Source organism: Heterodontus francisci, chromosome 30 (genome assembly GCF_036365525.1).
Source record: "Heterodontus francisci isolate sHetFra1 chromosome 30, sHetFra1.hap1, whole genome shotgun sequence".
Lineage (NCBI taxonomy): Eukaryota > Metazoa > Chordata > Chondrichthyes > Heterodontiformes > Heterodontidae > Heterodontus > Heterodontus francisci.
Genome location: NC_090400.1, coordinates 2,957,328 through 3,029,416, shown reverse-complemented (window position 1 = coordinate 3,029,416; position 72,089 = coordinate 2,957,328).

The following is a 72,089-nucleotide window of genomic DNA, read 5'->3' as shown; positions in this document are numbered from 1 at the left end:
TCTCTAATGGCTATTATGCAAAACCCATTTATCTTTATTTGTGCTGCTAGTTTGTCTATCTTGTTATGATTGCTTTGTGCATTCAGATAAAGAGGCTTTAATTTTATTTTTTTACCACTATTCTTTGCATGAACCTTATTTGTTGATGCACTATTATCTTTGAACTCTCTGTCTCTTCCAGTCCTACTCTGCTTGTCGCTACTGTGCTATTGCCTTGACTTTTCTCTTTAGATTTTTAAATCTCCCTTCACCTGACCCCTACTCCCCACTGTTAGTTTAAAGCCCTGTCCATAGACCTACTTATACAATTGTCCAGGACACTGGTCCCTGCCCGGTTTAAGTGTAGCCCATCCCAGTGGAACAGTTCCCTCTTTCCCCAGTACTGTCCCAGTATCCCCATGAACCGAAATCCCTCTTAGAAACATAGAAACATAGAAAATAGGAGCAGGAGTAGGCCATTCGGCCCTTTGAGTTTGCTCCGCCATTCATTATGATCATGGCTGATCATCCAACTCAGTGACCTCTTCCCACTTTCCCCCCATACCCTTTGATCCCCTTAGACCCAAGAGCTGCATCTAACTCCTTCTTGAAAACATACAATGTTTTGGCCTCAACTGCTTTCTGTGGTAGCGAATTCCACAGGCTCACCACTCTCTCTGGGTGAAGAAATTTCTCCACATCTCAGTCCTGAAATGTTTACCCCGTTTCTTTAGACTATGTCCCCTGGTTCTGGACTCCCCCACCATCGGGAACATCCTTCCTGCATCTACCCTGTCAAGTCTTGTTAGAATTTTATAGGTTTCTATGAGATTCCCCCCTCACTCTTCTGAACTCGAGCGAATATAATCCTAACCGACTCAATCTCTCCTCATACGTCAGTCCCGCCATCCCAGGAATCAGTCTGGTAAACCTTCGCTGCACTCCCTCTATAGCAAGAACATCCTTCCTCAGATAAGGAGACCAAAATTGCACACAATATTCCAGGTGTGGCCTCACCAAGGCCCTGTATAATTGCAGCAAGACATCCCTGCTCCTGTACTCGAATCCTCTCGCTATGAAGGCCAACATACCATTTGTCCTTTTTACCGCCTGTTGCACCTGCATTCTTACCTTCAGCGACTGGTGTACGAGAACACCCAGGTCATGTTGCATATTCCCCTCTCTCAGTTTATAGCCATTCAGATAATAATCTGCCTTCCTGTTTTTGCTACCAAAGTGGATAACCTCACATTTATCCACATTTTACTGCATCTGCCATGCATTTGCCCACTCACTCAACTTGTCCAAATCACCCTGAAGCCTCTCTGCATCCTCCTCACAACTCACCCTCCCACCCAGTTTTGTGTCATCTGCAAATTTGCAGATATTACATTTAGTTCCCTCATCTAAATCATTAATATATATTGTGAATAGCTGGGGTCCAAGCACCAATCCTGCGGTACCCCACTAGTCTCTGCCTGCCATTCAGAAAAAGACCCGTTTATTCCTACTCTTTGTTTCCTGTCTGCCAACCAATTTTCTATCCATCGCAATACACTACCCCCAATCCCATGTGCTTTAATTTTACATGCTAATCTCTTATGTGGGCCTTTGTCGAAAGCCTTCTGAAAGTCCAAATAAACCACATCCACTGGCTCCCCCTCATCAACTCTACTCGTTACATCCTCAAAGAATTCTAGTAGATTTGTCAAGTATGATTTCCCTTTTGTAAATCCATGCTGACTCTGTCCGATTCTATCACTGTTCTCCAAGTGCTCTGCCATAAAATCTTTGATAATGGACTCTAGAATTTTCCCCACTACCGACGTCAGGCTGACTGGTCTATAATTCCCTGTTTTCTCTCTACCTTCCTTTTTAAATAGTGGGGTTACATTAGCTACCCTTCAATCTGTAGGAACTGTTCCAGAATCTATAGAATCTTGGAAGATGACCACCAATGCATCCACTATTTCTAGGGCCACTTCCTTAAGTACTCTGGGATGTAGATTCTCAGGCCCTGGGGATTTATCGGCCTTCGATCCCATCAATTTCCCCAACACCATTTCTCTACTAATACTGATTTCCTTCAGTTCCTCCCTCTCATTACACCCTGTGTTCCCCAACATTTCTGGTATGATATTTGTGTCCTGCTTTGTGAACCAAAGTATGCATTTAGTTGGTCAGCCATTTCTTTGTTCCCCATAATAAATTCCCCTGTTTCTGACTGTAAAGGACCTACATTTGTCTTCACCAATCTTTTTCTTTTCACATACCTATAGAAACTTTTACAGTCAGTTTTTATGTTCCCCACAAGTTTGCTCTCATATTTTATTTTCCCCTTCTTAATCAATCCCTTGGCCCTCCTTTGCTGAATTCTAAACTGCTCCCAATCCTCAAGTCTGTTGTTTTTTCCGGCAAATTTGTATGCCTCTTCCTTGGATCTAATGCTATCTCTAATTTCCCTTGTATGCCATGGTTTGGCTACCTTTCCCGTTTTACTTTTGCGCCAGAAGGAATGAACAATTGTTGCAGTTCATCCATGCGCTCTTTGAATGTTTGCCATTGCCTATCCACCGTCATCCATTTAAGTAACGTTTCTCAATCCATCATGGCCAACTCGTGCCTCATACCTTCGTAGATTCCTTTCTTAAGATTCAGGACCCTAGTCTCAGAATCAACTACGTCACTCTCCACCTTGATGAAGAATTCTATCATATTATGGTCGCTCATTCCCAAGGGGTCTCACACAACTAGATTGTCAAGTATTCCTCTCTCATTACACAATACCCAGTCTAGGATGGCCTGTTCTCTAGTTGGTTCCTCAACGTATTGGACAAGAAAACCATCCCATATACACTCCTTGAATTCCTCCTCTACAGTATTGTGACTAATTTGATTTGCCCAATCTATATGTAGATTAAAATCGCCCATAATTACAAATGTTCCTTTATCGCATGCATCTCTAATTTCCAGTTTAATGCCATTCCCAACATCACCACTACAGTTTGGGGGTCTATATAAAACCCCCACTAATGTTTTTTGCCCCTTAGTGTTTCTCAGCTCTACCCATACAGATTCCACATCGTCAGAGCTAATATCCTTCCTCACTATTGCGTTAACTTCTTCTTTAACCTGAAATGCAACTCCACCACCTTTTACTTTTTGTCCGTGCTTCCTAAATACTGAATACCCCTGGATGTTCATTTCCCATCCCTGGTCACCCTGCAGCCATGTCTCCGTAATCCCGACTATATCATACCTGTTTACATCAATTTGCGTGATTAATTCATCCACTTTATTGCAAATGCTCCGCGTGTTAAGGCACAAAGCCTTAAGGCTTGTCTTTTTAACATTACCTGTCCCCTTCCCACTATTTTTCACTGTGGCCCTGTTTGATTCTGGCCCTTGATTTCTCTGCCTATCACTTTTCTTATTCCCCTTACTGTCTTTTGTTCTTGTCCTTGATCCCCCCTCCTCTGACTCCTTGCAAAGGTTCCCATCCCCCTGCCATTTTAGTTTAAACCCTCCCCAACCACTCTAGCAAATCCTCCCCCGAGGGCGGCACAGTGGCTAAGTGGTTAGCACTGCAGCCTCACAGCTCCAGCGACCCGGGTTCAGTTCTGGGTACTGCCTGTGCAGAGTATGCAAGTTCTCCCTGTGAGCGTGTGGGTTTCCGCCGGGTACTCTGGTTTCCTCCCACAGCCAAAGACTTGCAGGGTTGATAGGTAAATTGGCCATTGTAAATTGCCCCTAGTGTAGGTAGGTGGTAGGAGAATTGAGGGAAGGTGGGGATGTGGTGGGGAATATGGGATTAATGTAGGATTAGTATAAATGGGTGGTTGTTGGTCAGCACAGACTTGGTGGGCTGAAGGGCCTGTTTCAGTGCTGTATCTTTCTATGACATCAGTCCTGGTCCTGCCCAGGTGTAACTTGTCCAGTTTGTACTGGTCCCACCTTCCCCAGAACTGGTCCCAATGCCCCAGGAATCTAAAACCCTCCTCCTCACACCATCTCTTCAGCCATGTGTTCATTTGATATATCCTGCTATTTCTACTCTGACTAGCATGTGGCACTGGTAGTAATCCTGAGATCACTACCTTTCAGGTCCTACTTTTCAATTTACTTCCTAGCTCCCTATATTCTGCTTTTCGGACCTCATCCTTTTTTTAACCTATGCCGTTTGTACCAATGTGTACCACGACCACTGGCTGTTCACCCTCCCCCTTCAGAATGTCCTGTAACCGCTCTGAGACATCCTTGACCCTAGCACCAGGGAGGCAACATACCATCCTGGCGTCTCTTTTGCGGCCACAGAAACGCCTATCTATTCCACTTACAATTGAATCCCCTATAACTATTGCAGTCCCACACTTTTTACTCCTCCCCTGTGCAGCAGAGCCAACCGTGGTGCAACGAATTGGGCTGTTGCTGCTTTCCGCTGAGAAGCCATTCCCCCCAACAGTATGCAAAGCAGTATATCTGTTTTACAGGGGAATAGCCACAGGAGATTCCTGCACTGCCTGCCTAGTCCTCTTGCTCTGCCTGGTGGTCACCCATTCCCTTCCTGCCTGTGGGGTCTGAGCCTGCGGTGTAACCACCTCTCCATACGTGCTATCCACGATACTCTCCACTTCGCAGATGCTCCGCAGCGTTCCCAGCCACTGCTCCAGCTGTGAAACCCGGGCTTCCAGGAGCTGCAGCTGGAAACACTGCCTGCACATATGCTGGTCCCGGGCACTGGGAATTGTTCCCGGCTTCCCACATAGAGGACGTGGAGCACACCACGGCTTTAAGCTCTCCTGCCATGACTTAACCCTTTAAATTAAAACTTTTGGAAGATGCTTAATATCCAATATTATCAATTACTCCAGGGCCCTTCTTCCCTGGTCCTCGTTACTACAGAACTCCCTAAAAAACAGTACTTACTATGTATGAAAATAAATTGTAGACCTTTCTTACCTTAGTTACTTACTAAGCCAGCTATTTAGAGCTGTTCCCTAACAGCAGTTATTCACCAACCAATCACCTTGCAGAATTCCTGTGATGTCGCTGTTGACTTTTTTTTCTGAACTGGACTGGACTGCTCTCCCGGAAGGTAAGAGACTGAGCCTTCATCCTCGGGTTCGATTTATAGACTCCGCTCTCGGTGTTCTCTTGCCATGCGTTTAATTCTCTAATCTGTTTGACCCTATGCCAATTGGTGCATGGCTCAGGTAACAATTCAGAGATTATTACCTTTGAAGTTCTGTGTTTCACTTTGCACCCTAACTCCTCAAGCTCCTTTTGCAGACCATTATTCCTCGTTCTACCGATGTTGTTGCTTCCTATGTGGAAAATGACAACTGCATCCTCCCCCTCCAACTCCAAGTTTGTTTTTGGCTGCAAGGAGATGTCTTTAACCCTGGATTGGGCAGGCAACTCAATCTTCGGAGTTTCCGGTCACAGCTGTAGAGAACAGAATCTATCCCCTGACTATACTGTACCCTATTACGACCACATTCCTTTTCATTCCCGCCCCCCTCCCCACCTTGAATGGCTTCCTGCACCATGGTGTCATGGACAATTTGCTCATCCATCCTGCAGTCCTTGTTCTCATCCACACAGGTAGCAAGTACCTCACAACAGTTGGTCAAAGTCAAGGGCCGAGTCTCCTCCATCACTACATCCTGGATCCCTATACCTGCCTAACTCACAGTCACACTCACCTGTCCCTGACCATTGACCAACTTTAAGTTCCACTTAACCTTAGCAGTTTGACTGCCTTCTGGAACAAAGTGTCCGGGTAACTCTGCTCCTCCCTGATGCCCCAGAATGTCTACAACTTGGACTCCAGCTCAGTTGAAGTTGCTTGAGCTGTAGACACTTACCACAGATATGGCTGTATGGGATCGTACTTCTTTCCACAAATTCCCATGTGGAGCAGTTACAGAACACTACATGTCCTGCCATGTCCATCCAACCTTATTCATTTTTTCCATTAGTTATTTAGTAACAAATTTAATAAAGTAATAGCAAGCTTAGAATGAAAGGAAAAACACTCACCAGCCACTAGAGATGAAAAAATAAAAAGCAGTACCTTCTTCCCGATTTGCACCAAATTCCCAACTTTGTGCTCTATTTATGAAGCACTCAGTTCCCCGATTATTCTGTGCTCCATGTCTACTTATATAGAGAGATTCTCATACCCAAATTACAACTGCTAAGTCATCTTTCTGTTCTTTTCAATATCCTTTCATGCGATGTGGATGTCACTGGGAAGACCAGCATTTCTTGTCCATCCCTAATTGCCCTTGAGAAGGTGGTGGTGAGCTGCCTTCTGGAACCGCTGCAGTCCACGTGGGGTAGGTACACCCACAGTGCTGTTAGGGAGTTCCAGGATTTTGACCCAGCGACAGTGAATGAACGGTGACATATTTCCAAGTCAGGATGGTGTGTGGCTTGGAGGGGAACTTGCAGGTGGTGGTGTTTCCATGTGTCTGCTGTCCTTGTCCTTCGAGGTGGTAGAGGTCACGGGTTTGGAAGGTGCTGTCGAAGGAGCCTTGATGAGTTGCTGCAGTGCATCTTGTAGATGGTACACACTGCTGCCACTGTGCGTCGGTGGTGGAGGGAGTGAATGTTTAAGATGGCGGATGGGGTGCTTTGTCCTGGATGGTGTTGAGCTTCTTGTGTGCTGTTGGAGCTGCACCCATCCAGGCAAGTGTGTCCATGCCAGCCATCAAGCCTAACTATTCTAATCCCATTTTCCAGCACTTGGCCCATAGCCTTGTATGCTATGGCGTTTCAAGTGCTCATCCATATACTTCTTAAATGTTGTGAGGGTTCCTGCCTCTACCACCCCTTCAGGCAGTGTGTTCCAGATTCCAACCACCCTCTGGGTGAAATTTCTTTTCCCCAAATCCCCTTTAAACCTTCAGCCCTTACCTTAAATCTATGCCCCCTGGTTATTGATCCCGCCGTTAAGGGAAAAAGTTTCTTCCTATCTACCCTATCTATGCCCATCATATTTTTGAATACCTCAATCAGGTCCCCCCTCAGCCTTCTCTGTTCTAAGGAAAACAACCCTAGCCTATCCAGCCTCTCTTCATAGCTGAAATGCTCCAGCCCAGGCAACATCCTGGTGAATCTCCTCTGCACCCTCTCCAGTGCAATCACATCCTTCCTATAGTGTGGTGCCCAGAACTGTACAGAGTACTCCAGCTGTGGCCTAACTAGCGTTTTATACAATTACCTGCACCCCTCCCCCTGGCCTCTTACCAGCTCTTGATCTTTTCATTGAAAACTGTCGGCGTGACATTGGTCATCTCAATTTCTCTGCCCCCCTCATTCACTCTAACCTGCCCCCCTCTGAACTTGAGGCACTCCGTTCTCTCAGGTCTGACCCCGACATGGTCATCAAACCTGCAGGCCAGGGTGGTGCTGTTGTTGTCTGGCGTACCGACCTCTACCTTGCAGAGGCTCAGCGCCAACTCTCAGACACTTCTTCCTACCTCCCTCTGGACCATGACCCCACCACCGAACATAAAGCTACTGTCCACAGGACTGTCACTGACCTCATCTCCTCTGGATATCTTCCCTCTACATCTTCCAACCTTATAGTCCCGCAACCCTGGGGTACAGCCCACTTCTACCTCGTTCCCAAAATCCACAAACAGGACTGTCACGGCAGACCCATTGTGTCAGCCTGCTCCTGCCCCACTGAACTTATTTCTTCCTATCTTGACTCTATCTTTTCTCCACTGGTCCAGTCTCTTCCCACCTACACCCGTGACTCTTCTGACGCCTTACGTCATTTTGACAATTTCCAGTTTCCTAGTCCCAACCGCCTCCTCTTCACTATGGACGTCCAATCTCTCTACACCTCCATCCCCCACCAGGACGGTCTGAGGGCTCTCCGCTTCTTCCTTGAACAGAGGCCCAACCAGTCCCCATCCATCACCACCCTCCTCCGTCTGGCTGAACTTGTTCTCACATTGAACAACTTCCCCTTCAACTCCACTCACTTCCTTCAAGTAAAAGGTGTTGCTATGGGTACCCGCATGGGTCCTAGTTATGCCAGTCTTTTTGTGGGATATGTTGAACATTCCTTGTTCCAGTCCTACTCGGGAACCCCCCCCAACTTTTTTTCCAGTACATTGATGACTGTATCGGTGCTGTTTCCTGCTCCCGCCCCAAACTGGAAAACTTTATCAACTTTGCTTCTAATTTCGACCCTTCTCTCACCTTTACATGATCCATCTCCGACACTTCCCTTCCCTTCCTTGACTTCTCTGTCTCCATCTCTGGGGATAGGCTGTCTACTAATATCCATTATAAACACACTGACTCCCACAGCTACCTCGACTACACTTCTTCACACCTTGCCTTCTGTAAGGCCTCCATTCCATTCTCCCAGTTTCTCTGTCTCCGACGCATCTGCTCTGATGATGCTACCTTCCATGACAGCGCTTCTGATATGCCTTCCTTTTTCCTGAACCGAAGATTCCCTCTCACTGTGGTTGACAGGGCCCTCAACCGTGTCTGTCCCATTTTCCGCACCTCTACCCTCATCCCTTCCCCTTCTTCCCAGAACCGCGACACCCTGGTCCACTCCTCCATTACCCCCACCACCTCGTCCCCTTCCCATGGCACCTTCCCCTGCAATCGCAGGAGGTGTAATACCTGCCCATTTACCTCCTCTCTCCTCACTATCCCAGGCCCCAAGCACTCCTTTCAGGTGAAGCAACGATTTACTTGTACTTCTTTCAATGTAGTATACTATATTCACTGCTCACAATGTGGTCTCCTCTACACTGGGGAGACCAAACGCAGACTGGGTGACCGCTTTGCGGAACACCTCCGCTCAGTCCGCAAGCAGGACCCCGAGCTTCCGGTTGCTTGCCATTTCAACACTCCCCCCTGCTTTCATTCTCACATCTCTATCCTGGAATGGCTGCAGTGTTCCAGTGAACATCAACGCAAGATCGAGGAACAGCATCTCATTTACCGATTAGATACACTACAGCCTGCCGGACTGAACATTGAGTTCAATAATTTCAGAGCATGACTGGCCCCCCCATTTTACTTTTATTTTTAGTTACTTTTTCTTTTTCCTTTTTTTTATATATATTTTCTGTTTATTTTATTTTATTTCATCTTAGTTTGTTCAGTTTGCTTACCCATTGTTTTTTTTTCATGTTTGTACTTGCAGCTGTTCAGTTTTCAGTCCATTAACACTCTATCTGTACTAATGCTTTGTCTTTCAACACACCATTAACATATAGGTTGCCTTTGCTCCACGACCTTCTGGTCAGCTATTCTGTGACCTTGTCCTATCTACACTTTCTCCTTTGTTATCTCTTGGCCCACCCCTGCTTTACTTGCTTATAACCTTTTACATTTCTAATATTTGCCAGTTCTGAAGAAGGGTCACTGACCTGAAACGTTAACTCTGCTTCTCTCTCCACAGATGCTGCAGATCTGCTAAGTATTTCCAGCATTTCTTGTTTTTATTTCAGATTTCCAGCATCTGCAGTATTTTGCTTTTATTTTAGCGTTTTATACAGCTCCATCATAACCTCTCTATTCTTATAGTCTATGCCTCGGCTAATAAAGGTAAGTATCCCCATATACCTTCCTAACCACCTTATCTACATGTGCTGCTGCTTTCAGTGATCTATGGACAAGTACATCAAGGTCTCTCTGACCTTCTGTACTTCCTAGGGTCCTACCATCCATTGTATATTCCTTTGCCTTGTTAGTCCTCCCAAAATGCATCACTTCACACTTCTCAGGATTAAATTCCTTTTGCCACTGCTCTGGCCATCTTACCAGCCCATGGATATCGTCCTGTATTCTAAGGCTTTCCTCCTCACTGTTTACGACACCACCTGTTTTTGTGTCATCTGTGAACTTACTGATCATACCTCCTATATTCATGTCTAAATCATTAATGTACACTACAAACAGCAAGGGTCCCAGCACCGATCCCTGCGGTACACCACTGGTCACAGGCTTGCAATCGCAAAAAACAACCCTCGACCATCACCCTCTGCCTTCTGTTACTAAGCCAATTTTGGATCCACTTTGCCAAATTGCCCTGGATCCCTTGGGCTCTTACCTTCTTGACCAATCTCCCATGCGGGACCTTATCAAAAGCCTTACTGAAGTCCATGTAGATGACATCAACTGCTTTACCCTCATCTACACATCTAGTCACCTCCTTGAAAAATTAAGTACTCCATAACACTCCTGACTAGATTGTGGACAGGCTTTGGGGAGTCAGGAGGTGGGTTACCTACTGCAGTATTCCCAGCCTCTGGTCGCACTTGTAGCCACAGTATTTATGTAGATGCTCCAGTTCAGTTTCTGGTCAATGGCAACTGCCAGGATGTTAATAGTTAGGGATTCAGCGATTGTCAAGGCGTTGAATGGCAAGGGGAGATAGTTGGATTCTCTCTCTTCTTGGAGATGGGCATTGCCTGGCACTTGTGTGGCATGAATGTTACTTGCCACTTATCAGCCCAATCCCGAATGTTGCCTAGTTCTTGTTGCATATGGACATGGGCTGCTTCAGTATCTGAGGAGTTGCGAATGGTGCTGAACATTGTGCAATCATCAGCGAACATCCCCACATCTGACTTTATCATGGAGGGTAGGTCATTGATGAAGCAGCTGAAGATGGTTGGGCCTGAAGAATTCCTGCAGCAATGTCCTGGGACTGAGATGATTGACCTCCAACAACCACAACCATCTTCCCTTGTGCTAGGTATGACTCCAACCAGTGAAGAGTTTCCCTCTTGATTCCCATTGACTTCAGTTTGATGAGAGTTCCTTGCTGCTACACTCGGTCAAATGCTGGCTTAATATCCGGGGCAATCACTCTCACCTCACCTCTGGAGTTCAGTCTTTGGTCCATGTTTGGACGAAGACTGTTAAGAGGTCATAACCCAAGCTGAGTATAGGTGATCAGGTTATTGCTGTTTAAGTGGTGCTTGATAGCACTGTCACAACACCTTCCATCACTTTGCAAATGATCGAGAGTAGACTGATGGGGTGATAATTGGCAGGATTGGATTTGTCCTGCCTTTTGTGGGCAGAACATACCTGGGCAATTTTCCTCATTTCCAGGTAGATGCCAGTGCTGCAGCTGTACTGGGACAACTTGGCTAGGGGTGCAGCTAGTTCTGGAGCACAAGTTTTCAGTACTATTGCCGAAATGTCAGGGCGCACAGCCTTTGCAGTAACCAGTGTTTTCAGGCGTTTCTTGATATCACGTGAAGTGAATCAGATTGTCCGAAGACTGGCATCTGTGATGCTGGGGACCTCAGGAGGAGGCCGAGATGGATCATCCATTCTGCACTTCTGGCTGAAGATGGATACAAATGCTTCAGCCTTTTCTTTTGCACTGATGTGCTGGGCGCCCCCATCATTGAGGCTGGGGATATTCGTGGAGCCTCCTCCTCTTGTTAGTTGTTTGATTGTCCACTACCATTCACGACTGGATGTGGCAGGACTGCGGAACTTTGATCTGATCCATTGGTTGTGGGATCGCTTAGCTCTGTCTATCTCTGATACAATAATTAACACATATTCAGGCAATTACTTTCAGCTGATTGACAGTTAACTAGATATCTTAATGAGCTTGCAGTTTCTTTTAAAGTTCTAAGTCAAATTCTGACTGTTAAACTAAATTTTAGGTAGAGAAATACTTACCAGAGAGCTCCCACTGTGATTCCTGAATTTACATCAGTTTAGGAAGCACTCAGTTCCCTGATCACTCTGTGCTCGACAATCTCAATTCTGATGAAGGGTCACCAACCTCAAACATTAACTCTGTTTCTCTCTCCACAGTTGCTGCCAGACCTGCCGAATGTTTCCAGCATTTTCTGCTTTCATTTCAGATCTCCAACATCCACAGTATTTTACTCTTCAGGGTAGCTACTGGCAATGCCATCTCTGTTAAAACATGGCTGCAGGTACACTTGCTGGAGTTTATAAAATTCTGCAACTGTCTTCCTGATTCAGATCTGATCTGGTGTTGGCTGATCTCCCTGGCTTGCCTTCTTTCATCAACAACTTGATTCTCTTTCAAAACAAATTTATCTTAAGGAGTAAAAATTATTGGGCCCGACATCTTTTCTAAGAAAAACTAATAAAAATTTCAGGATTTGGAAAGAAATGTCTGAAACACATTTTACAAAGAGGGAAATATCCACACTGCAGACATTGCCACCTTAAGGCTCCTGTAGCCATGGAGATTATCTTGCTCCCATTCTGAATGGGGGGCACAAAGAAAACGGAGCAAACTGTGCAGAATTGTAGCAGATGTTTAATTAAATATTTCTTTATGAAATCTGAGGTTTTAATGAGGCCCAAAACTGGAACAAGTGTTATAGATTTGTAGCCCAGTGGAAAAGGAGTGCATGTCCTGTTTTCCCCAATTCTAAGGACTCCCAATGTCTGTGGTGCACTGCACTGCAGAATTGGTCCCACAATGTTCACTTGTTATTCTCAGCTCACCAGCTGTATCTAATCAGGATATAAAGTCATGGTAGATTTTGTTCCTAGCTGTTTTACGTTGATTGAAACATGTGCTTTAGTTTTTCAATCATTTCTTCTCCTCCTGAAGGTGATGACTCCTGGCTAGATTAGATTGCGACAGATCCCAGCCGTTCCTCTGCGATCACACAGTCGTGTGGCCATTCTTCATGTCTGAATGTAGACTGTGTGAGTTGACAGGCTGTTCAATCGTAGAGGGCCAAGACTCATCCTGATCTAACCCAATGTTCATTTTCAGCATTGAGCAAGTGCATGGTTAATTGGAGATGGTTGATTATTTTCTTGCCTTAGCCCAGAATCTGTGAAGTAAATTGTAGCTCCTGGGGCTGTAATCAGTAAACCCACTGCTGACTGAGGATTGAACCTCGGAAGCATCTCATTTGCATGGCTCAGTTAAACACTAGATCATGTATCCAGCAGCTGAACCATTGAGGGAACAATATGTCCTTTGATGAAAAGTGTACACTTTGAAACTATTTTTTTATACAGTGCACGAGAAGGAAGATTACATTTCAGAGAAAAGGGGACTTAGTAGAAAAACTGACTGGGATGAGTAAGAAAATTAGATGGGTTTCCTAGTTTGTACAAGTTATCAAAAATTATCAGCAACTCTCCAGGAGTGACTGATCATTTTTGCTCTTCTTTTATGTATTGATTGCCAAAGCTAAAGAGAGGGTTAATGCATTCAGCAAGCTGGATAAAAAGCAGGCAGACAGCAGGAGTGAGCAACACATGAGGTGTAAACTGGACAGCAGGGTACAAGTCAGTGGCTAATGGGGGAATGAAGGAACATTAGGATGCTTCTATTATTAAGAACTATCCTTTTGCAACATTATATGACAAACTTGTAAATGCTGCTATTTCTGTGTGTCACTTGGGAATTTCCATGAGTGATATGTACTGTTAGTGCAGCAGTATGTATCTGCCACACTAGAGAAATTAGTGGTTCTGGAATGGCCAGTGAACAACTGACCCAGTTAACAAACACCAGATGTTGAACTGCCAGCTGTTACATGGTGTGTACCTTTGCAATCGATATAATATCACGCTCTTTTGCTGTTGGAAAATGATTCCCCTTTTATCACCTCTTCTCACCTATTTTCCTGAATCCCACTGCTTCCTAATTTCATTACTGTGCTGCTCTGTGAAACAACTGCAGTTCAATTGCCTGTTTTTAACATGCTGTGCAGCGACCAACGGTCCAAGAAAATGGCGTGCTGGACGTGGGCAGAATACCACCTTGGTCAAGGGATTTAGTGTGCATGTGCCTGCCAAGCAGCTGCAGCATGAAGAGGAGGGAGATCTGGATCAGCATACAAAACTGACCTGAGGATGCCATTACCATTTTGGAAGACCTCAGTCAACTGGACACTTGGTTCTAACTTCACTGAGCAGACGTCATGCAACTGGCATGAATGACCCCTTTCCAGCCGTATTTAAAGGGATCATGCAGGAGTCACAGGTAAATTGCTGGATTATTACATCTGCCTGCTGAACGGCTTCTGTGCATTTTTTGCTCAGTTACAGGGCTGTTGGAAGTTTCAGTAATTTGCAGAGAGAGGTTTGGCTGCCCATACCATCCTGTGGCTGTTACCTACTGCACAAATTATTCGCTTTCAGACATGGGTGGCCTGGTAGGGCTGCCTCTCTGAATAAAGCACAGTTGTGAGCATGAATCATGCCAAAACAGAGCAGGACAAGCTGCAGGAAGAGGGTGGAGGAGGAGGAGGTGGAGGACACTCAGAATCTTCAATTTTAATGAGAAATAATGGGATGGATTTTATAATCTTGCCACTGTCCACACGGGCTGCACACCATAGAGCCACTGCAATCTTCAGTGCTGCGGCTCATTTAAATAGCCAGGGTAGGCCGCCCTGCTCCCCCGATCACATGGCGGGGTTGGGGCTGTCCATTCCCGACAACAGCGTCAGCTGCCTGCGTGCCAAACTGCCCAAACGCACCCCCCTTCAAACTGCATAAGCTTTCAACTACATTCCCTAACCCACGACACTAATTTGACCCCATCCCCCCACTCCCGCACTGATAAACTTACCTCCTCCCCACTTCCCACCAGTATTGTGCCTCGTTTTCCCGGACGGGGATCTGATGGCATGGGAGTGCTGGCCACTGGGCTGAAGATAACAGCAGGACAAGAAGCGGCGGACGTGAGCTTCATTATTCAATGATATTAATTGATTTAAATATTCAAATTGGGGTCCTGTCGCCGAATGGCGGGGGTTGGGGGGTCAGTGCGGGGCCTCCACAAGGCCTCGCCGTCGCCAGTAATATCGAGCTGGGTCCTCCTGGTGTCCGGGCACGTGGCAGCCCTCTCCTGGAGGCATCTTCAGGGGCCCTCCCGCCATAAAACCCGATGCTGGAGAGGTCGATAAAATCTAGCCCAATGTATGAGCAGCTTTTGCTTTACCAAGGAGGTTGTCACTGAGTTAGGTTCACTGCTGCAGTCAAAGCAGGACAAGGACAGCACAGCCTCGAGCTGCCATGCCAACTGTTGTTCTAAACTTCGATGCAACAGGTTCATTTCAGGTTACAACATCCTAAACCAATATTTCTAAACACTCTGTGGGTTTGGACTCAATAAAGGATATAGAATGATAGAAATTACAGGTCTGGAGGAGGCCATTCAGCACCTGATGCTGGCAATCTCTCCTATAACCCCATCCTCGCTGCCCCCTAACTTTTTATATTCCTCCTTTACAGATATATATCCTATTCAAATGAAGTTAGTTTCTAGCTCACTATGGGGGAATGGTAGTGCAGTGGTAATGTTACTGGACTAGTGATCCAGAGGCATGGACTAATGCTCCAGAGACATGAGTTCAAATCTCACCATGGCAGCTGGTGAAATTCAAATTCAATTAATTAATAAATCTGGAATAAAAAGCTCGTCTCAGTTATGGTGACCATGAAACTACCGGATTGTTGTAAAAACCCATCTGCTTCACTAATGTGAAGGAAATCTGCTGTCCCTACCCGATCTGGCCCAAGTGTGACTTGAGACACACAACAATGTGGTTGACTCTTAACTGCCAACTGAAGTGCCCTAGCAAGCCACTCAGTTGTATCAAACCGCTACAGAAAAGTCAAAAAAGAATAAAACTGAACGGACCTTCTGGAAATGACAAAGGTACATCCTGCCCAGTTGACCCTGCAAAGACTTCCTCACTAACATCTGGGGACCTATGCCAAAAATTGGAGAGTTGATCCACAGACTAATCAAGCAACAGCCTGACATAGTCATACTCATGGAATCATAACTTACAGCTAATGTCCCAGACACCACCATCACCTGGGTATGTCCTGTTCCACCGGCAGGACAGGCCCACCAGACATGGTGGCACAGTGATATACAGTCAGGAGGGAGTGGCCCTGGGAGTTCTCAACATTGATTCCAGAATCCATGAAGTCTCATGGGTTCAGTTCACACATGGGCAAGGAAACCTCCTGATTGCCACCTACCACCCTCCCTCAACTGATGAATCAGTACTCCTCCATGTTGAACACCACTTGGAAGAAGCACAGAGGATAGCAAGGACACAGAATGTACACTAGAGGCATGGGGGTGTGGGGGGTGGGGGGGGTGGTGGTTGGGGGTGGGACTTCAGTGCCCATCACCATGAGTGGCTCAGTAATACCACTACTGACTGAGTTGGCTGAGTCCTGAAGAACATATCTGTTACACTTGGCCTGTGGCAAGTGGTGAGGGACCCAACAAGAGGGAAAAACCTACTTGACTTGTCCTCACCAACTTACCTGTCACAGATGCATCTGTCCATGACAGCCGCACAGTCCTTGTGGAGACACTGTACTAAATGGGATAGATTCAGAACAGACGTAGCAGCTTAAAACTGGGCATCCATGAGGTGTTATTGGGCCACCTGCAGCAGCAGACTTGTATTCAACCACAATCTATAACCTCTTGGCCCAGCATGTCCCTCACACTACTATTACCATCAGGGGTTCAATCTGGTTCAATGAGGAGTGCAGGAGAGCAGGCCAGGAGCAGCACCAGGCATACCTAAGAATGAGGTGCTAACCTGGTGAAGCTACAGCACAGGACTACATGCTAAATAGCAGAAGCGGCATACGACAGAGATAAGCGATCCCACAACCAATGGATTAGATCAAAGTTCTGCAGTCCTGCCACATCCAGTCGTGAATGGTGGTGAACAATTAAATTAAATTAAATTAAACAACTAACCGGAAGAGGAGGCTCCACAAACATAGTCATCCTCAATGATGGGGAGCCCAGCACATTAGTGCAAAAGTCAAGGTTGAAGCATCTGCATCCATCTTCAGCTAGAAATGCCAAATGGATGATCCATTATAGGCTCTTTCTGAGGTCCCAGCATCACAGATGCCAGTCTTCAGACAATTCGATTGACTCCACGTGATACCAAGAAATGGCTGAAGGGACTGGAAACAGAAAAGGCAATGGGCCCTGATAACATCCTGGCTATAGTGCTGAAGACTTGTGATCCAGAACTAGCTGCACCCCTAGCCAAGCTGTTCCTGTACAGCTACAACTGTACTGGCATCTACCCGACAATATGAAAAATTGCCCAGTTATGTCCTGTCCACAAAAAGTGGGACAAATGCAATCTGGCCAATTACTGTACCATCAGTTTACTCTCAATCATCAGCAAAGTGATGGAAGGTGTCATTGACAGTGCTATCAAGTAACACTTGCTCAGCAATAACCTGCTCACCGATGCTCAGTTTGGGTTCTGCTAGGGGCACTAGGCTCCAGACCTCAGTACAGCCTTGGTCCAAACATGGACAAAAGAGCTGAATTCCAGAGGTGAAGTGAAAGTGATTGCCCTTGACATCAAGCTGACATTTGACTGAGTATGGCATCAAGGAACTCTAGCACAATTGACACCAATGGGAATCAGGGGAAAACTCTCCATTGGTTGGAGTCATACCTAGCCCAAAGGAAGATGGTTGTGGTTGTTGGAGGTCAATCATCTCAGTCCCAAGACATTGCTGCAGCAGTTCCGCAGGTTAGTGTCTTAGACTCAACCATCTTCAGCTGCTTCATCAATGACCTCCGCTCCATGATAAGGTCAGAAGTGGGTATGTTCGCTGATCATTGCACAATGTTCAGTACCATTTGAGACTCCTCAGACACTGAAGCAGTTTGTGCCTGCATGCAGCAAGACCTGGCTTGGGCTGATAAGTGGCAAGTAACATTCCTGCCACACAGGTACCTGGCAATGACCATGTCCAACAAGAGCGACTTCACAGTTAACGGCATTACCATTGCTGAATCCCCCACTACCATCATCCTGGGGGTTACCATTGACCAGAAATTTAATGGACCAGCTACATAAATATTGTAGCTACAAAAGCAGGTCAGAGGCAGGGAAATCTGTGGTGAGTAACTCACCTCCTGACTTCCCAAAGCCTGTCCACCATCTACAAGGCACAAGTCAGAAGTGTGATGGAATACTCTCCACTTGCCTGGATAGGTGCAGCTCCAACAACACTTAAGAAACTTGACACCATCCAGGACAAAGCAGCCTGCTTGATTGGCACCTCATTCACCACCTTAAACATTCAGTCCCTCCATCAATAATGTGTAGCAGCAGCAGTGTGTACCATCTACAAGATGGACTGCAGCAACTCACCAAGGCTCCTTCAACAATGCTTTCCAAACCCGTGACCTCTACCATATTACAACCAGATGAGGAAGGGGTCTCAGGCACCCCTTTCAGGGTTTATCTTTTAAACACAGGGATTTAACTTACCAAGTCAGTGAGCATTTGCTCCTGTTACTCTCATTACAATTGCAAATGAACCAATCAGACAGGTTTTCTTGAGTTGAAACAAGTTTATTAACCTTATCACTCTAAACCAGTTAGAATTACTAAATTACGTGACACATCCATGCTCACATTCACACTAGAGGCACACATACAAATAGATACTGAGGGGAAAAGTAGAGGTGGGAGGTTGATGTAAAATCCATAATAAATGAAATTCAAATACTGAGTTTCAATGTCCTTGGTTGAAGTTAAAGTCTAGAAGTCCTCGCTGGGGCCAGGTGCACAATTTGGACTTGCTCCTCTGGTTCCGGAAGGCTGAAGAGAGGCTTTATCCATCTTCTTGGTTGTTGTCTGTGAAGTTCTGTAGTCTGGAGGCTTAGTAGCTGCCACCAAGGCTTCCCTGGAAAGAGAGACAGAGAGAGAGGTGCTTTCTTCTCAGAGTTCAGTTAAAGTCTCTTTTCTTTCTTTCTGAAACACAATTCACAAAACTCAGTGTTACACCAGCAGGTATGTCATGTGACCACCTCTTTGTTTGAAAACAGAAGTTTCTGGAAGGTTGTATGAAATTCAAAGTTCTTCAGACCTACTTGGTGGGAGGGGACGTTGGCCTTTTCAAAATCAAAGGGTGTTGATGGCTTTTGATCACCACTATTGTCAAAACCATTCTCGTTAACTGAATCAGGGAGCACCCCAATTGTTCTAGCTAGACTGGGTAATTTACCTTTGTCTCCCAGCCAGCCTTTGTCTTCTCATGTGCAAATTGTGCGTGGCCATCCTTAGCTGTTCTGTTCTGCTTTTTTAAAAGTTATTTGTAATGTCCAGTAAAAAGTCTCAAGCAGAGTTCCATATGACAAAATTAATATTTTCCATTTGGCATGTGGGGTTTCCGTCACAACCACCTAGAAGGACAAAGACAGCAGGCTCATGGGAACACCACCACCTGCAAGTTTCCCTCCAAATCACACACCATCCTGACTTGGAACTATATCACTGGTCCGTCACTACCATTGGGTTCAAAACCTGGAACTCCCTTCCAAACAGCACTGTGGGTGTACTTACCCCACATGGACTGCAGTGATTCAAGAAGGCAGCTTACCACCACCTCTTCATGGTCAATTAGGGATGGACAACAGATGCTGGCCTTGCCTGTGGTGCCCACATTCCACGAAATAATAAAAAAAGCTGTGCTCATGTGCCTGGGTTGCGCACTTCAGTCATCAGCTATGTGGTCAGCAGCTAAGCCTTGTCGCCCTGTAGCCACCCTTTGGTTTGTCATGGTGGCTCAAACACTGCTGGCATAGCAGACTGCCGCAAAATGGAAGCATCATGATTGCTACAGGAACTGAGCATGCATATAACTTGGCCTATGGTCACATATCAGCTGGAAGTTGAGGGAGTAGAATCCCTTTCATTTCTGGTATAAGACAGTGTTGACATGTGGTACCTGCAAAGCAATGTTCATACAGTCTATGGCACCCTGTATCATGGGAACCCTGTAATCTTAGTGAAGCCATGTGAGAGCCTGAGTGACTTCCCTTAACAAACAGTGGATGGCAAACTGTGAGATGTTGGAAATATCTCCAGTTCCAGCCTGGAATGAGCCAGATGTGTAAAGGTTCATAGGCCTTCACAGCCATTGGCAATGTGGTACTTTTACTGCTCTGAGGTTGCAGTTGTGGCTGCAGCACGTGGCAGATTTCACATTCTTACTGAAGTGCAGACATCTTGCACATTGTTCCTTGCTGAGGCTCAGGTAGGAGAGTAGTTTCCTGAACACCCTGGGAGGACATGAACTACTGGTGAAAGACCTTCTCCCCCTCCTCCGTCTTCCAGCAGCTTGCCCTCCTCTGTGTGGCCTCTGTTCATTCTCCAAGTCATGCTGTATTCAGAAGAAATGCCTGCTAGTGCACCTATGTTTGGGAGAAACAGGCTTGTGCAGGAGGTTTGAAGTCAGGGAAAGCTCCTTCAGCACCTGCCACACCACTCCCTGTCGAGCTGTGCAACTTTAAACAACTATAGAAAGAACCAAACACTTGTAGAATCAAAGCAACAACCAGAAGAAATCAACCAACAACTAACCTGTAAGTAGTTGATAATCCCTTTAAATAACACTGCTGGGGGACCCTTGCTGCTGCTGAATACATGTTCAGCTGTGCGAGGTTAAATGAGGGCATTTGCTGGAGCACTGAGCTCCAAAATAGCCCCACAAGTGTGCGTGCATGCTGTAGACACCATTTTGGAGCTATAAGGGCACCTATAGAACACAAAAAATGGGTGCAAACAATTTCAATTTCATGTTCCTAGAGTCTATAATTGAGGATAGAGTGACTGAACACCTTGAAAATTTTCAGCTGATCAGAAAGAGCCAGCATGGATTCATAAAGTGTAGGTCATACCTGACAAATCGGAACACATTTTTGAAGAGGTGACTGAAGTAGTGAACAGGGGAATGTCTATGGATGTTATTTTTATGAATTTCCAGAAGGCATTTGATAAAGTCCCTCATATGGGACTTTCAGCTAAATTTGAAATTGAAGTTTGGAATTGAAGACAAATTATTGACCTGTTTTGGAAACTGGCTGAGCAACAGGAGACAGAGAGTAGGGATGATGGGCAGGACTTGAATTGACAGGATATAACTCATCATGTTCCATAATGTTTGGGCCTCAACTATCACTATATTTGTTAACAACTTAGGACAGAGAGCTACGTATCTGAGGTTTTCCGATGACACAAAGACAGGCAACATTGTACGCAGTGTAGATGGAAGCAGAAAATTACATAGAGATATTGATAGATTCAGTAAATTGACAGAACTGCTGCAAATGGATTTCAATGCAGGCAAATCATCCACTTTGGGCCTTAAAAAGACAGAGCAGGGTACTTTCTAAATGGTGAAAAACTAGAAGTTGTGGAGGTCCATAGAAATTTAGGGTGCCACAGATCATTAAAATACCATGAAGGGGTACAAAAAATAATCAAAAAGACGAATGGAATGCTGGCCTTTATATCCAGAGAACTAGAATACAAGGGGGTAGAAGTGATGCTCCAGCTATACAAAGCCCTGGTTACCTGGAGTTACTGCGAGCAGTTCTGGGCACCACACCTTAGGGAGGATAGAATGGCCTTGGAGGAAGTGCAGTGTAGATTTACCACAATGATACCTGGATTCCAAGGATTAAATTACGAGGAAAGATTAGAAAGATTGGGGCGTTACAGTGGCGCAGTGGTTAGCACCGCAGCCTCACAGCTCCAGCGACCCGGGTTCAATTCTGGGTACTGCCTGTGTGGAGTTTGAAAGTTCTCCCTGTGTCTGCGTGGGTTTCCTCCGGGTGCTCCAGTTTCCTCCCACATGCCAAAGACTTGCAGGTTGATAGGTTAATTGGCCATTATAAATTGCCCCTAGTATAGGTAGGTGGTAGGGAAATATAGGGACAGGTGGGGATGTGGTAGGAATATGGAATTAGTGTAGGATTCGTATAAATGGGTGGTTGATGGTCGGCACAGACTCGGTGGGCCGAAGGGCCTGTTTCAGTGCTGTATAACTAAACTAAACAGACTAGGGTTGTATTCCCTAGAATTTTTAAGATTAAGTTTTCAAGATATTCAGGGGAACTGATAGGGAACTGATAGGGAAGATAGAGAGAAACTATTTCCACTATTTGGGGAGTCTAGGACTAGGGGGAATTGTCTAAAAATTAGAGCCAGAGCTTTCAGGAGTGAAATTAGGAAACACTCTGTACGCTTTGAAACGCTCTTCTGCAAATGCAATTGATGCTAGATCAATTGTTAATTTTAAATCTGTAATCGATAGACTTCTGTTCACCAAAGATATTAAGGGAAGTGGGACGCAGGCAGGTATATGGAGTTAGATCACAGATCAACCATGATCGCATTGAATGGTAGAACTGTCAAGGGGCTGAATGGCCTATGTTCCTATAATTAAAAACAATATTGGAAATCAGTTCCTAACTAAGGAGGGTGCCAACGGCTGCTTCCCGGAGTGGAGGTGGATGGGGGCCCTGTGAACACAGTTCAGGGCCTGTTAATTGTATATTAATTGTGTTTAATCGTATGCAGGTGGAGTGCATTAACTGGGGCTTCACTTGAAAACATATAAAGAAACACTTATGTAAACCATGGGATGGTTGAGTTAGGAGGTGTACTCTTGTAATGTTTAACTCTGTAAATAAATATAAGGCGAAGTAAAGATTGGCTCCAGTTCTATCCTTCAACAATTGGCTTTCAGAGTTACAACATGGCAGCAGAGAATGGTTGCCTAAAGATAAAGGTTGGAAGCTAAAACAAAAATTCAGACAGAAAGCTACAACCCTAGTTGCCAGTTTGAGAAATGGCAGAAAACAAATGTAAATTGTTGGGGTATGATTACCCTCTGATGTTTTTGGAGTCTGAACCATATGACCAGTGGAAGAATGAAGTGGATATGTGGACACAGGCTCCATCCCTACCAAAGAGGAAACAAGATATGGCCTTGATGTTGTCGCTTTCTACCAGAAATAAAATCAGAAATAAAGTATTTTGTGAGCTGGATACCCATCAGTTGGATACTGATGAAGGTTTGGACCTTCTATTAGAGTTCTTAGATGACGTTTACAAGGAAGATGATCTATTAAATGCCTATGAGGCATGGTCAGAATTTGATAGTTTTCAGAAAACAGATGGTCATTCCATGGTGGAATATATCACGGACTTTAACAGATTGTATAAAAGATTGATGAAATTCAGTTTTGGGATCTCTTGATCAGTACTAGTATTTAAATTGCTGAATTGTGCTAAGGTGTCTCATATGGATAGGCTTCTGGTTCTAACTGGTGTTCGGTTCTTGGAGAAAGACTCCCTGTTGTCTCAGCTGTCTTCTGCCTTGAAAAATGTCCTGGGGGAAACATCATTTCCTGCAGTCTTGGTGAAACAAATGTGATATTCCACAGTGCCACAAAGAATAGAGGATGCAATGATTGCCAGATTTCAAAATGGTCCAAATATAGGACACATGCAGCAATACAATGCAAGGGTTAAAGACAGTTGGAATGAGGATTAAAGCACCTTTAGCAAATCTGACTATTACAACAGAAGACAGAATTGGAACAGCAATAATAGGCAAATGAATCTCAGGAGTTCCCAAGGAACAGTTAATAGTTGCTTCAGGTGTGACTTGAAGTATCATTATATGATGAAATGCCCAAAGTGGAGAGGCAGGGTCCTCAAAATGACACATGACACAGAGAATTCTGAGGCAGAAGATGAAGATAATGATGAATCTGAATGAATTGTACTGGTCACAAGGGGTTTTAGTCATGTGATGACTGTGTTAAACATGGAATAAAAATAAGAAATGCTGGAAATACTCGGCAGGTCTGGCAGCATCTGTGGAGAGAGAAGCAGAGTTAACATTTCAGGTCTGTGACCCTTCATCAGAACTGGCAGAGCCAGAAATGTAAAAGGTTTTAAACAAGTACAGAAGGGGTGAGACAAGAGTGTCGGAGCAATTTTGCTGAGTTTTGCTTCTATAACTATTATTTTGTAAGTAGATTAATATAATCCTGGTGAATACGTATACATATATTCTTTCATATGAGTTGAAAGTATAGCCACATATTTGATACAAAATGGAGTTTTTGACCGAGGCATTGTGGGACAGATTAGTTAGTTCACAGTTGGAGCTTGGTACAGCATGGCACAGACAACAAGAGGGCCCCTCTTATCAGTGTAACTGCAGACTGCACGAAGCACTCAGGAATGCAGGCCCAATTAAAAGTGACAGTTGGGAGACTTCAGGATAATGGATGGGACCTGAGCTCATCAACTGATGATCAGGGCCGGCATAAGCTGATCAGGTCGCCACATGATGCCTAATCAGTAATCTAATTGGTACTATGTGTAATGTATGTAATCAATAACCGTTCTGATTAGATTGTGTCCAGCCGGGATGGGCTGAGTAACTGTATATCCGTTGTGGATTTCCTTTGTTCTGTGGAGTAGCACTGGACCGCCTTTAGGGAAGGTGTGATCACCATGATATCATGAATAAAGTGTTTATTCTCAAAGTCTGAGTCTGGAGAATTTGTTGAATAATTGGGCATAATCTGGATTTTCTCCAACAGTTTGGCGTAGTCGGCAGGATCCCTGAGTTCACGGGATCCAAAAGGACCTAATCGACCGGATCAGGGGTAAGTCAACTTTTCTGCGACTCTAATGTCTCAATCACCCAGCCTGAGCCGGAATTAAGAGGGCGACTGGGCCCCACATGAAGGCCAGGGTTATCTGGGAGAGGGGGACTAGGGGTCAAGGAAGAATTGGCTGAAATCTGATCAGGAAAGGTCTAAAGAATGTTAGACGAAATCCAGTAAAATTTGGCTAATTTGGTGTTGCAGTATTCGTAACTTTAGTCTGCACGAGCTGTTCCTCCACCGGGTGGAGGCAAGAGGCTGTGGGACAAAAGGAGTTAGGACAACCGTCTGGGACGGTAAACGACTAGGGCTGTAACTAAATTTAATACCAAATTGACCCGACAGGCACGTGATCGTTGCTCCTGAGTACACGAGCCGGGATCTGGCCCTAGAGAGAGAGGCTGTGAGATGGAGGGAGAACGAAAGAGCGTTGGCCTGAGAGACAGGGGTGAGCCGGTTAGCTGACCTTGAGAATTTAACATTAACTGCGCCTGTTTGTCTCCTTGTGTGTGGTTCGTCCTTTGTCTGTGTTACTGTGTCTATTCGTTTTCTTGTGTCTTGTTCGTTTTCTTTTGTTTTAATGCTACTTGATTCATAGAAAAGAACTTGTAAGTGAAGAAGGTTTTTGAGAAAGTAGAAGGAAATCTGGACTCAACGGCTTCCAAGAGGGAAGGGTTGCCCCCGGGGACAAGTAATCCGTGTCCTCTGGAGAATGGCGACCCACGTCCGTTTGCCCCCTCGAAGGAGATGCAGAAGCGCCACGGTAAATATGTGTTTTAAAGATAGGTATGTTTTAGAGTAAAAACAAGTTACTGTGTCTTTGATTTGAATGTGAGAATGTTGGAAGCTTCCACGAATGAATTGAATGTCTGGGATGTACAACTTGTGTTCTGTAAAACTGACTGTCGTTAACTCTTTGTTGTCTGGCCTTAATGATGAGAGAATGAGTCTGTTACTTTTTTCTATTTTTACAAGTGTATATTTTGTGGGAACCTTGAGTCATGTTTTGGTTGTGAATTAGTTGAACCTGTGTGTGTTCCTTGACATTGGGACAGGGAATTTTGAAAGAGATTTGGTATTTTGAATTCGTAACCCATTACAGAAATCAATTTTCGAAGTTGTTTGGAATTGAATGAGTGTGAAAAGTGATTGTTGAGTGTGTTCATTTCAATTTAAGATTGTGCACCCAGGAATGGGATATAAAAATGGAATTATATTTTAAGTTAAAGTTTTATTTTTAATTGGTTTTGCAACTGTGAAAAGGCAATGAACAATTGTCTAAGAGATAAGCTTCAGCCTTGAAGGTCTGAAGATGTTTGGCAGAAATCCAATTTGAAGTGTACCACTCCTGCTTTAATTGGAGTTCCAGTTTAAAATCTGTTCTAGTTTTTTGGAGTTTAAATTAAAGACATCTTTTACTGACTGTTTTAAGTAGCAAATGTCAGGAATTAAATATTGTTTTAAGGGAGAGAAGGATAAAAAAAAAGGAGATAATGGGAAAGATGAAAGTTTGTGTAAGGACCTAGTGTTAAATATTTTGTTGTAAGAATGTTAAATAACTTTTTCTTTAGTTTTTGGTTTTATTACAGTCATTTGAAAGGCGCCTGAAGAACAAGAAAAAATGACGTAATCTACCTATCTTTTAAAATAAGCACGTACTATTCTGTTCTGTGTGTAGTTAATAAGTAATATAAGTTAATAAGTCTGAATTGAATTAATACTGTTAAGGTTAATTGACCTGTTTAAGTTGAAGAACTGGAAATTTTATTTGTTGCCACAATGAACTTTCAGGTTTATTATGTCATGTTTTGGAGGAGTCTTCAGTTCCGGACAGAGGACTCACTCATATAACATTGGCACTTTTGATTTTTAAATATTATTGCAGTGAATTGGAATTTGGAATCATCTTTGTTAAAAAAAAAATAATCCTTGGATTAGAAACCTCTTATAAAAGATGAAAAAAAAAGTTTGGAAACAATTGGAGTTTAGTTCTTTTCCATTAAAACAAAAGGTTTTGTAAAGTGACACAGCTGAGACGGTTTTGCTCCGCCCCTTGGGAAAAAAACCCGCCCCGCTGCAGCTGCTGTTTTTCCATTTAATCCACCACACAATTTTGCATTGCTGAGAGTAAAATTTATACATATTGGACATTGTTAAATTTTAAATTTCTAAATTGACAGATAGAATTGGACAAATGAACCCATTGGTCTCAGAGGCAGAGCCACAGTGGATTCTTTGTGGGTTGTTTTTAAGCAGGTGACGGCAGGCCATGTGAGAATTGATGCCACAGCAAGAGATCCAGCAGCTTGGAGAATTTAAGACCTTAATTGCAGACATCAAATATCACAGCATCTTTATCAATGAGACAATTTTCAGCATCTGCAGTATTTTGCTTTTATTTTAGTGGACAATTTAATCTACCAGGTGTGTCAGATTTTGACAGCAAAGGCCCTCCAGGGACCTTTTGTGTCAAAATCATTGGGGGGGGGGGCGGTGTACAAGGGAAGGAGCCAACAATCAAACCAGCAATCAAAATTTATTAAATGGACAACAAGCTCCAATCACCACAATTACCCCCACATTTTAATTACTAACGAGTAAGGTTACCCAACAGCCACAAGTGACTGGTCTCCCTTGCCCGGCTTTGACTACAGGACCAGAAAATGGACTTGCGATAATAAAAACTAATAAAATTGTATATGATAATGTAAAGCTTGAGTTGGTACCGGTAATATTGAATATCTCAGATATCCAGCTACCTGACTGGTGCCCTGAGAAGACCCGAGAATTGTACAAGGTATTACTGTAACAATTGCTGAGACAGGAATTTGGTAATTAAGGGAATAATGGTAGTATTGATAGGCATTTGGATTATTATTAGATGGGTTACTAACTGGGCAAGGATTGTGGGGAACGAAACCCGAGCACGACGGGACCATATAGATAATTTCGAAAGAGTAGAGATGATAAGAATATAAATTAACTCCTGGATTCCCCAGGACATGTTCGGTCCCCACAGGTAGACATGTATCCCTCATCGGGGGATACTCACAACATGGACAAGTACTAACACCTGGTGACCACCAGGGCAGTGTGTTTAAATTACAGATATAACCAATAGTGGCAAATGGGAAAGAACCGGAATGCAGTGGCTGTGGGTCCTGATGCTAATATCCGGAGAGGAAGAACAAAGACCCGGTAATGGATGCACAACGGATTAATGAAAGGAGTATTAATATGGACTATATGAACTATGGGGCATTGCACAACATGTTGGATGGGAAGTGTATACGGTGTTCCACAGATGACCGTGCTAACTGCGTGACCAGACAGAAAGGGGAAGGGGTAACTGAGAGCTGTGTCTTTGGAATTGTTTGTGCCCCTCCCATTGGGCAACAGATGATAAGGAAAGTTGAAAGGAACATGGATGTGTGTGGGTACATCGAGCCCAGGGGAAGCGTTGTATGATAATGTAAAACATGAAATTGTGCCTGTCCTGGTCAATATCTCAGGGATGCAAATGCTGGGATATTGTACGGAACAGGCAAGAAATATGTATAGTGTATTAAGTAAGATTGTAATGCAGCAGGCTGCCGATGCCATGGGTGCCACTAGATTTAAAGGCCAGGATCAGCTTTATAGAACAAAGTAGAAAATATAGGGGTGATAAGGGGAAAAGATTATATAAAATACTATGATATTTTACCCTATGTTATGGAAATTGGAAAAGAGGTAATTGGAACAACATTGTCCATTGTCTGAGTGTAGTCTGGAAAACCAGGTGATCATATGTCCTCATCCTAACTATAAAATGGCAGAATCAAAATGTGGATTTAATGCCACGGTAAATTGCACCATGGAGACTAGGAAAGCATTGTCAGGGTTAACCCATGTGGCCTATATGGGAAAGGGGAGATATTGCTTAACCACCACAGCGAGGGAGTACCAGTATGGCCATAAACGGACTTGGCCGGTGAGCAACAGTACATTTTGGTTCAACCCACAAATACCAACCCGAGTAGGAAAGATGGAGTTGGTACAGATACATAAGCAAAAGACAGAAATGATAACTCTGACAGAAAGTATTAAGGAGGATTTGACAAATTACCTCCAAGAATATGAATATACTATTCAGCCATTGCCCACACGCTTGGGTAAAGATAGACAGCAGCTAGAAGTCATTGCTGTAGTGTACTACAGTTTGGAACAACAGTCGAAGATGCTACAAGATGAGATTGACGAGATAAATGATTCTACCTGGCAGGAGGACTTATGGAACTGGGGGTCAGACGTGCAGATACACCCCTGGTTTAGAATTATCTCCCATGTCCTGATAGTGGTTTTGGATATCATGGTGTTAGATGTGACATACTTAATTTGGCAACTTAAGAAATTAATTAGGCGATGTAAGAGGATGTATGAACACAGGTTGGACAATAAGAAAAAGCAATAAGTGTTCAAACTTTCTCTGTCAAAGGAGGGACAATTAGTTATGCCATAAAAGAGTAATTGTATAACCTTTTCATATATACTTAAAATGAATTAATGAATGATCAATGTACTCTAAGATGTTTTTACAATCGAAATTGTAATTGTACAAGTGTACCACCTTTTATATTGTAAATGAGTAACTGAAACCCTTGCAAAACTTATGCCTTTACAGAGTTCCCGCAGGCCCCTTTTGTGGCACAAGCAGGCAACGTATTGAGTGCGACCCCTCCGGGTGTTGAAGGCTGTTTCTAGACAAATAGAGACCATTAAAGGCACCTAGGTGGGATCAAGGGAAGGATTCTTAAAAGGTTTTGAAGAGTCAGGAGGGGACTGTGGGAACGGAATTTTAGAATTTTAAGAACAGAATTTTATGGGGACATTTAAGATGAAATTAATCAATCATGTATTGCTAACAGGCTAGCTTCAGTGCTGGAGGGAGGGACAGCTTATCAGACATGACTTCATGGCTTCAGGGCTGCTGAGGCAACTTGGCTTTGCGGCTGGTGCAGTGTGGAGGGGGAGGGACATTGTGCTTTAACAACATTTTAACCCCTACCTTTCCCCTCTGCATGCGATGAGGTTTTGTTATCATGGTATGATAAAAGGAGGGATTGTGGGAGCAATTTTGCTGAGTTTTGCTTCTATAACTATTATTTTGTAAGTAGATTAATATAATCCTGGTGAATACGTATACATATATTCTTTCATATGAGTTGAAAGTGTGAGGTGTAATACCTGCCCATTTACCTCCACTCTCCTCACTATCCAAGGCCCCAAACACTCCTTTCAGGCGAAGCAGTGATTTACTTGTACTTCTTTCAATGTAGTATACTCTATTCGCTGCTCACAATGTGGTCTCCTCTACATTGGGGAGACCAAATGCAGGCTGGGTGACCGCTTTGCGGAACGCCTCCGCTCAGTCCGCAAGCAGGACCCTGAGCTTCCGGTTGCTTGCCATTTCAACACTCCCCCCTGCTCTCATGCTCACATCTCTGTCCTGGGATTGCTGCAGTGTTCCAGTGAATATCAACGCAAGCTCGAGGAACAGCATCTCATTTACCGATTAGGCACACTACAGCCTGCCGGACTGAACACTGAGTTCAATAATTTCAGAGCATGACGAGCCCCCCTTTTTATTTTTATTTTTAGTTATTTTTTTCTTTTCTCTTTTTTCTTTTTAATTTATTTTTTATATATTCATTTTATTTTAATTTTTCAGTTTGTTTCTACTGTGCTGACCCACTGTTTTTTTCATGTTTGTGCTTGGGGCCAGGGCTGTTCAGTTTTCTGTCCATTAACATCCTCTCTGCACTAACGCTTTGTCTTTCACCACACCATTAACATACCGTTTGCCTTTGCTCCATGACCTTCTGGTCAGTTATTCTCTGTGACCTTGTCCTATCAATACCTTCTCTTTTGTTATCTCTTGCCCCACCCCCGCTTCACTTGCTAAAAACCTTTTACATTTCTGGCTCTGCCAGTTCTGAAGAAGGGTCACTGACCTGAAACGTTAATTCTGCTTCTCTCTCCACAGATGCTGCCAGACCTGCTGAGTATTTCCAGCACTTTCTTGTTTTTATTTCAAATTTCCAGCGTCTGCAGTATTTTGTTTTTATTTTGGTGTTAATCATGGACCTGTTCAACTGTGCTGTGTTGCACTTAAACAGTACGTGGAATGCATCGGTTAAAACGTTACCTTGATTTGTCCAGTAGTGCGGATCGACACACGGTTAAGAAATATAAACGTACTAATTGTTTTAGGTTTGGTGATGACACCACATTGAGGTCACGGAATAGAGTTAGTTCCATGTAAAATAACTGGATTATGCCATTGTATAAGCACTGATGCAGGCTCGAGTGAGATACCCATGCTGTTGAGTAAACTGTCTGTGAAAAAGGCACAAATGAAACTTGACATGGAGCATAATAAGACTTTTGCAAAGTCAGTGGATCTGCAGTTTACCCAGTCAGGCCATTACTGGATCCCCTTAACAAAACCTGATGATTTTCATCAGTGTTAGGCAAGTATTAATGGCATCAGGTGATAAGAATCAGAGAGAAAAAAAGCAAATTGTCCAAGGTTAAAAACCTTGCTAAAGGATGTAGCTGTGGTTGATGAAGAGTACACAAGGTTAATAAAAGAAATTGGTGAGAAGTGTGAAAGCTGCTGTGTCCTGTTTTCAGCCTTCCATTGGCATGTGACTTTCATGAGGTAATTACCATGGATCTAAAGGTATGGGACACGACAGAAATATTTTCATTCTACATTTTGTGGACCTGGTGATCATATTTAGTCTTTCTACAACAATACATAGGAGACTGGACTTGAGGCACAACCGAAGTTTCTGACTGATAATGGAAGTTATGTGGTTGCACCCAAGGTGCAGGCAGATAGATGGGTGACCGCTAGAAGGGGCAGGCAGTCAGTGCAGGAATTCCCTGTGGCTATCCCCCTCTCTAACAACTATACTGTTTTGGATACTGTTGGGGGGGATGGCCTATCGGGAAAACAACAGCAGCAGCCAGAGCAGTGGCACCACGGCTGGCACTATTGTTCAGCAGGGAGGGATAAAGTGCAGAAGAGCAATAGTTATAGGGGACTCTACAGTCAGGGGCTCTGATAGACGCTTCTGTGGACGTGAAAGAGACTTCAGGATGGTATGTTGCCTCCCTGGTGCCAGGGTCAAGGATGTCTCTGAACGGACAGAGGGCATTCTGAAGGGGGAGGGTGAACAGCCAGAGGTTGTGGTACACATTGGTACTAACAACATAGGCAGGAAGAGTGACGTGGTCCTGCAGGAAGAGTTCAGGGAATTAGGTAGTAAGTTAAAAAACAGGACCTCTAGGGTTGTAATCTCGGGATTACTCCCTGTGCCATGTGCCAGTGAGGTTAGAAACAGGAAGATAGTTCAGCTAAATACATGGCTGAACAGCTGGTGTAGGAGGGAGGGTTTCAGATATCTGGATCATTGGGATCTCTTCCGGGATAGGTGGGACCTGTACAAGAAGGACGGGTTGCATCTAAACTGGAGGGGCACAAACATCCTGGCTGCGAGGTTTGCTAGCGTCACTCGGGAGGGTTTAAACTAGTGTGGCAGGGGGGTGGGAACCAGAACAGTAGGTCAGCAGGTGAAATAACTGAGGGGGAACTAGGAAATAAGGCCAGTAAGACTGAGAGGAAGAGCAGGCAGGGAGATGTTGCTGAACACAGCAGGACTGGTGGTCTGAAGTGCATTTGTTTCAATGCGAGAAGTATAACAGGTAAGGCAGATGAACTTAGAGCTTGGATTAGTACTTGGAACTATGATGTTGCTATTACAGAGGCTTGGTTTAGGGAAGGACAGGATTGGCAGCTGAACATTCCGGGATTTAGATGCTTCAGGTGGGATAGAGGGGGCTGTAAAGGGGGTGGGGGAGTTGCATTACTGGTTAAGGAGAATATCACAGCTGTACTGCGGGAGGACACCTTGGAGGGATCATGCAGCGAGGCAATATGGGTAGAGCTCAGGAATAGGAAGGGTGCAGTCACAATGTTGGGGGTTTTCTACAGGCCTCCCAACAGCCAGTGGGAGATAGAGGAGCAGATATGTAGACAGATTTTGGAAAGATGTAAAAGCAACAGGGTTGTTGTGGTGGGTGATTTTAACTTCCCCTATATTGACTGGGACTCACTTAGTGCTAGGGGCTTGGATGGGGCAGAATTTGTAAGGAGCATCCAGGAGGGCTTCTTGAAACAATATGTAGATAGTCCAACTGGGGATGGGGCCGTACTGGACCTGGTATTGGGGAATGAGCCTGGCCAGGTGGTCGAAGTTTCAGTCGGGGAACATTTCGGAAACAGTGATCATAGTTCCATAAGTTTTAAGGTACTTGCGGATAAGGATAAGAGTAGTCCTCTGGTGAATGTGCTAAATTGGGGGAAGTTTAATTCTAACAATATTAGGCAGGAACTGAAGAATTTAGATTGGGGGCGGCTGTTTGAGGGTAAATCAACATCTGACATGTGGGAGTCTTTCAAATGTCAGTTGATTAGAATCCAGGACCAGCATGTTCCTGTGAGGATGAAGGATAAGTTTGGCAAGTTTCACGAACCTTGGATAACGAGGGTTATTCTGAGCCTAGTCAAAAAGAAAAAGGAAGCATTCGTAAGGGCTAGAAGGCTGGGAACAGACGAAGCCCTTGAGGAATATAAAGTAAGGAGGAAGGAACTTAAGCAAGGAGTCAGGAGGGCTAAAAGGGGTTATGAGAAGTCATTGGCAAACAGGATTAAGGAGAATCCCAAGGCTTTTTATGCGTATATAAAGAGCAAGAGGATAGCCAGGGAAAGGGTTGGCCCGCTCAAGGACAGAGAAGGGAATCTATGTGTGGAGCCAGAGGAAATGGGCGAGGTACTAAATGAGTACTTTGCATCAGTATTCACCAAAGAGAAGGACTTGGTGGATGATGAGTCTAGGGAAGGGAGTGTAGATAGTCTGGGTCATGTCGATATCAAAAAAGAGGTGTTGGGCGTCTTGAAAAACATGAAGGTAGATAAGTCCCCAGGGCCTGATGGGATCTACCCCAGAATACCGAGGGAGGCAAGGGAGGAAATTGCTGGGGCCTTGACAGAAATATTTGCATCCTCATTGGCTACAGGTGAGGTCCCAGAGGACTGGAGAATAGCCAATGTTGTTCCTTTGTTTAAGAAGGGTAGCAAGGATAATCCAGGAAATTATAGGCCAGTGAGCCTTACGTCAGTGGTAGGGAAATTATTGGAGAGGATTCTTTGGGACAGGATTTACTCCCATTTGGAAACAAATGAACTTATTAGCGAGAGGTAGCATGGTTTTGTGAAGGGGAGGTCATGTCTCACTAACTTGATTGAGTTTTTTGAGGAAGTGACGAAGATGATTGATGAAGGAAGGGCAGTGGATGTTGTCTATATGGACTTCAGTAAAGCCTTTGACAAGGTCCCTCATGGCAGACTGGTACAAAAGGTGAAGTCACACGGGATCAGAGGTGCGCTGGCAAGATGGATACAGAACTGGCTCGGTCATAGAAGACAGAGGGTAGCAGTGGAAGGGTGCTTTTCTGAATGGAGGGCTGTGACTAGTGTTGTTCCGCAGGGATCAGTGCTGGGACCTTTGCTGTTTGTAGTATATATAAATGATTTGGAGGAAAATGTAGCTGGTCTGATTAGGAATTTTGTGGACGACACAAAGGTTGGTGGAGTTGCGGATAGTGATGAGGATTGTCAGAGGATACAGCAGGGTATAGATCGGTTGGAGACTTGGGCGGAGAAATGGCAGATGGATTTTAATCCGGACAAATGTGAGGTAATGCATTTTGGAAGGTCTAATACAGGTGGGAAGTACACGGTAAATGGCAGAACCCTTAGGAGTATTGACAGGCAGAGAGATCTGGACGTACAGGTCAACAGATCACTGAAAGTGGCAACGAAGGTCATCAAGAAGGCATACAGCATTGCTTGCCTTCATCGGTCGGGGCATAGAGTATAAAAATAGGCAAGTCATGCTGCAGCTGCACAGAACTTGACAAATACATGAATAGGATGGAAATAGAGGGATACGGTCCCCGGAAGTGCAGAAGGTTTTAGTTTAGACAGGCAACAAGATCGGCACAGGCTTGGAGGGATGAATGTGCTGTTCTTTGAAGTGAATTTTTATTTTATTTTAAGAGATACAGCACTGAAACAGGCCCTTTAGCCCACCGAGTCTGTGCCAACCAACAACCCCCCATTTATACTAATTCTACATTAATCCCATATTCCCTACCACATCCCCACTATTCTCCTACCACCTACTTACACTAGGGGCAATTTACAATGGCCAATTTACCTATCAACCTGCAAGTCGTTGGCTGTGGGAGGAAATTGGAGCACCTGGCGGAAACCCACGCGGTCACAGGGAGAACTTGCAAATTCCACGCAGGCAGTACCCAGAATCGAACGCGGGTCGTTGGAGCTGTGAGGCTGCAGTGCTTACCACTGCGCCACTGTGCCGCCCCGCAATTTGTTTGTGATGAATTCAGAAACGTGTGAAAACATGAACATCATGGTCATGAATACCACAGCGAAAAGTCCTTTCAGCAATGGACTCTGTGGAAGAAATCACTGATCAATGAAATGCTGCATAAAATTTTTGCTGATCAACCAGACTGCAAGTTGGCAACTGCCCTGACATGGGTGGATCATGCAAAGAATTCACTCCAGATGGTTTGAGAGTCTAGCCCCTCTCAATTGATCTATTGGTGAAATCCCAAATTGTCTTCTGTGTTGTGTGACAGTCCTCCTGCTCTAGAAGGTATTGTAATTAGTTCAATTATTTCTGCACATTTGAATGCTAGACATGCAGGGATATGGGCTTTCATCAAGGCTGAGCAAATTTGATGAGCTCTGACGCATTGTATAAGACCATCCGAGACAGAGTTTAATTCAGGAGATTTGCTGTATTATAAAAGAGAGGGCCATAGGAAATGGAAAGGCCCTGGTAAGGTAATAGGTCATGATGGTAAGACAGTATTTATCAAACATGGCAATCAAACTGTTAAAATTCATTCCTCACAATTAATTAGGATTAATTACAAAATCCTGGACTCTGAGCAGCTGATATGAAAAAAAGAGGCACCTTGTACCTCAATGTCTCATGTTTTTTTTCTCATGTAGTGAGAAAACAGGAAATTATAGACCAGTCAGCCTGACGTCGGTAGCGGGGAAAATTCGAGAATCCATTATCGACGATTTTATAGCAGAGCACTTGGAGAACAGTGGTAGAATTGGACAGAGTTAGCATGGATTTATGAAGGGAAATCATGCTTGACAAATCTACTAGTATTCTTCAAGGATGTAATTAGTAGAGTTGATGAGGGGGAGCCAGTGGATGTGGTTTATTTGGATTTTCAGAAGGCTTTTGACAAAGTCCCACATCAGAGATTAGCATGTAAAATTAAAGCGCATGGGATTGGGGGTAGTGTATTGCGATGGATAGAAAATTGGTTGGCAGACAGGAAACAAAGAGTAGGAATAAATGGGTCTTTTTCCGAATGGCAGGCAGTGACTAGTGGGGTACCGCAGGGATCGGTGCTAGGACCCCAGCTATTCACAATATACAGTCATAGAGAGATACAGAGAGAAACAGGCCCTTTGGCCCACCGAGTCTGTGCCGACCATCAACCACCCATTTATACTAATCCTACATTAATCCCATATTCCCTACCACATCCCCACTGTCCCTCAATTCTCCTACCTACCTACACTTGGGGCAATTTACAATGGCCAATTTACCTATCAACCTGCAAGTCTTTGGCTGTGGGAGGAAATTGGAGCACCCGGCAGAAACCCATGCAGTCACAGGGAGAACTTGCAAACTCTGCATAGGCAGTACCCAGAACCAACCCGGGTCGCTGGAGCTGTGCGGCTGCAGTACTAACCACTGTGCCACTGTGCCGCCCCAAATGTATTTATGATTTAGATGAGGGAACTAAATGTAATATCTCCAAATTTGCAGCTGACACAAAACTGGGTGGGAGGGTGAGTTGTGAGGAGGGTGCAGTGAGGCTTCAGGGTGATTTGGATAAGTTGAGTGAGTGGGCAAATGCATGGCAGTTGCAGCATAATATGGATAAATGTGAGGTTATCCACTTTGGTAGCAAAACCAGGAAGGCAGATTATTATCTGAATGGCTATAAACTGAGAGAGGGGAATATGCAACCAGACCTGGGTGTTCTCGTACACAAGTCGCTGAAGGTAAGCATGCAGGCGCAACAGGCGGTAAAAAAGGCAAATGGTATGTTAGCCTTCATAGCGAGAGGATTCGAGTACAAGGATGTCTTGCTGCAATTATACAGGGCCTTGGTGAGGCCACACCTGGAATATTGTATGCAGTTTTGGTCTCCTTATCTGAGGAAGGATGTTCTTGCTATGAAGGGAGTGCAGCGAAGGTTTACGAGACTAATTCCTGGGATGGCGGGACTGACGTATGAGGAGGGATTGAGTCGGATATGATTATATTTGCTGGAGTTCAGAAGAGTGAGGGGGGAACTCATAGAAACCTATAAAATTCGAATAGGACTTGACAGGGTCGATGCAGGAAGGATGTCCCCGATGGTGGGGGAGTCCAGAACCAGAGGTCATAGTCTAAAGAAACGGGGTAAACCTTTCAGGACTGAGATGAGGAGAAATTTCTTCACCTAGAGAGTGGTGAGCCTGTGGAATTCGCTCCCACAGAAAGCAGTTGTGGTCAAAACATTGTATGTTTTCAAGAAGGAGTTAGATATAGCTCTTGGGTGAAAGGGATCAAAGGATATGGGGGGAAAGCGGGAACAGGTTACTGCATTGGATGATCAGCCATGATCATAATGAATGGTGGAGCAGGCTCGAAGGGCCGAATGGCCTACTCCTGTTCCTATTTTCTATGTTTTGTAGTGAAGGAACAGCATATGGTAGATCAAGGCCTGAATTGTGGTGATGTGAGTGATTGTGACACACAGGACAAAGGCTAATTGCCCAGATTGGGTACTCAGGTGACATATATCCCAGAGGGTTCTAGTGAATGGAGGGATGCAACAATTATGGGACATGCAGGAATAACGATTGGAAAGTTTAAATATTGGTTGAATTTTCAGGATGATGGCGAAGAAGTGAGGTTCATGGGACTGGCAGAATGAGGTGAAAGAGTGGAGAGTAAGAAAGCGCAGTGCAAGTTCTGATAGTGGGTCTGGAAGTGAAGGCTACAGAACAGTCTCAGAACAGAACTAGAAACAGAATTCCTCATGATCATAAAGTTTTGGTGGCTGAGAATAAATTTAAGGATAAATTAGTAAAAGAGGCAAAACAAGTGGAATTAGTTAGTTGGCGAGAGTTTGAGGTTTATTCTGAGGTACCAGATATGGAACAACTAGCCTTGTCATGTAAATGGTTCGTCCTGGAATAGTCGTTGCAGATGGGACTTATAAAGGTAAAATAAATCGAGTTGTTCGGGGTTTTGAAGAGAGACTGGGTAATACTAATGTAAGAGTGGAGTCTCTCACAGCTGGAAAAGTAATCTTGAAATACTTTTAGCTCTTTTGGCCACATATTCATGGGAGTGTAGATCAATCGATATAAATGCCAAGTTTCTGCAGGGAGATACTTTTCAGAGAGAAATGTTTCTGAAACTGCCCAAAGAGGCAGCAGATGCAGAAGGGAAACTATGGAAACTAAACAAATGCATTTATGTTTTTCTGAAAATAGATTGTGTACAATTAAAAGCAGATCCCGCAATGTTTTATTGGGATCATAATGGGAAACTTTCAGGCATTTCCATGATGTATGTTGATGGTTTCTTATGGAATAGTTTGCAGAATTTGAAAAATGGATTATTAATAAGATTAGAGTAGAATTTAAAATAAGGAGTCAGGAATGTGGAGCTTTTCAATATGTAGTGGTGATCTGCCCAAGAGCAGGTCCTCTACTCGTTTCTCCATGCCTCACGGTCCTGTGCTCTCCTCTTCAGTTGCTCGTAAGAGCCTCACATTTGCTAACTTCCATGAGAAATGAGCAATATTACAAGGGACAAAGCACATGAGGGGGTTTCCCATTGATTTCCTCAAGTGTGCTTCAAAGGAAACACAAGTCCTCTTCCCGAAGAATCCTCTGCCTGTAAGTAGCTGTTGTCTCTTCAGGTTTGATTTCCTCCGCCATCACCACCGAAAATTTGTTGCTTCCGCTGTTGGCCATGGCTCGTAATCCTGATCGTGGAACCCTTTCCTGGGCCTGAGGTGACTTGCAAAAGGGCAGGGACGACCACCCCCTGAGATCTCAATAGACCCTGCTACCCCACATATTGGTTTAAATATCGGGCAAAGTAGGTGTGGAATAACTTTAAATCAACAACCCTATTTAGAGAGTATTACTCCCATCCCAGTTAATCATACTAACTCATCACATAAGGATGATGATATTTCTGAAGAAGAGACAGAGCAATTGTGAAGCTTGATTGGTAAGTTGAACTGGTTGGGCACTCAAACGAGATCAGATGCTTGCATTGATGCTTTGGAAGTTAAGTACTACGATGAATCACCCTAATGTAGAGAATGTTTTAAGGGCAAGTAAAACATGAAGAAAATTAAATCTGGATAAATGTGTACTTAAGTTTCCATCCTTAGGTGACCCAAAGAACATGAAACTAGTCATTTTTAGCAATGCTTTGCATGCTAATCTTCTTAATGGGAATTCTTGTGCAGCTGGTTTCATAATATTTCTGATGGGTGAAAATGGGAAATGTTGTCCTTTAACTTGGCAAGCTAAGAAAATAAAAATGGTTGTTAAAAGTACTTTAGCTGCTGAAACAGTGGCTCTTGTGGAGGCAATCAATATGGGATTCTGTTTGTCAAATATTTTAAATTAGATTCTGGACAATGTGAATACTGAAGAGAATACTGAAGGGCGGCACAGTGGCGCAGTGGTTAGCACCGCAGCCTCACAGCTCCAGCGACCCGGGTTCAATTCTGGGTACTGCCTGTGCGGAGTTTGCAAGTTCTCCCTGTGTTTGCGTGGGTTTTCTCCGGGTGCTCCGGTTTCCTCCCACATGCCAAAGACTTGCAGGTTGACAGGTAAATTGGCCATTATAAATTGCCCCTACTATAGGTAGGTGGTAGGGGAATATAGGGACAGGTGGGGATGTGATAGGAATATGGGATTAGTGCAGGATTAGTATAAATGGGTGGTTGATGGTCGACACAGACTCGGTGGGCCGAAGGGCCTGTTTCAGTGCTGTATCTCTAAATAAAAATAAATAAAAAAAATAAAGTATGCCCATTGAATGTTATGTAGATAATTGCTCATTGTGGGAAAATGTACACTCTAAGAAAAGTATACGTGAGAAAATGTTGCGAATTGACCTTGCTATATTGAAACAAATGCTGGAAAGGAAATCTCTCAAATTATATGGGTGATGCAAGTCATCAACTGTATGATTGTTTAACAAAAAGAAATGCTGTACAAAGAAATTGTTAGGGGTCCGAGAGGAGGGGAATCTCACAATGTAATATTTTGTACAGAATATGGAAGTTTTTGATTTAATTTGTTTTGAAATTTTGTTTCTGCATATTAACTCTAATTTTTATTTTAAAGAGAAAGAAGGGAATATGTTAATTTTATATTAATTGTATTTAATTGTATGCAGGTGGTGGGTATTAACTGGGATTTCACTTGAGCACATATCAAGAGACACTTACTGAAACTGGTGCAGTTGAGTTAGGAAGTGTATGCTTGTAATAGGAACATAGGAATATAGGACTTAGGAGCAGGAATAGGTCAGTCGGCCCTTTGAGGCTGCTCTGCCATTCGATAAGATCTGGTTCTGATCTCAACTCCACTTTCCTGTCTGCTCCCCATAACCCTTGACTCCCTTGTTTATCAAAAATCTATCCAACTCAGCCTTGAATAAATTCAATGATCCAGCCTCCACCGCTTTTTGGGGAAGAGATTTCCACAGACTAACGACCCTCTGACAGAAAAAAATTCTCCTCATCTCTGTCTTAAAAGGGAGACCTCTTATTCTTAAACTGCGTCCCTAGTTCCGTCACAAGAGGAAACATCCACTCAGTATCCACTCTATAAAGTCCCCTCAGGATCTTATATAGACAGAGGAACATCGGAACAGGATTAGGCCATTCATCCCATCAAGCCTGCCCCACCATTCGATATGATCATGGCTGATCATCCACTTCAATGCCTTTTTCCCATACTATCCCCATATCCCTTTATGTTATTGGTATTTAGAAATCTGTCAAGCTCTGCTTTAAACATACTCAGTGACTGAGCTTCCACAGCCCTCTGGGGTAGAGAATTCCAAAGATTCACAACCCTCTGAGTAAAGAAATTTCTCCTATCTCTGTCCTAAGTGGCTTCCCCCTTATTTTGAAATTGTGACCCCTAGTTCTAGACTCCCCAACCAGGGGAAACATCTTACCTGCATCTACCCTGTCTATCCCTTTAAGTATTTTGTAGGTTTCAATGAGATCACCTCTCATTCTTCGAAACTCTAGAGAATACAAGCCTGGTTTCCCCAATCTCTCTTCATTGGACAGTCCCGCCATCCCGGGAACAAGTCTGGTGAATCTTCGTTGCACTCCCTCTATGGCAATAATATCCTTCCTAAGGTAAGGGGACCAAAACTGCACACATTACTCCAGGTGCGGTCTAGCTAAGGTTCTATACAATTGAAGCAAGACTTCACTACTCCTGTACTCAAATCCTCTTGCGATATAGGCTAACATACCATTAGCCTTCCTAATTGCTTGCTGCACCTGCATGTTAGCTTTCAGTGACTTATTGACAAGGGCACCCAGGTCCCTTTGTACATCTACACTTTCTAATCTCTTACCGTTTAAGAAATATTCTGCCCATCTGTTCCTCCTACCAAAGTAGATAACCTCACATTTTTCTACATTACATTCCATCTGCCACGTTCTTGCCCACTCACTTCTTTTGGGCCTCCTTATCTCGAGAGACAATGGATACGCGCCTGGAGGTGGTCAGTGGTTTGTGAAGCAGCGCCTGGAGTGGCTATAAAGGCCAATTCTGGAGTGACAGGCTCTTCCACAGGTGCTGCAGAGAAATTTGTTTGTTGGGGCTGTTGCACAGTTGGCTCTCCCCTTGCGCCTCTGTCTTTTTTCCTGCCAACTACTAAGTCTCTTCGACTCGCCACAATTTAGCCCTGTCTTTATGGCTGCCCGCCAGCTCTGGCGAATGCTGGCAACTGACTCCCACGACTTGTGATCAATGTCACACGATTTCATGTCGCGTTTGCAGACGTCTTTATAACGGAGACATGGACGGCCGGTGGGTCTGACACCAGTGGCGAGCTCGCTGTACAATGTGTCTTTGGGGATCCTGCCATCTTCCATGCGGCTCACATGGCCAAGCCATCTCAAGCGCCGCTGACTCAGTAGTGTGTATAAGCTGGGGATGTTGGCCGCTTCAAGGACTTCTGTGTTGGAGATATAGTCCTGCCACCTGATGCCAAGTATTCTCCGAAGGCAGCGAAGATGGAATGAATTGAGACGTCGCTCTTGGCTGGCATACGTTGTCCAGGCCTCGCTGCCGTAGAGCAAGGTACTGAGGACACAGGCCTGATACACTCGGACTTTTGTGTTCCGTGTCAGTGCGCCATTTTCCCACACTCTCTTGGCCAGTCTGAACATAGCAGTGGAAGCCTTACCCATGCGCTTGTTGATTTCTGCATCTAGAGACAGGTTACTGGTGATAGTTGAGCCTAGGTAGGTGAACTCTTGAACCACTTCCAGAGCGTGGTCGCCAATATTGATGGATGGAGCATTTCTGACATCCTGCCCCATGATGTTCGTTTTCTTGAGGCTGATGGTTAGGCCAAATTCATTGCAGGCAGACGCAAACCTGTCGATGAGACTCTGCAGGCATTCTTCAGTGTGAGATGTTAAAGCAGCATCGTCAGCAAAGAGGAGTTCTCTGATGAGGACTTTCCGTACTTTGGACTTCGCTCTTAGACGGGCAAGGTTGAACAACCTGCCCCCTGATCTTGTGTGGAGGAAAATTCCTTCTTCAGAGGATTTGAACGCATGTGAAAGCAGCAGGGAGAAGAAAATCCCAAAAAGTGTGGGTGCGAGAACACAGCCCTGTTTCACACCACTCAGGATAGGAAAGGGCTCACTCTTGCCCACTCACTAAGTCTGTCCAAATCCCCTTGAAGCTGCTTTGCATCTTCCTCACAACACACATTCCCACCGAATTTTGTGTCATCTGTGAACTTGGAAATATTACATTTGGTCCCCACATCCAAATCATTGATATATATTGTGAACAGCTGGGGCCCAAGTACTGATCCTTGCATTTGAAACCAAGTTGATGCTTGCTTTTGTTTTGCCTGCCTTCTAATGTCGTTTGCTAAGACTGGACCTTTATTCTCTGGAGTTTAGAAGAATCAGAGGTGACCTCATTCAAACATACAAAATTCTTGCAGGGCTCGACAGGGTAGATGCAGGAAGGATGTTTCCCCTGGCTGGGGGAGTCTAGAACCAGGGAACACAGTCTCAGAATAAAGGGCTGGGCATTTAGGGCTGAGATGAGGAGGAATTTCTTCACTCAGAGAGTGGTGAATCTTTGGAATTCTCTGCCCTAGAGGGAGGTGGAGGCTCAGTCATTGAGATCGATAGATTTCTACATTTTAAAAACATCAAGGAATACGGGGATAGTGCAGGCAAATGGCGTCGAAGTAGAAGATCAGCAATGATCTCATTATCGTTAATAATGGATTCTAACAATTTCCCTTTGACAGATTTTAGGCTAACTGGCTTGTAGCTTCCTGCTTTGTATTTCCCTCCTTTCTTGAATAATGGTGTTACATTTACTATTTTCCAATTTTCTGGGACCCTTCCAGAATCTAAGGAATTTTGGAAGATTACAACCAAAGGCTCTACTATATCTGCAGCCAAATCTTTTAAAATCCTAAGATGCAGGCCATCTGGTCCTGAGGACTTGTCAGCCTTTCGATCTAATAGTTTTCCCAACACCTTTTCCCTGGTGATTGTGATTGTTTTAAATTCCTCCGTCTCTTTCACCTTTGATTTTCAAATATCTCTGGGAGCTTTTCTAAGTCTTCTACAGTGAAAACTGGCACAAAATACCTGTTCAACACCTCTGCTATTTCCTTGGTTTCCATGATAAATTCCCCAGACTCACTCTCTAGAGTAACTTTTAGTTACTCTTTTCCTATTTAAATACTTGTAGAAACTCTTACTGTCTGTTTTTATATTATTAGCTAGGTTTCTCTCATACTCTGTTTTCTCCCTCTTTATATTTTGCATTCATTCTTTGCTGCTTCTTAAAATCTGTCCAATCTTCTGACCTACCACTAATCTTTTCAGAGTTGTACAGTGTTTCTTTTAATTTGATTAATGTTTCACTCTCTAAATAAATGTAAGACTGTAAAGATTGGCTCCAGTTCTATCCTTCACCAATTGGCTTTCTAAGTTATAACAGGTGTCATGGTTCTGCAGTTTTTTTTCTGGAATATGTGGTTTGCCTTTAAGGCTTGCAAGGTATCAGTATTGCTTTAAGAACTAGCAAGCCTCAGGAGTTATAGGAAGATACATTTTTGTTGCCTTAGAAACAGCCATTTGGAGACTGTGATTCAAAGGGTGCATTCTCGTTACCATAGATACAACCACTGGGAGTCAATCTTATGCGATACATTTGTTACAATTCAGTTTTGAACTGGCTTTTAGTTGAAGACAGTTTGTTCTAACAGAACACAGACTGAGGACACAGTTGTGATGTTTAGCACACCTGAAAAAGAGCTCTCAACCATTTAAACTGAGGGAATAGGATTTTAGTCTGTTTAATTATTATCTCTCAAAATTCTAAAAAAAAGTCAAGCCAAAACAGAGATCTCTGGTAATTTAAATTGAAGAAAGGGAAGTTAGACTGTGAAAATCTTTTATCCCTCAAAAACTCTAAAGTCAGATTGATTCTGTTGAAAGTGTTTGCAAGTTGTTAATTATTGAATTTTGCTGGAGAAGGAAAGCAACATTCTGTGAGGAATTCAAGCAACATTGGACTGTAAATTTGCAAGGACTCTAATTTTTTCTATTTTAAATGTTGTTTATATCTTCATAGTGTTTAAGAATTTAGTTTCTCTAATTAAAGAGTTAATTTGTTGATTTAATGACACCTGGTTTGGTTAGCCTCATTTGGGGGTGGTGGGGTTAATAGATGGTACAATTTGTCTGGATCTTTCTTTAATTTGAAAAGTTTTAAATGATATGTTAGCCTATCTGTGGAGTGACGGGATTGAATTAACAGTGCATTGGTCCCACCACAATCAGAATCGTATATTTTGATCGGGGCTTTGACAGGAGTGGTCGGTCATAACATATTTATTGGGGGCTCGTCCGCGACTTGAATAACATATTTATTGGGGGCTCGTTCGCAGTTGAATCATATTTAATTTGGTGGCTCGCATCTGGGACCAGAATCAGACAGATTTGGAGGGCTCACATTTGGAATCATAGTAATTACTCATCTCTGGGATAACATATTTAAATTGGGGTCTTGCATTTGGCATCAGATTAATTGCTTTCGAGTCTGGGATCTTATTAATTGGAAACTTGATTGTTGGGATCTAAATCTGACACCAATTACAAAGAAATCAAAAGAACCAGGTCTCTTGTATAATAAGGGTACAGTCTATACCATAGTTATGGCATTCGTGGTTGTAGCAGAGTTTTTGGGAAAGCAGAATGTTTCCCTGAGTGACTTGATAACTTTAACTAAGAACAAATTAAAAGAATTGGCAGCGAAATCGGGGTTGGAATTGAAAACAGGTGCCAAGACAGCAGAGATAATTGAAATAATAGTTGGACATCTGGAATTAGTAGAAGAAGATGATGATGATGATGATGATAATACAGATGAAGGGCAATTTGAGGAACAAGAAAGCGAATATGAAAGACATGAAGGTAAAAGGTCCGCGACTGATGCAGTGGAATTGGCTAGGATTCAGTTAGAAATGAAAAAACTGGAGCTTCAGCAGGAAAAAGAATTAAGAAAACATGAATTGGAAAAAGAGGAAAAGGAAAAGAAAAAAGCAATAGCAATAAGAAAACTTGAATTGGAGCAAAGGGAGAAAGAGAGGGCATTTCAGAAAGAAAGAGAAGAGAAGGAATTTAAGTTAAAAGAGATGGAACTAAGACAAAAGGGTAGTCTTGAATCCAGGGAAAATTCGGGTCAGGAAGAATCTGAATTTAGATCAGGACCCAGCGTCAAGTTGTTTAAATTTATACAGGCTCTTTCTAAGTTCAAGGAAAGGGACGTAGAGGCATTTTTCATAACTTTTGAAAAAATAGCCAAACAGATGAAATGGCCGAAAGAAAGCTGGACATTGCTCATGCAGGGCAGGCTGGTAGGCAGAGTTTATGAAGTTTATGCAATCCTTTCCGAAGAGGCTTCTGCAGATTATGAGAAGGGAAAAAAGGCTATTCTCACTGTGTATGAGTTAGTCCCTGAAGCTTACCGTCAGAAGTTTATGAACTGACGGAGATTGACTGGGCAGACATTTAGAGATACAGCATTGAAACAGGCCCTTCGGCCCACCGAGTCTGTGCCGACCAACAACCACCCATTTATACTAACCCTACAGTAATCCCATATTCCCTATCACTTCCCTACACTAGGGGCAATTTACAATGGCCAATTTACCTATCACCTGCAAGTCTTTTGGATGTGGGAGGAAACCGGAGCACCCAGAGGAAACCCACGCAGACACAGGGAGAACTTGCAAACTCCACACAGGCAGTACTCTAAATTGAACCTGGGTCGCAGGAGCTGTGAGGCTGCGGTGCTAACCACTGCGCCACTGTGCCGCCCATAAATTTAGAATTTGAGAGGGTGAAGCAAATGAATTTTGACCATTGGATACGGGCATTAAAGATAGAAACCACATATGAAAACCTTTGAGAATTGATTCTTTTAGAAGAGTTTAAAAACTCCATTCCTTCAGTAGTGAGAACTCATATAGATAACCTGAAAGTTTTGAAAGCTAGGCAAGCAGCAGAGATTGCTGATGATTTTGAGCTTGTAAATAAGCCAACCTATTTTGTCCATCACCCCCCATAAATCCGAGATGGATAGAAAGTGGGAGAGTGAAAGGAAGGAAAGTAGCTGGGGACAAGAAGGAACAGCTGGGACAGCCCCAGGATCACCTCCTCAGGTCAGAAAGGAAGGTGCTGAGGGTAGAAGTGAGGTTCGCAAGCCTAAGTGTTATCATTGTAACACAATGGATCATCTTCGTTCAGAGTGTTGGAAATTGCAAGGTAAACCCATAGGACTTGTTGGGGTACGCAAAGTTATTGCAGAGGAAAAGACTCTGACTGAGAGTATAGAAGACCAGGCTATAGCTTTAATGGCAGCTGTGAATGTGAAACCAGATACTAAAACTAAGAGGAGTGTAGAGGTTAAGAATAAAATCCTGAAAGTTATAATGAATTTTTGTCAAAGGGGAGAGTAACTCCGTATCCTGTAAGTGAGGCAGGAAAATCTATCATTATACTCAGGGATAAAGGAATTACCCAAACGCTCTTGCTAGGGAAAGATATGAGGTTTCCACCAGAGAGCGCCTTGAACGCTAAAGTTTTAGTTAATGGAATTGGCGGGGTGTGTATACCCGTACCTTTGTATAAGAGAGTGACTTCGTAACTGGGATAGTAACTGTAGGTGTTGTCCACAGTTTACCAGTAAAGAGAATTGATCTACTCCGAGGAAATGATTTGGCTGGATCAAAAATATCAGTTTCTCCTATAGTTACAGAGGAGAAATTACAGGAGCAATTTCCGGGAATATTTCCTGCGTGTGTAGTTACCCGAGCAATGGCTAAACAAGGTCCATTGTCAGAGGTAAAAGGGGCACCACAAATAGATAATCAGGCACCTGGAACTTTATTTGGGGATTTAGATAATCCAAATGAGATGTTTAACATATTATCTATCATTGCAGCACAGCAAGCTGATCCAGAGATCTACCAAATAGCACAGACGGCTCTGTCAGAAGCTGAGGTGAAAGGAGTTCCGGAAGACTATTATATGGCAAACGGGGTTTTGGGGAGGAAATGGAGACCGCCTCATAGACCTGACGATGAAGATTGGATAGTTGTTGAACAGATAGTGGTACCACCTAAATATCGACAAGGATTATTAAGGTTAGCATACGACATTCCCTTTTCAGGACACAGGGGAATTTGGAAAACCAAATCACACATATACAAACATTATTACTGGCCGGGTCTTACAAAGGATGTGAGACAATTTTGTAGGGCATGCCACACCTGTCAAACGGTGGGAAAACCCCAACCTACCATAAAACCAGGGGATGAGGTATTAGTGTTGTTACCATCACAGGGAGAACCATTAAAAGCACGGTTCAGTGGCTCATATAGAGTGATCAAAAGAGTGGTAATGTTAGATTACTTGATTGACACCCCTGATCGCCAGATGAAGAACTGCTTGTGTTACATTAATTTTCTCAAACCACATTACCGCAGGGAGGAGGATAAACCAGTACAGGTATGTCAGGTAATCGGGACAGTGGAGAAGGAAAAGGATAGTGAGGATGAGGCAGAATTAGGCCTTGGAAATTCTCAGATTGACCCTTCAACTATCCCATTAGTGAATGAAGAATGGCGAGGAAAATTAAACAATAGGCTTTTAAACTTCGAAGCAAAACAGCGTGAAGTCCAAACCAGGGTTTTCACAATGTTTCAAAAAGTTTGTAGGGATAAACCAGGATGTACAACCTCAGCCACACATCATGTGGGTATAGGGGGAGCCATTCCTTTAAAACAACATCCTTGTTGCTTAGGTCCAGACAGACCGGCCCAAGTGGAAGCAGAGGTACAATGCATTCTGAAGGGCAGCTTAGATGAACCTAGTCAGGACAGCTGGAATTCACAAATGGTCTTGATGACTAAACGTGGTGGGACGGCTCAAACTGTCATAGACTCTAGAAAAATCACAGTGGTAAAGAAGGCAGACTCCTACCCAAATTCTCAATGAAAGGACTGTATGGACAGAGTGGGCAACACAATGTGTCTTAAAGAGACAAATGTGTTGGAGGGATACTGTCAAATTCCTTTGACACCCCAGGGTAAGAAGAAATCAGCTCTGTTACACCGGACAGGATTTTCCAGTGTCAAGTGATGCCACATAGGTTAAGGGGTATTCGAGAAATTTCTGAGAGAATAGTGAATCCAGTAGTGGTTAGTGCTCCGAGCTGTGCAGCGCACCTGGCTGAGGTGATGGACAAGAGGGACACTTGGAAGGAAAGCACAAAATAATTGGAAGACTATGCTTGGAAATTTAAAATGGGTTAATTGGAACAATCTTTTGCAAATTTAAAGCTGAAATGTTCTGGTGGAAGTTGTTGCTGTAGTCTAAACATTCTTTTTAGAAATTTGTATATCTGTAAATGCGTGAAAGAAAGTTAGCATTTTTTCAATTTGTATTTTTTTACCCATTGTAATGAAATGTATTTCAAGAATGGCATTTCATTCCACCAGGGGCGGAGCTGTCATGGTCCTGTAGTTTTTTTTTAGAATATGCGGTTTGCTTTTAAGGCTTGCAAGGGATCAGTATTGCTTTAAGAACTAGCAAGCGTCAAGAGTTATAGGAAAGTGCATTTTTGTTGCCTTAGAAACAGCCATTTGGAGACTGTGATTCAAAGGGTGCATTCTCGTTACCATAGATACAACCACTGGGATTGAATCTCATGCGATACATTTGTTACAATTCAATTTTGAACTGGCTTTTAGTTGAAGACAGTTTGTTCTAACAGAACACAGACCGAGGACACAGCTGTGGTGTTTAGCACACCTGAAAAAGAGCTCTCAACCATTTAAACTGAAGGAATAGGATTTTAGTCTGCTTCATTATTATCTCTCAAAATTCTAAAAAAAAGTCAAGCCAATAAGTACATAACATTGGTTAGGCCGCATTTGGAGTACTGTGTGCAGTTCTGGTCACCGCACTACAGGAAAGATGTGATTAAGCTAGAGAGGGTGCAGAAAAGATTCACAAGGATGTTGCCTGGTTTGGAGGGCTTGAGTCATAATGAGAGATTGGATAGGCTGTGTCTGTTTTCCCTGGAGCGAAGGAGGCTGAGAAAGGACATGATAGAGGTATATAAATTTATGAGATGCATAGATAGGGTAGATAGCCAGATCTGTTTCCCATGGTAGGTGTGACTAAAACTAGAGGGCATAGATTTAAGGTGAGAGGGAGGAGGTTTAAAGGGGATCAAAGGGGTAAATTTTTCACACAAAGAATAGTGGGTATCTGGAATGAGCTGCCAGAGGAGGTGGTGCAGGCAGGAACAGTAGCAACATTTAAGAGGCATCTGGACAGGTACTTGAATGAGCAAGGCATAGAGGGATATGGAATTAATGCAGGCATTAATATAGATAGGCATTATGGTCGGTATGGACGCGGTGGGCTGAAGGGCCTGTTTCTATGCTGTACGACTCTATGACTCTATAAAACAGAGATTGCTGGTAATTTAAATTGAAGAAAGGGAAGTTAGACTGTGAAAATCTTTTATCCCTCAAAAACTCTAAAGTCAGATTGATTCTGTTGAAAGTGTTTGCAAGTCGTTAATTGTTGAAATTCGCTGGAGAAGGAAAGCAACATTCTGTGAGGACTTCAAGCAACATTCTGTGAGGAATTCAAGCAACATGGGGCTGTAAATTTGCAAGGACTCTAATTTTTCCTATTTTAAATGTTGTTTATATCTTCATAGTATTTAAGAATTTAGTTCTTCTAATTAAAGAGTTAATTTGTTGATTTAAAGACACCTGGTTTGGTTAGCCTCATTCGGGGGTTAATAGATGGTACAATTTGTCTGGGTCTTTCTTTAATTTGGAAAGTTTTAAATGATATGTTAGCCGATCTGTGGAGTGACGGGATTGAATTAGCAGTGCATTGGTCCCACCACAATCAGAATCGTATATTTTGATCGGGGCTTTGACTAGAGCAGTAGCTCGTAACACAGGGCCTTGTCAGTGGCCAAGCGCAGAAGGTGCAGCCCTCATGACAAAAGTGAAACCATTCCAAATTGATCAGTGGACTCTCCTCAACTGCTGCCATTTGGCGCAGTCGCCAATGGGGTATGGGAGTGGTGGAATCAACTCGCTATCTGATGCCAGGGGTGACTTCTCCACCGGAAAGCTTCAGGCACGATATTAACGCTTTTCAGAGGTCATCAGGGCAGATGCTAGAAATGTGTGACAATCGATTAAGGTCACCCTCATAATCTTTGAAATATATTAATATGACATTAAACTTCACAGTTATTGTCATACAGATGAGATAGGAAGTTATCTGCTAAACAAGAGCTGACAAGATCTGTTCCCACATTAGCACATCTGTTCTGAAGAAGGGTCACTGACCTGAAACGTTAACTCTGCTTCTCTCTCCACAGATGCTGCCAGACCTGCTGAGTATTTCTAGCATTTCTTGTTTTTATTTCAGATTTCCAGCATCTGCAGTATTTTGCTTCTATATTATTTAGCACATCTGTTAGTTGTTGCTTCCAATGAAGACAATCTTGTAATTTGGTGTACTCTCTGTACCTTATACTGATTCCATTTAGGAATTACCAGATATTACTTCCTTAAGTGAGTGCCAGGAGAAATTGCAAGCATAAAAGTGATGTAGGCACTAGTGTAGCGCAATAAGTTGAAGTAAGTTCCAGTTTTGTGCATTCTTTAATGGAACACTTTTTCAAATGCTTCTTGTTTTCTCACATCGATACACTCCAGCAGCACTTTCACACACACTGCCTTATCATCAGGCCTGCATTTAAAAATCCGTTCCAGAGACAGTATACAGAATATTAATATCCTTTTGTTCCTTCCACCTCTGTTGATGTTTGAATTTGTTTTTTGTTTAATCACACTTTTTGGGATTTTCTTCTCCCTGCTGCTTTCATATGCATTCAAGTCCTCTGAAGAAGGAATTTTCCTCCACACAAGATCAGGGGGCAGGTTGTTCAACCTTGCCCGTCTAAGAGCGAAGTCCAAAGTACGGAAAGTCCTCATCAGGGAATTCTTCTTTGCTGACGATGCTGCTTTAACATCTCACACTGAAGAGTGCCTGCAGAGTCTCATCGACAGGTTTGCGGCTGCCTGCAATGAAATTGGCCTAACCATCAGCCTCAAGAAAACGAACATCATGGGGCAGGACGTCAGAAATGCTCCATCCATCAATATTGGCCACCACGCTCTGGAAGTGGTTCAAGAGTTCACCTACCTAGGCTCAACTATCACCAGTAACCTGTCTCTAGATGCAGAAATCAACAAGCGCATGGGTAAGGCTTCCACTGCTATGTCCAGACTGGCCAAGAGAGTGTGGGAAAATGGCGCACTGACACGGAACACAAAGGTCCGAGTGTATCAGGCCTGTGTCCTCAGTACCTTGCTCTATGGCAGCGAGGCCTGGACAACGTATGCCAGCCAAGAGCGACGTCTCAATTCATTCCATCTTTGCTTCCTCCGGAGAATACTTGGCATCAGGTGGCAGGACCGTATCTCCAACACAGAAGTCCTCGAGGCGGCCAACATCCCCAGCTTGTACACACTACTGAGTCAGCGGCGCTTGAGATGGCTTGGCCAAGTGAGCCGCATGGAAGATGGCAGGATCCCCAAAGACACATTGTACAGCGAGCTCGCCACTGGTATCAGACCCACCGGCCGTCCACGTCTCCGCTTTAAAGACGTCTGCAAACGCGACATAAAATCCTGTGACATTGATCACAAGTCGTGGGAGACAGTTGCCAGCGTTCGCCAGAGCTGGCGGGCAGCCATAAAGACAGGGCTAAAATGTGGCGAGTCGAAGAGACTTAGTAGTTGGCAGGAAAAAAGACAGAGGCGCAAGGGGAGAGCCAACTGTGCAGCAGCCACGACAAACAAATTTCTCTGCAGCACCTGTGGAAGAGCCTGTCACTCTAGAATTGACCTTTATAGCCACTTCAGGCGCTGCTTCACAAACCACTGACCACCTCCAGGCGCATATCCATTGTCTCTCGAGATAAGGAGGCCCAAAAGAAGAAAGAAAAGAAGTGAGTGTTTGTAACATCATTTAGTTATTAACTTGGAGAAGTTAATTTATGGCAGATGTGGTATAATGTGGATAAATGTGAGGTTATCCACTTTGGTAGCAAAAACAGGAAGGCAGATTATGATCTGAACGGCTATAAACTGAGAGAGGGGAATATGCAGCAAGACCTGGGTGTTCTCGTACACCAGTCACTGAAGGTAAGCATGCAGGTGCAACAGGCCGTAAAAAAGGTAAATGGTATGTTGGCCTTCATAGCGAGAGGATTTGAGTACAGGAGCAGGGATGTCTTGCTGCAATTATACAGGGCCTTGGTGAGGCCACACCTGGAATATTGTGTGCAGTTTTGGTCTCCTTATCTGAGGAAGGATGTTCTTGCTATAGAGGGAGTGCAGCGAAGGTTTACCAGACTGATTCCTGGGATGGTGGGACTGACTGAGGAGAGATTGAGTCGGTTAGGATTATATTCGCTGGAGTTCAGAAGAGTGAGGGGGGATCTCATAGAAACCTATAAAATTCTAACAGGACTTGAGAGGGTAGATGCAGGAAGGATGTTCCCGATGGTGGGGGAGTCCAGAATCAGGGGTCATAGTCTAAGGATATGGGGTAAATCTTTCAGGACTGAGATGAGGAGAAATTACTTCACCCAGAGAGTGATGAGCCTGTGGAATTCGCCAGCACAGAAAGCAGTTGAGGCCAAAACATTGTATGTTTTCAAGAAGGAGTTAGATATGGCTCTTGGGACAAAAGGGATCAAAGGATATGGGGGACAAGTGGGAAGAGGTTATTGAGTTGGATGATCAACCATGATCTTAATGAATGGCGGAGCAGGCTCGAAGGGCCGAATGGCCTACTCCTGCTCCTATTTTCTATGTAAGTTATTGAGATTGACAATGTGAGGAATGTCAGCATGGCTCAGTTGGTAGCACTCTTGCCTTGGAGTCAGAAGGTTGTGGATACAAAAATCAAGGCTGACACTCCAGTACTGAGGGAGTGCTGCACTGTCAGAGGTGCTGTCTTTCAGATGAGACATTAAACTGAGCTCCTGTCTGCTCTGTCAGGTGGATGTAAAAGATCCCATGGAAAATGGGATTAGAATAGATAGGTTTGATGGCTGGCACAGACACGGTGGGCCGAAGGGCCTGTTTCTGTTCTGTATAACTCTATGACTATGTCAAAGAAGAGCAGGAGAGTTATTCCTAGTGTCCTGGCCAATATTTATCTTTCAACCACAAACACAGATTATCTGGTCAGCATCACCTTGCACCTTGTGGGAGCTTGCTGTGTGCAAATTAGGTGTCACGTTTCCTACATTACAACAGTGACTACATTTCAGACGTGTTTTGGAATGTCCCAAGAATGTGCTATCCAATTTGCTATCCAAAAGCAAATATTTTTCTTTTTTGGAAAAGATTTTTCAATTGATTTTTAGAATGCAGGTCTTGCTGGCAAGGCTGGCATTTATGCCCATGTCTAGTTTCCCTGGGAATTTGGTGATCTAACTGAGTGGCATACAAAGCCACTTCAGAGGACAGTGAAACACTAATATGTTGGTGTGGGAATAGAGTCACATGGAAGCCAGGCCAGGAAAGGACAATAAGTTCCCCTTTGTGAAGGACATTAATGAACCAGTTGTGTTTTATAACAATCTGACAGTTTGATGGTCACTTTTACTGATACCAACTCTTTATTTCTTGATTAGCTTTTAAACTAAAATCAATTCTCCCCCTGACTTGGTGAGATTTGAAGTCATGTTCTCCGGATTAGTTAGTCCAGTAATGTACCATCTGCCCTCTCATGTGGATGTAAAAGATAAAATGGCACTATTTTGAAGAGTGGGCAATTCGCCCTTTTGTCCTGGCCAATATATATAACCCTCAAAGAACATCACAAAAACACAATGGCTACTGCTTCTGCTGTACCCTTGCATGTTTAGGATTTAATTTTTTTTTTCTGTGGCAGGCTGCTGAAAGTGCAAGCTTATGACATCACTGCAAGTCTGACATGGTGAATACATGATGATGCCATGGTCAGTGAGGGCAAGGCCGGGAGCAGAGTGGTCAGAGAGAGCGGGGCTCAGACGAGTGGAGAGAGAGAGTGGGGTTGAGAGGGAGCAGACACTATCTCTCTGAGTCTGTGAACTGAATGGGAGGTAGCATAGTGGTAATGTTACTGAGCTAGTAATCTAGAGGTCTAGACTAATGCTCCGGAGACATGGGTTCGAATCCCACTGTGGCAACTGGGGGAATTTAAATTCAATTAATTAATAAATCTGGAATTAAATGCTAGTCTCAGTAATGGTGACCATGAAACTACTGGATTATTGTAAAAGCCCATCTGGTTTACTAATGGCCTATAGGGTAAGAAATCTGCCGTCCTTACACAGTCTGGTCCACACTTGACTCCAGACCCTCATCTGAAATGGCCTAGCAAGCCACTCAGTTGTATTGAACCACTACAGAAAAGTTGAATAAGAATAAAATGGGACAGACCACTCAGCATCGACCTAGGTACCAGGAATGGCAAAGGCACATGCTGCCCAGTCGACCTGTGCCAAAATTGGGTGAGCTGTCCCACAGACCAGTCAAGCAACGGCCTGAGATAGTCATACTCACGGAATCATAGCTTACAGTCGATGTCTCAGACTCCTCCATCACCATCCCTGGGTATGTCCTGTCCCACTGGCAGCTCTCAACATTGACTCTGGACTCCATGAAGTCTCATGGCATCAGGTCAAACATGGGCAAAGAAACCTCCTGCTGGTTACCACCTACTGCCCTCCCTCAGCTGATGAATCAGTACTCCTCCATGTTGAACACCACTTGGAAGAAGCACTGAGGGTGGCAAGGCCACAGAATGTACTCTGGGTAGGGGACTTGGATGCCCATCATAAAGTGTGGATCAGTAGCACCACTACTAACCGAGCTGTCTGAGTCCTAAAGGACATTTCTGCCAGATTGGGCCTGCGGCAATTGGTGAGGGAACCAACAAGAGGGAAAAACCTACTAGATCTTGTTCTCACCATCTACCTGTCACAGATGCAGCTAGCCATGACAGCATTGGTAAGAGTGACCTTGGCGAGACGAAGTCCCACCTTCAAACTGAGGACACCCTCCAATGTGTTGTGTGGCACTAAGATCTATCAGATCAAAACTGGGCATCCATGAGGCACTGTGAGCCATCATCAGCAGCAGAATTATACTCAACCACAATCTGTAACCTCATGGCCCGGCATATCCCCCACTCTACCATTACCATCAAGCCATGAGACCAACCCTGGTTCACTGAGGAGTATGCCAGGAGCAGCACCAGGCATACCTCAAAATGAAGTGCCAATCCGGTGAAGCTACAACACAGGACTACATGCATGTTAAACAGCAATTGACAGAGCTACGTGATCTCACAACCAACAAATAAGATCAAAGCTCTGCAGTCCTGCCACATACAGTAATAAATGGTGGTGGATAATTAAACAACTAACCAGAGGAAGACAATCCACAAATATCCCCTTCCTCAATGATGGGGGAGGCCAGCATGTCAGTGTGAAAGACAAGGCTGAAGCCTTAGCATCCATCTTCAGCCAGAACTGACGAGTGTATGATCCATCTTGGCCTCCTGAGGTTTCCAGCATCACAGATGCCAGACTTCAGACAATTCAATTCAGCTAAGTGGCCCTGATGGAACCCAAACTGAGCGTCAATGAGCAGTTTATTGCTGAGTAAGTGCCACTTGATAGCACTGTCAAAGACACCTTCCATCACTTTGCTGATGGTTTGAGTGCCGAGTGTAGACTATATCATCGTTCCTTCACGGTTGCTGGGTCAAAATCCTGGAACTCCCTTCCTAACAGCACTGTGGTTGTACCTACACTCCAAGGACTGCAATAGGACTCAAGAAGCTCGACACCATCCTGGACAAAGCAGCCCGCTTGATTGGTACCCCACCTTAAACATTCACTCCCTCCACCACTAACGTACAGTGGCAGCAGTGTGTACCAACTACAAGTTGCACTGCAGCAACGCACCAAGCCTCCTTCGACAGCACCTTCCAAATCCACGACCTCTACCACTTAGGAGGACAAGGGCAGCAGATACATGGAAACATCACCAGCTGCAAGATCCCATCCAAATACACCATACTGATTTGGTACTATATCGCTGTTCTTTCACTGTCGCTGGGTCAAAATCCTGAACTCCCTTCCTAACAGCACTGTGGGTGTACCTACACTCCAAGGACTGTCGTGATTGAAGAAGGCAGCTCACCACCACCTTCTCAAGGACAATTAGAGATGGGCAATAAATGCTGGCCTGGTCAGTGACGCCAACATCCCATGAACAAATAGAAATTTGCATAGTAACCTCACAGCACAAGGAGGCATGCAGGGAGTAAGTCTACTGGTAAGCATATGATTTAATTTAATTTAATCAATCTATAAAGTAAGCTAGATCAATTAATTAGTAGAAAAAGTAAAAGTAAGCCCATTTGATAAAATACATGAATGTTAACTTATCATTATATTGTATAATTTATCATATAATTATGATCAGTGTTTAATTAACCATATCTAGGGCGATAAAGTTAAAATTAAATAAAGAGGAAATGTAACATTAAAGAATCCTAATTTTTCATTAAATTAATATCTGAGGTATGTAGACAATAAAAGTTAAGTAAAAATATTTATGTTAACCTGCCTGTAAAATAAACTGATGTCGGCACAAGGGAAGCAACTGATTGGTGAAGAGCTGGTAAGTGTTTATTGAAGTCTTAAGTTTATTTCTCCTAATTTCATAAGCAGTCTAATATATAGATGCATGGCAGGGCACCTCAATCCCATGGAATGAATACGTGGGAACTCCAGGATGCTTCTCATGCCCCGGACACCCATATGTACAGGAAGTGTTATCAGCTGGCGGATGTCGAGCTAGGGTTTCAGAGTTTGAACAGCAGATGGAGTCACTGTGGTGTATCTGCGAGGCTGGGAGTTTCATGGATAGTGCGTTTCTGGAGGTGGCCATCCTGCAACTACAGGATGTGCAGACAGAGGGGGTATGCGTGACTGCCAGACAATCAAGGAAGACCAGGCAGGTAGTGTAGGAGCCCCCTGAGTGCATCTCACTCTCCAACTAGTTTTCAGTTCTGAATGCTGGTGAGAGTGATGATTCCTCTGGAGCGTGCAGCCAGAGCCAAATCCACAGCACCATGACTGGCTCAGCTGTGCAGGGGGGCAAGAGGAAGCTTGGGCAAGCAATAGTGATAGGGGATTCTATGGTTAGGGGAACAGATCGGCATTTCTGTAGCAGCTGACATGAATGCAGGATAGTATGTTGCCTCCCTGGTGTCAGGATTAAGGATGTCACTGAGTGGCTGCAGAGCATTCTGAGGGTTGAGGTGAACAGTGGCAGTCATTGTCCATATTGGTACCAACAACATAGGTATAAAAAGGGATGAGATCCTGCAAGCAGATTTTAGGGAGCTCGGAAAGAAATTAAGAAGCAGGACCTCAAAGGTAGTAATTTCCGGATTACTCCTTGTGCCATGTGCTAGTGAGCATAGAAATAGATGGATTGTGAATATGAATGCATGGTTGGAGAGGCGGTGAAGGAGGGAGGGCTGAAGATTCCTGGGACATTTTGACCAGTTCTTGGGGAGGTGGGACCTGTACAGACAAGATGGGTTACACCTCAACAGAGCCAGGGCCAATGTCCTTGCGGGGTGGTTTGCTCATGCTATTGAGGAGAGTTTAAACTAACTTGGCAGGGGATTGGGAAGCAGGATGCAGCATTAGAAGGAAGAAACAAGCTGCACAAAAGATTGGGAGAGACAGAGTAAGAATTAGTAAGGGGTCAGACTAAGAAGGAATACAATAAGATCAAATTCAGGTTTACAGTGCCTGTATGTGAACACACAGAGCATGGTAAATAAGGTTGGTGAGCTGCACACACAAATAGACATATAGGAATATGATGTGGTGTTAATGGAGACCTGACTCAAAATAGGGAAGGACTGGGTACTAAATATTCCTGGATATAAAGTGTTCAGGAAAGATAGGGAAGGAAAGAAAGGAGGAGGGGTGGCAGCATTGATTATGGAGCATATTACAGTGCTGGAGAGAGAGGATGTCCTGAGGGGGTCAAGGGCAGAATCTATTTGGTCAGAGTTAAGAAACATTAGAAGTACCATTCCACTACTGCATGTATTCTAGAGGTCATCAACTAGTGGGAAAGATATAGAGGAGCAAATTTGCAGGAAAAGTAGAGAGAGGTGCAAAAACTATAGAGCAGTGATAATGGGGGACTTTACAGAATCATAGAAAGTTTAAGGCACAGAAAGAGACCACTTGGCCCATCGTGTCTGTGCCGACCGAAAGACGTTCCACTTATTCTAATCCCACCTTCCAGCATTTGGTCCGTAGCCCTGCAGCTTGCGGCACTTGAGGTGCATATCCAGACTCCTTTTGAATGAGTTGAGTGTCTCTGCCTCAACTATTTATTTATTATAATAATTATAATATATATTATTAAAATATTTATTTTTAAATTATTATCAATAATAAATTATTATTATTAATATTATTATTATCTCTCCTTAGTTATCCTCTTACTCTTAATGTATTGATCAAACATCTTTGGGTTGACCTTGATTTTGCTTGCCAATATTCTTTCATGCCCTCTCTTAGCCTTCTTAATTTCCTTTTTGATTATTATTAATTAAAATATATTACAATTAATATTAATTTTAATAATTATTTAATGATCTTAATATAGACTGGGATAGTAATAGTGTAAAGGGCAGCGAGGGGGGAAAAGTTTCTGAAGTGTGTTCAGGAGAATTTTCTTGACCAATATGTTTTCAGCCCATGAGGCCAGACCTGGATCTGGTTCTGGAGAATGAAGTGGGTCAAATGAATCAAGTGCCAGTCGGGGAAGATTTAGGGAACAGTGATCATAGAATCATAAAGTTTAGGTTAGCTATGGAAAAGGACAAGGAGCATTTGAAGGAGGGCCAATTTCAGTGGGTTGTGAATAGATCTGTTCAGGTAAATTGGAATTAAAGATTGGCGGGTCACAGAACAATGGGCTGCCTTTAAAGAGGAGATGGTTCAGGTACAGTCGAGGTACATTGCCACGAGGGTGAAAGGTCAAAAAAACCAAGGCCAAAGCTCCCTGGATGATGAAAGAGATAGGGGGCTGGATTTTTAAAGCCCACTTGGAGCGGGGAAGTGTGGTTTAAAGATCGCATTCCCGGAGGTCGGCATTGAATCCAGCCGCCTCCGGAATGCAATACCATTTTTAAAGGGACGCTGGGAGGGAGGGAACGGCAACTCCACATTCCTCTAATTAAGTGCTTCTGGAGCTCATTGAGGGGTTTATTAACAGGCTTGTCAGCAGCAGTTTTCAATTTATAAAGGAAGGAAATGTGGAAAATGCCATGTCTGGAACATGGCAGGATTTACAAGTCGTGAACACTGGAGGGGGCCATGAAGGTTATGGGAAGGGATGATTAAAATAACGCAGAGGTACAAAATAAAGCTCAGCTGCTCACAGAGTAGCCAGTGCTGGAGTTGTAGTACTTGCTTTTCTTAATGGCAAATGGCAAGAGGCAGGAATCCAGAGTGGGACATGAGGTCACTGGCATCACGGGGCAGCTGGGGTTGGCAGAGGAAGGCCTGGTGAACACACAAAGCCCAGCTGAGGGAGTTCAGATGGGAACAGGCTACTCTGATATTGGACAGAGCAGCCAGGATGAGCTGCAGTAGTTGCAACCTCCTGGACAGCAGGAGACCAGAGGAGCACAGCGATGGGTGCAAGGGGAAGAAGGCGTGACTCAAAACATCGGTCTACCACCCAAGAGTTAGCTACCTGCAAATGACAGAGTGCTAGTACTGTCGGAGACTGTACCTATCGAGGCAGGTGGTCTCGGACCTGTGTGCTGTGATTCGCAATGACCTGAGGCCTCGCAGCCCCCATGGCAGACGCTTACCTGTGGCCATCAAGGTCATCAGTACCCTCAACTATGCAACCGGCTCGTCCCAGGCATCAGTTGCAGTCCTAGGTGGCATCTCGCAGTCAGCAGCTCATCATGCCATCAGGCAGGTTACGGATGCCATATTCAGGAGGGTGGGGGACTACATCCACTTTGACACAGATGGGTCAGTGCAGGCACAGAGGGCTTTACCGCCATCGATGAATTCCCTCAGGCCCAGGTGTCATCGATTGCATCCATGAAGGCACCGACAGACTAGTCAGTCAGATGCCTCAACTGAAAGGACTACCACTCATTGAATGTCCAGCTGATCTGTGTAAACAGGAAGTGAATCTTGCAGGTGTGCGCCCGGTTCCCAGGCAGCTGTCAATGGCTCCTTTATTGTGCGGGACTCCCAGGTGCTGCACCTCTTCAGGCCCAAATCCAGGCTCTGTGGGTGGATGCTGTACACAAAAAGCAGGACAAATCCAAAACGGCCAATTACCGCCCCATCAATCTACTCTTGATCATCAGTAAAGTGATGGAAGGGGTCATCGACAGTGCTATCAAGCGGCACTTGTTCAGCAATAACCTGCTCAGTGATGCTCAGTTTGGGTTCCGCCAGGGCCACTCAGCTTCTGACCTCATTACAGCCTTCGTTCAAACATGGACAAAAGGGCTGAACTCAAGAGGTGAGGTGAGAGTGACTGCCCTTGACATCAAGGCAGCATTTGACCGAGTATGGCATCAAGGAGCCCGAACAAAACTGAAGTCAATGGGAATCAGGGGGAAAACTCTCTGTTGGTTGGAATCATACCTAGCGCAAAGGAAGATGGTTGTAGTTGTTGGAGGTCAATCATCTGAGCTCCAGGACATCACTGCAGGAGTTCCTCAGGGTAGTGTCCTAGGGTCAATCATCTTCAGCTGCTCAGATACTGAAGCAATCCACGTAGAAATGCAGCAAAACCTGGACAATATCCAGGCTTGGGCTGATAAGTGGCAAATAACATTCGCACCACACAAGTGCCAGGCAATGACTATCTCAAACAAGAGAGAATCTAACCATTTCCTCTTGACATTCAATGGCATTACCATCGCTGAATCCTGCACTATCAACATCCTAGGGGCTACAATTGACCAGAAACTGAACAGGAGTAGCCATATAAATACCATGGCTACAAGAGCAGGTCAGAGGCTCAGAACTCTGTGGCAAGTAACTCACCTCCTGTCTCCCCAAAGCCTGTCCACCATCTACAAGGCACAAGTCAGGAGTGTGATGGAATACTCTCCACTTGCCTGGATGGATGCAGCTCCAACAACACTCAAGAAGCTTGACACCATCCAGGACAAAGCAGCCCGCTTGATTGGCACCCATCCAAAACATTCACTCTCTCCACCACCGACACACATGGTAGCAGTGTGTGCCATCTACAAGATGCACTGCAGCAACGCACCAAGGCTCCTTAGACAGCACCTTCCAAACACGCGACCTCTACCAACTAGAAGGACAAAGGCAGCAGATGCATGGGAACACCACCACCTGCAAGTTCCCTTCCAAGCCACACACCATCCTGACTTGGAACAATATCGCCGTTGCTATATCCTGTTGCTGGGTTAAAATCCTGGAACTCTCTTCCTAACAGCACTGTGGGTGTACCTACCTCCCATGGACTGCAGCTGTTCAAGAAGGCAGCTCACCACCACCTTCTCAAGGACAATTAGAGATGGGCAATAAATACTGGCCTAGATAGCGATACCCACATCCCATGAAATGAATAAATGTAAAAAAAAAAATGCTGGGTGTATGGTTATTCCCCCAAGGATGTGGCTCCTGACGGCCGCCCGGGACCCTGACACAGATGGAGAGAGGTGCTACAATCCGAGCCATCTCCTAACACAGACCTGCATTGAACAGATTGCTGGCCTCTTGAAGATGCACTTCCATTACCTTGACCATTCGGGTGGTGCCCTCCAGTATGACCCGGCCAGAATCTCCCATAGTGTCTGCTGTATCCTGCACAGCATGCACAGATGAGAAATGGCCTGGAAATGGATGAGGGGGCAGACCTGGATTGTCACTCCACCTTCCTCCACCTTGTAGGAGGACTGGGAGGAGGAAGAGGAGGAACAGGAGGGAGGAGCGATCGCTCCCGAGGCAAATGGTGACCAGCAAGTGGAGGACACCCAACCAGGCTGTCTCTGATCTCAGGATAAACTGCAGGCTGGCATGGCAGCAAGGGCCACCTTAATTCAGTAGTGCTTCTCCACTGAGCCCTTGAAGCTGATAAGCTCACGACTCACCTTCCAGCCTAGATAGAGCTATCACATTGCTATCACCCTTAACTGCGAGGTCCCATTGGTAGCCATGAGCTTGTAGATGGAGGGTTCCTCCATCCACCATTGTCTAACATTGTAAAGTATTGGCATGTAGCAGACTCAGATCCCCAGGTCCCTGCCACTGGCCCCACAATGTGACAACCCCCCCTTTGGAGCGGAGACATCATCAACACACCTGTCACAGGGATGAAGTAAGGAAGTTATATCGTGACACAAACAAAATAACAGACAGCATCAATAACAATAGCATCAACGTGAGCCAATAGGTGAATTCAATGGCGTGGCACCTTCCTCTTCCTAACACTTCTATCTGGTGCCCTCTGTGGCAGAGGATGAGGTGAAGGCAGACTGCTCCCTTGTCTCTGCCTCTGGCTGAGATGCCCGTGACTTCCATCTTCGTCTTGGAGCTGCCCGTGGGGCTCCTCTGTAGGCTGCAGTGCCTGCATCATTGCAGGGGCAGCCTCTGTCACAAGGTACTGGCACACAGATTGCTCTTGACTTGGAGGGGGCGAGGGGCTGAAGTGTGACCCCAGTGTCCCCTGAGGGGTGGCCCCTTCATCTGCTGCTGGGACTATCTCAGCCCTTTCCTGGCACCCATGGATTCTGGAAGTGGCCATTGACTGGGGCGCAATTGGCATCCACTCCGAGTACCTCAGTGCCATCAGTGACACTGAGCAGTCAATGCTATAGAAAGTTTCACTCCTTCTGTGCTGCTCCTGCACCCACTCAATGAAACTGCATTTGGCTGTCTAAGATGTTGCCCAATCTCTCAATGGAGGAGCTCATGCAATTGAATCCCTGAGTTTTGACAGAGCACCTATGCTGCATGGACTCCTCCATTGCCTGTCCATGGCTCCTCAAGGCCTCAGGAAACTCCGAGGACAGGAATTTATCTGCATCTGGTTCTCAAGGAAGACCCTCCTTGTCTGTGACACCTGAGGCCCAACATCTTTGCCCAGCAAAGCATTGCTATGCCTGTCCTCTATCCTCCAAGGGGGACTGCCCACAGCTGACCTCACCCTCCTCCTGCTGCTCATGCATGCTGTGAGGTTTTCCCAGTGCTCCCTTTTCTACACTAATCTGTGGCCCAATCGAGGTGAGTGTCTCTGCACTGGTGGAAAGTGCCAAGGTAGAATGTGACAATGCAGGTTCCATGGACATTCCTCCCTGCTGCTGATGAGATCTGGTCCGACTCAGCGAGTGCCCTAACACAACCATCCACTCACATGACAGCGGTCTAAGATCCATAACTCGCACTGGGCGAGTTCCAGAAAGATCTATCCAATGACCCTGTTGCTCATGGCCTCCCATCTCACTATTCCCCACCAGATGACTCGGGGGCACCCTGATGATCTCCAGCGCTGTCAGAAAGTGGAGCTGGGCCACTCCACCTCCCGTTCTGGCCATCTCCCTCTTTTCCTGCAGAATGAGAGGAGAAAGATTCATGAGTAGGCTGCCCTCGCCCATCTCTTCCAGAATGACATACACATGGGCTAATGTTCCCCTCAGTGATGTCCCCATCTGAATGTTGCCCCATATGTCAGGGTGGCTGCGTCTCAGTGTTGCAACCGTTGACTTATTCGGGCAATATGAGGGAGAACTATGGAAATTCTGTGAGGTCAGTTCACATGCAATCTGGTACTTAGAGAGTTGGTGTCCAATGAACCGGGTACTGCTGGCTACTCATCTTACCAGATTGCAAAAGGTCATTAAACCTTTTCTGGACCCAAGTCCTTCTCGTGGGTCCCCAGCTGCTGACCTCTGTAGCCACCTCCCTCCACGCCATCTTGGTCTCACGGGGCAGATTTCTTCTTCCTGAAGCTGGGAAGAACAGCTCCCTCTTCTCTGACACTGCATCAATGAGTGCTTCCAGGGAGTCATCAGAGAAATGGGGTGCCACCCGGGGAGTCATGCCCATGCCAGTAGAGGTTCCCTGATCTCCCTGGTGCTGCATTACTGAAGGCAACGGCAAGCCCAGTCATGGCTGCTACTTGCCTTTTAAAATTGCCCTCTGTGACATGCTCCCACCTCCAGGACGCTTCCTGTGCCTCTAATTGGCTGCCAGACTTGCACCCAGGCCAATTACTGACTTCGCATTTAAAAATAGCACCGCATCAGTACTGGGACCTGGAAATGTTCCGTGTTTCCGGTTCCTGACGCTGTAATGAAAATTCAGCCCAGAAGAATAACATGAAGCAGAAAAAGGGTGCGTATGACAGATGTCAGGTTCATAATAAATGAGAATCAGGCTGAATATAGAACCTTCAGAGGGGAAGTGAAAAAAGAGAGGCAAAGAGAGAGTATAAGAAGAGACTGGCAGCTAACGTAAAACAGAATCCAAAAGAGCAGGTATTAGAAAAGTTGGCTGTACATAAAGTTGATAAATCACCAGTATTGGATGGGATGCATTCGAGGATGCTGAGGGAAGTAAGGGTGGAAATTGTGGAGGTAATGGCCATAATCATCTAATCCTTGTTAGATATTGGGGGATGGAGGAGGTGGGGGGGGGGGGGGGGGAGGGGGGTGGGTGGTTGGTGCCAGAGGACTGGAGAATTGCAAATTTTACATGCTCATTCAAAAAAGTCTTTAGGATAAACCCAGGCCAGTCAGTTTAACCTTGGTGGCGGGAAAGCTTTCAGAAACAATAATCTGGGACAAATTTAACAGTCATTTGGACAAGTGTAGATTAATTAAGGAAAGCAGGAATGAATTTGTTCAAGGCAAATTCAGTTCGATTGAGTTTCTTGATGAAGTAACTGAGAGGGTTGATGAGGGCAATGCATTTTATGTTGTCTATATAGACTTCCAAAAGGCATTTGATAAAGTGCCACATAACAGGATTGTCAGCAAAGTTAAAGCCCATGGAAGAAAAAGAAAAGTGACAACATGGATACAAAGTTGTCTGAGTTCTGGGCTCTGCACTTTAGGAAGGATGTGAAGGTTTTAGAAAGAGCGCAGCAAAGATTTATGAGAATTGTTTCAGGGATGAGGGACTTCAGTTACGTGGATAGATTGGAGAAGCTGGGACTGTTCTCCTTAGAGAAGAGATGGTTGAGAGGAGACTTGATAGAGGTGTTCAAAATTGTGAGGGGTCTGGACAGAGTAATAGAGAGAAACTGTTCCCATTGGTGGAATGATCGAGAACCAGAGGACACCGATTTAAGGTGATTGGCAAAAGAACCAAAGGTGACATGGAGATAAACTGTTTTACGCAGTGAGTGGTTAGGATCTGGAATGCACTGCTAGAGAGTGTGGTGGAGACAGGTTCAATTGAGACTTTCAAAATGGAATTAGAGAAGCACCTGAAGAGAAAAAAATTGCAGGGCTACAGGGAAAGGGTGGGGGAGAGGGACCAGTGAGTTGCTCTTGCAGTGAGTTGCTCTTGCAGTGAGCTGGCATGGACACGATGGGTCAAATGGGTCCTTCTATGCTGTACTCATTCTATGGTTTGATGGTTCTATGAATACATGGTGATTCGCCAGGTCAAACAGTCACTAACACGTTGAACACACGGTGAAGCTCAGTGTTACATAATCACTATCAGTGAATACATGGCTTTATGCTCATTATCGTCTAAAAATGGTTTGCTTAATTTATTAACTGATGAAACAAGGGCCCCAATGCTAATATGAAAGCTGCTTCTGACCGGGGTTGGGTGGGGATGTTGATTGGGGAGGCTGGAATTGCGTGGGGGAAACCCAGAAGTCAACTGAGCAGCTCGGAATCTGCAGTCTCAACTTAATTTTGACTTCCAGGTTTCACGTTTCCAAGCTGTGCAGTGGGTGTGATGCACACTCCAATGACATAATTTCTGCTGTATTTAGAGGAACAATGAACAAATAGAAATTAGAAGTGTTGAGGATGGATGTTGTACATAGAGCAAGGACAGTGCCCAGATTAAGTGATGCTTCGCTGGAATTACTGCTGGGTGCAGTCAGTAGCAGGAGGGACAGGCGATTCCCCAGCAATGGGAGGAAGAAGCCAAACAGCTCTCATCAAGTTGGAGGTAGCTGAGGAGGTGAGCAGCAGGAACATTGTGCAAATGTCATGGATGGAATGTAGGAACAAGCTTAATAACCTAACAAGGTCAGGAAATCTGAATATATTTGTCCATTTTGGCAGGAAGACTAAAAAAGAAGCATACTATCTAAATGGTGAGAGATTGCGGAGCTCTGAGATACAGAGGGATCTGGGTGTCCTAGTGAATAAATTGCAAAAGCTTAGTATGCAGGTACAGCATGTAATTAGAAAAGCAAATAGAATGTTATCATTTATTGTGAGGGAAATTGAATACAAAAGTAGGGAGGTTATGCTGCAGTTATACAGGGTATTGGTGAGATCACATCTGGCATACTGTGTCCAGTACTAGTCTCCTTATTTAAGGAAGGATGTTAATGCGTTGGAAACAGTTGAGAGAAGGTTTACTGGACTAATACCTGAAATAGGCGGATTGTCTTATGAAGAAAGGTTGGACAGGCTAGGCTTGTATCTGCTGGAGTTTAGAAGAGTAAGAGATGACTTGCTTGAAACATATATGATCCTGAGGGGTCTTGACAGGGTGGATGTGGAAAGGATGTTTCCCCTTGTGGGAGAATCTAGAACTAGGGGTCACTGTTTAAAAATAAGGGGTCACCCATTTAAGACCGAGATGACGAGAAATTTTTCCTCTCAGAGGGTCGTGAGTCTTTGGAATTCTCTTCCTCAAACGGCGGTGCAAGCAGAGTCTTTAAATAATTTTAGGCAGAGGTAGATAGATTCTTGATAAGCAATGGGGTGGAAGGTTATTGGGGGTAGACAGGGAGGTGGAGTCGAGGTTACAATCAGATCAGCCATGATTTTATTGAATGGCAGAGCAGGCCCGAGGGGCCGAGTGGCCTACTCCTGCTCCTAATTCCTTTGTTCATATGTATTTTCGTATATTTGCTGCTTCAGCTACATCTCATGCTTTAAGCCTGCGCCCTTTCGTTCTGTTTGCTAAACCTTCACATCACTCCTCACACCAACTCAACTTTCAGCTGCGCAATGCGTGTCTGATAGTTACCCTCATCAAATGCACTGCATTCATCACTCACTCACAGATCTGTTTCTTTCACAATTTGTAAAAACTCCGCACCCCTCCCCCTCCAGTTCTCCTGTGTGTTAATTTTGCAGTTTAACATCAGAACATGCACTTGAATAAACCTATAATTTTCATGCTCTGATGTCATTCATCTTCCTTATAATTACTGATGCTGTCACAGCCTGTGCTGTCTGTTTGTTTTGACAATGTATTCAGATACAGTACAGTGGTACACTGAAAACATCCAAACTCTCAAAATAAATATTCAGTGTGAAACAAAGGCTTGTTTCTAATGGAATATTAACCAGCAAAAGCAGTGTGCAGCCTAATCTGGTCTGAACTCCATTAATCTGGATTCCTTTCATTGACATGACCCATTCTGAACCTGTGCAAACTTAATGGAAGTCCACAGACCTGCAGTGTGTGGTGATACTGTCATGTGTCACGCAGAAGTTTTTACATGTGAATTCCTGCCTCTGTCACTGTGAGTGAATACAAATGATTAGCATTCACTATTGTTATGACCCGGTGAGAAAGGTGTCTAGGGGTTCCTCTCAGCCTTCACCTGCTCTTACTGTAACAGGATTTAATTTTTAAAAACACTATGTTTTTCTCTCCCCCTTGGTGAATCCTTGTTCACCGCTTTCCAATTATAAGGCAAAGAAACCAGCACAAACAGGCTTTCTTAGGTTTAAAGAAGAAAGGTTGAAACTTATTAAACTTGAACTTAAACGCTAATTTGGTTGATGCCTATGGATACACAATGCGTCCACACTAGCATGCATACGCGATACACACATGCAGATAGAGACAGAAAAGAGCAGAAGAAAAATAAAGTGGAATAGCTTGAGGCAATATCTGAAGAGTTTTTATTATGGTTCTTTGAGCTTACTGTAGAGTCCTTGATTGTTGGTGGATCTTGCTTTTTGTTGGGGCCCAGTATTATTCTTAAACTTTGTTCGCTGTAGGAGACTTTTCTCTCTTGGGGTTCAGGTACCCTCAGTGGATTCAGAGGCTTGTGAGAAAGTGATGGGAGCAAACAGGAGAGATCTTCTCAATCCAGGAGCAAACAGTCTTTCTGAGTTCAAACTCTCTGGGGCTAGTTCAAAAGAGCCTGGAACAGTCAGTTAGTCTTGTGACCAGCTGGTCCAACCAGTCCTGGATTGTATCACCTTAGCAGTCTGTGGAATGCTCCTCTTACACACAATACTTGGTGATCAAGGTCCATTGTGGGTTGAATGTGTCAGGGAATGGTCCTTTGTCCTTCCAATCACTGTTTGTTAATATGCAAATGTCTTTTCCGACCATGGCTGATCTGTTTAAAAGTCAAATCCTTGCTCCAGCAACAGTTTAAAATTAAAGTTCATGAAAAAATTAATGTGCCTCATTCTTGGCAGGGGGCGGGGGCCTGCATGACGCTATTCAGCATGGGTTTAGTAAGTGGCATCTAAATACACGGAATATTAGAATTAAATAGCAGACAGCCACATGTCCATAGGCACTCAGTCATGTTGACTTCATGTCAACAGCGAATGAAATATGATCATATTCATCATGATAACCTGCAATATTCTTACCTTGACAGGACTCATTCATGTACATTCTCTCTGCCAGGGCCCTCAGTGTGTAGCAGCAGTCGATGGAGGTCGCTGATGACAATTCCTCACTGGAGCACAATCCCTTTGAGGATGCACTGTTACAGGACTCATGCAGGCCATGCACCAGCTCAGATACTAAACCTTTGGTGGAACCAATAAGGCAGATATTTGGGTTTTCACCTGGTGACTCCCATTTCACAAGTGAGCAGGAGCAGATGGTGGAGACAGTGAGCAGTGGGAGCTGTGAAAGGGAGGTTTAGTTATTTGCAGGATGGTTTTACGTTACTGGTGTGCGGGGAGGGGTGGAGGGCGTAGGGGTGAAAAGTAGCTATTGTGTGAGGTTGTGAAATGGATGTACTGCTAGAATCAAAGTGAACCTTACAATAAACGTGACATCCTGGATAGCAAGGTGAGTGGCTGGTGGTTTGTAACTTAATCATCCTACACATCCTTGACTTCCTCCTTGGAATCCTCTGAAGAGGCTTTCTTCTCTGTGACTTCTTCCTCCTGCAGCTCCAAACCTCACTGTTGTGTAATGTTGTGCAGAGCCTAGCACATGCTGACCATTGAGAGAGCGAGGCCTGGAGTCAGGGTTGTCAGTGAGAGCCAGCCTATGAGTGGAGTGGACAGGGAGGACGAGGCCCAGGAGCAGAGTGGTCAGAGAGAACGAGCCTGTGAGAGGAATGCTCAGAGAGGGGGACGCTGGGGGAAATGGTGGTGTAGTGGTAATGTCACTGGACTAGCAATCCCGAGCTAATATACAAACACATTTTACACTTTGATTATGTGCATACATTTTACAGTGTGATTCCAGATAGACAGTTTACAGAGTGATTACACACAGAGTTTACAGTGATTACACACACAGTTTACAAAGTGGTTAGACACAGACAGTTTACAAAGTGATTACACACACAGAGTTTACAAAGAGATAACAAACACACAGTTTACAAAGCAATAACAAACACACAGTTTACAAAGCAATTACAAACACACAGTTTACAAAGCGATTACAGACACACAGTTTAAGACGTGATTACACACACAATTTAGAGTGATTCCACACACATTTTATAAAGTGATTAGACACTCAGTTTACAGAATGATTACACACACAGTATACAATGTAATTACACACACACAGTTTACACAATGATTACACAATTTACAGAGTGCTTACACACATAGTTTACAAAGCGATTACAGACACACAGTTTAAGAAGTGATTACACACACAGATTACAAAGTGATTACACACACACAGTTTACAGAGTGATTACACACACACAGTTTACAGAGTGATTACATACCCGGTTTACAAAGATATATTGCACACTATATATAAAGTGATCAGACACACAATTTACAAAGTGATTACACACTCACAGTTTACAGACTGATTGCACACTCACCATACAAAGTAATTACACATATAGTTCACACAATGATTACACACACACAGTTTACAGAGTGATTACACACACAGTTTAAGAAGTGATTACACACTCACAGTTTACAGACTGATTGCACACAGTTTACAAAGTGATTACACACTCACAGTTTACAGACTGATTACACACAGTTTACAAAGCGATTACACACACAGTTTAAGAAGTGATTACACACTCACAGTTTACAGACTGATTGCACACAGTTTACAAAGTGATTACACAGTCACAGTTTACAGACTGATTACACACAGTTTACAAAGTGATTACACACTCACAGTTTACAGACTGATTACACACAGTTTACAAAACGATTACACACACAGTTTAAGAAGTGATTACACACACAGATTACAAAGTGATTACACACACACAGTTTACAAAGCGATTACACACACAGTTTAAGAAGTGATTACACACACAGATTACAAAGTGATTACACACTCACAGTTTACAGACTGATTACACACTCACCATACAAAGTAATTACACATATAGTTCACACAATGATTACACACACACAGTTTACAGAGTGATTACACACAGTTTACAAAGTGATTACACACTCACAGTTTACAAAGTGGTCACACACACACAGTTTACAGAGTGATTACACACACACAGGTTAGAGTGATTACACACAGACTGTTTACAGAGAGACTACACACCCGCAGTTTTAAAGCGATTACAGATACACAGTTTAAAAACTGATCGCACACAAAGTTTAGGGGGTGATTAGACACACAGTTTACAGAGTGATAACAGACACACAGTTTACAGTGATTACAGGCACAGTTTACAGAGTGATTACACACAGTTTAGCGTGATACACACAACATTTACAAAGTGATTACACACACAGATTACAAAGTGATTACACACACAGTTTACAAACAGGTTGCACACACAAAGTTTACAAAGTGATTACACACACTATACAGAGTGATTACACACACAGTTTACAAAGTGATTACACACACAGTTTAGAGTGATTACACATGGACAGTTTACAAAGTGATTACACACACAGTTTACAAAGCGATTACAGACACAGTTTAAAAAGTGATTACACACACAGTTTACAGAGT